The following is a 72,089-nucleotide window of genomic DNA, read 5'->3' as shown; positions in this document are numbered from 1 at the left end:
TTTGCTAAAAACCCAACCCCATATAAAGTATTTATTTTCTTTGAAATGTTTTGCCTCTTTTAATAAAGTTCAATAGGTAGCATCATCCTATGGAAAAAAAATATAGATTAATACAGCTAAACACCTATCATTAGATGCTATGTATTCATGGGGTCTCATGATTATCTTTAGAAATTTTCTGTATCAGTAGGGAATCCAACAAGTGACTCTGAAGGAATGAGGTAGAGCTTGTTATGCCCAGTATCCAATGTGAACACCAGGAACTCTGGCAGTGAAAAAGGCAAACAGGGAAGATATGCCATGCTACATTAAATGTAACATTGATCTGTCAGTCCCCATTCTGTACTGTGAGTGCTGATCAGCAGCATTATTTCACTGTCATACATGTGTGTGATTTCACCATCACCTCTGAGCTCTTCATAAGGGACTTGGTCTTTTCTTGCCTCCTTCCCCACAGCTGGGAAACAGCTGTGTGTAAATCTTGTGTATAAACTGTAAGTCTGTTTATGAGGCCTTGGTAGCCCAGAAGAAAACACAAAGGTGTTTGGCATATAACTTAAGCCACCTTCATCCCAATTAAAAAAAAACACAGCAAAACTGTGTCACAGTAGCACAGACCTGGAAACCTGGTGAACCACAAGGATACTCACCAAACAAATGACAGGATAAAGAGACACCCTGTAAAAATATATCCCTAAGCCATTCCTGCTAATCTTATTTGTTATGAATATTCCAGCAATAGCCAAACTCCCTGATAAAAGCTGAGCCCCTCTCTGCTGATAAGGACTGTACAAACTGGCAGGGAAAAGTGCTGTTTGTTCTGAAAATCTTAACTTCAACTAGAGCAAACACAGCAGAAGCTGCACCAGTAAGAACATGGTTATGGGCAGGCACAGTGGGATACTCAGTTAAATAGCCCAGTTATGGACCCTAAATATGAAATGTCACACAGCCTGCAGTAAGGTTAGAGCTTTAGGGGACCCTTGGATACCTGGTTCATGGGAGGAGTTACAGACCTGAGCACCAAAGCTGAAATAAGTAGAAGCACTGTGAGGTCTTGGGCATTTACTCTTTAAAAAAATCCTGCATCCCCAGCCGCTGGGTGCTGGTGGCTGCTCACCAGGGCTGTTTGCAAGCTCAGTGCAGGTGTTCAGCAGCTGTCAAGCTTTACATGCTGCAGCTAAGGCTGTCACTCTTTACTCTCACACCCTGTACAATGCCATAGTGCAGCAAAGGCATGCTCATTCTATGGGCCAGAGCCACCCTGCCCTCAACATTATCAAAATTAGTATTTTCTGTAAAAATACCTGGATGACTGTGATCAAGTTCTTTAATCAGGTATGACTATGAATTTCTGATCTGTATTTTTAGCCAGATCTGTGTAATCAAATGAGTAAAATGTCCTTTTCCTGTGAAGTCAACAGTCAGAGGTTCCAGAGGTCTACATTCAGCTTCTCAGAGCAGGAGAATTTGTAACTTTGAACTTGCAGAGCTGCAGCATGGAAAGAGAGATGCCATGAAATTTGGCATCCAATGATCTACTAAATCATAGGGTAATAATTCAACAACTACCACAAGATGTCATTATTATATGCAGTTTCTTCCTATTTGTAGAACATTAAGTAAAAGAGGCCTCTGGCAGAACAGAGAAGTCATTTCCCTCCCACTTCAAATGCCAAATAAAGTTGGACATGTCATTTTATCTTGGTTGTGGAGCTCAGTCAAAGTCAGTCAAATAACTTCAGTCCAAAACAACTTGGCCTCAAGAATCTGTCCTTTTAAGCTGCCACATGAAGGCACCAGAAAGCTGAATCCAAGTAGGCCTGAAAGATCACTAACACTGCTTCCCCAGTGCCCTATGCCCTGCTCCTCTCCTGGAGAGTGACAGTTTTCTGCTTTATGACTGTCAAACCACCTACCTGCCGTGGGTATTTCAAACCAGGTATTTCTGCTATGGTAAGATACTTCTGCTGATGTGACTCAAAGCAAAAAGGTTCTGACAAAAAGAATGAAATTGTTTACGTGCACTGGAACGCTGAATGCACACGCCTTCCTTGCTGATGTGGCAAGATAAATACATGAATATTTCACATCACCTTTTCAGGAGTGGTAGTTTGAGGCGGAATGCTTTGTGGGTCAGGTGGAAGCCCTGCCATATTTTACATCTGCAGTTCTGTGGATATGGATTCAGAGATGTTTTTCTGCAGGAATATGTAGACTCGTATGCTGCTATTCCTATCTAAAAGCCTCCTTCCCACTGTAATAAATGATTTATCATGCATTCTGCAGGAATGCAAGTTCCTCTTTTGGTTGCCTTTGTTCATATGTTTTCTTAACTGACTTAATGTGTTTTCAAACACAAGTGGTGACTTCATACCAGCCCATGCTAACAGCATGACCAGTCTGTCTCTTTCCTCCAGCCACAGGGACATCACAGAGGCCTGTGTGTCCTCTGGTAGCACCATACCTTCACAGACCTCAAGTGTTTTGTTATTCCCAATTCTCATCAGCCTGAGATCAGAGTGAGATCATTTTAACTCGGTTCAGTGGCCTAAGGAGCACCATAGGCAAAGGGGAGCTCGCTGCATGAGACATCCATGTGATGGTATAATCTGAGCCACACACTGCAGCCAAGCGGGGGTCAGCTGGATCACAGTGGGCTGCCCACAGCACTGGCACTGGCAACAGAAGCAGAAAGCTTCATTCCTCTCCAAGCAAGACAAGTCACTGGTTTATGAAATACAAGCAGAGCATTTCACATCAGTTCCTTTCAAGGCAAAGACAGATCTAAATGCTGAGAGCAGAAGTTCTGCTGACTACCTCACCTTGTCGTTTTCTCAAGTGTTTGCAGCCTGGTTGCGTTTGTTTGGCATTGCCACGGCACGAATCTCTCTTGGATAAATTGAAGTTCGATCAGGAATTTCTTCACTGTGTTTGTCAAATAATAGACTAGTAAGCTAGAAGAATTCCCAGTGTATTTCCTGAAGACAGTTTACAGATTTTTACATTTTTTGTTTTGTCAGCTTTAGTGTAGAGCTTCTGCTGAGATTTGCATCAGTCTCCAAAGAGACTGCATCATGGGGCCTTAGTTGCCTTCACCTGCTCATGTTCTTGCATGCTTCTGCCCTTCTCGACTCATTTCACTTGTCATCTTCTTTCTACTCAGAGCTAAATACTTATTTTTGTCAACTTATAAAATATTCATTGTAACTCCTCTTTTTAAGCAAAAGATATTTTTAGTTACATGTTCTTGCATAGAAAAAATGTTTTAATTCATAATGTCAGGTTTTTTAGAAGGGCAGTTGCCTGCAGCATATTTGACATGGAGAGATAACCAGGAGTTAGAAAACAACCTGTGGAAGGACCAACATGGTTCTGGAGTTTGTCCCGTGCCCATGACTGGGGCATGATTCATGCTTTCCACATGTGATCCATGGGCCAGGACTGGTCCAGGGCATCCAGAGGGGAGCTGCCATACTGCCACTCTATTGTACAGCATATACTGCACTTACCACCTCCTTACCACTCCACAGGATTTTTTGGGGCAGCCTGTCCACGAGAAATGGGCAACCATTGCCTGAGAATGAAAACCCTTTTTGACAGTGAGGTTTTTTGGTTTGTTTTTGTGTTTTTGTTTGTTTGTTTGTTTTGTTTTTTTGGGGGGTTTTTTGGGGTTTTTTTGGTTGTGGGGTTGGTTTGTTTGTTTGTTTGTAAAATGTAAGAATCAAAACAATCTATAGACAGACAATTTCCTATGGCAAAAATACGAGCTTCAATGACGAAATTGTTTCTAAAGAGGCAGAAGAAGTATTCAACAAGTTGTTCTGCACTGTATTTACGTGCTCTTATCACTGGGATGTGATGAAATGCTTTCCAATCCCTCAGTAACCCAGAAAGCTGTTAAGCAACATATACTGTGGTAAGCACTAAAATCAGCAGAGCCATGCAACAAAAGATGGTGAAGACTTGACTGGCCTAAACATACTCATTTCTCTTATATTTAGGAGTATCAAAGAAATTCCACCAGATTAGAATTTGCTGTTCTAGCAATATTTTAAAAGGAAGGAAAGCGGCAAACTTGACTCTATGACTAACAAACTAATGGAAAACCTGAAGGGAGATTAAGTTATTTTAATAATTAGCATATAGTAACACAAAAAATATCAATCAGACATTTTACATAAAATACAGTTTGTCAGACAAACCTGATTTCATTCCAGGTATTCTCAAACTCTGATTTTTGTATATCTGTGACAGGCAACATAGACATTTGTCGGAGTCGCGGGATGGCCAGCCTCATGCTATCATGGTCAGCTGGCATCGATTTATTGTTCTAAAGTCATCATACTTATACAGACAGTAATTAGCTCATACATATGCACAAAGCAAACATTCTTATTGGTGCTTACATCCTTACCTAAGTATTACATACATGTCTCTTAGTAACAACCACAAATTCCTTATCATGTCCTTCAGTTCCCTTATCTTGCAGCTACAACTTATCACATAAGCAGGATGTACATCCTGTTGTTGCATTCCGACCTTGATGTCTAAATTCCAACCAGCTGCATAGCATCGTGGCCTTTTCTATGCAGCCACTCTGTAGCAAGACTCTCCACACTTCCCCCGTTTTCTTTAGCAGCAAGTATTACTGCTTTGTGCTGCTCAAAAGCATTCATTATCATTCGTTGCAAGCATTGCATCAAGCAGGGTAACAGCAAAAGCACTAACAAAATCATCACAGCTACAATAACTATTTTTTCCATTAGGGACACTAGCCAAGGGGATAATCCAATGGAAGCTAACCATGATGTAAAGGGGTCACTTGTTACTTGTAACTTATGCATGTTATTTCTAAGCTGAGCAAGCTGTTTGTGAATAGAATTTGAGTGGTCAGATAGATTCATACAACACATCCCATCAAATTCTTCACACCCATGACCTTGGGCAAGCACATCACGACCAAAAACACAGTCCACCTCGTTTGGGAGTGTGGTGAGAGAGAAGACTGCAGGAGCTTGTTTTTCCTCCAGGGTAACAGTCAGTACCGGGGACTGTCGTGCTACGCGTGCCCCTCCTATCCCTGTGATGGTGCTACTTGCCGGTATTATGGGCCAGTCTTTCGGGTATAGGGCTGAGTCGATAATACAGGAGTCAGCCCCTGTATCGAGAAGCGCCTTTTTCAATGTGAGAGAGTGTTGTTGCCAGGAGAGGGTACATTGTCGCTTTGGCCTCTCTGAGAGGTTAAGGACCAGCAGTGTTATGCCGCCTGTAGAACCCAGTTGTCCTCTCTGCTGTGGTCGGCTGTGTCGAGGGGGGGGCGGGGGCGATAAACGTGGTATCGGTACCAATTGAGCAATTCTTTCACCTTTTGGAATAGTTAATGGGGGGAACTCAGTTCGTGCCAAAATAAAAATCTCGCCCGTGGAATCTGGGTCCAGGACACCTGGTTCTATACATAGTCCCAATAGTGATGCTGATGAGCGGCCTAAGATGAGGCCTCCTACGGGCTGGTTGTTAATCAGGAGGGGGCCCGACATGCCTGTTGGAATGGCATGAGTATCCGTACTAAACAGCGTCATGTCTACTGCTGTTGCCAAGTCGTATCCGAGGCTGCCAGCTGTTGCAGGGGTGAGGCAGGTGCTGTCTGGGCGACTACTTGTGTCCTGGCGTGGCTCGTCCTCGCGCTGTCTTTGAAGTTTCCCGGCCCCTGGCGTCTGTGGCATGCACTGGCATTGTGAGTAGATGACTGGCACGACTTGCACCAAACGCCTGGAGCCTGACATTCACGCCGAACGTGACTTGGCTTCCCACACCGAAAGCACTTCATTCGGGCATTAGGTGGTGCCGCACGATTCTGCGCTACTGCCGCTTGAAGGGGTGCAAGGGCAGCTAAAACCTGATTTTGGACCTGAGACTGAGCAGCCAGCCCCTCCCCTATTTTATTTAAAGCTTCCACCATAAAAACCTGACTACCTACTGGCATAGTCATAGCCTTATCCAATAAATCTTGAACATTCCAATTGCCAGGGGCTGTGGCAATAAGTGAACGGGTAGTGTGATTGCCATTCTGTATAATGCACTGTTTAAGTAATGCATCTTGCATATGTTCTGCAATTCCTGCCTTGGACAGCGCTTGCATTAACTTGTCTACAAAAGCACCAAGTGTCTCATCCCTACCTTGTTTAATAGCCATGTACATGGGGGGACCTCCCGGCTCACGAATTTTGTCCATGGCTCTCTTGGCTACTCGCATGGCCTCTCGCAATTTGTCAGAACCCATTGCCACCTGGTCTTCTACCCTAATGCGTGACCCTGTCCCTAGTAGCTCATCTAGTGTAACCCCTTGAAGTGGATCGCCTTGCGGACGGGGCAAGGCCACAGAGGCTGCTGCTTCCTCCCCCCAGCGGGTGTCAAAAGTGAGTCTCTGATGGGGGATATAAATCAAACGAGCAATGCCTTTGATGTCTGCAGGCAGTAAAACAGCCGAATTGAAAAGGTAGTCTAACATTTGTTTTGCGGGCTCACTAGTAACGCCAAATTGTGCGACTGTAGAGCGAAGTTGAGCCAAAAGTTTCCAATCTACTTGTGTAATTTCAGCGCGCTGGCCCCCCCCCGCCTGCGGGTGAAAGCTAACAGGGAAGGCTATGAGCGGCGGCACTTGGCTCTGAGTTGTTTTTGTTATGATAAGATCTCCGTTTTCCAAGCCGTGCTTTGCTAGGGCAGCCCATGCCTCCCGTCTCTCACGAGCCATAGCCTCCGCGAGGTCCGAAAGGGCACCGGGGAACGGCTCCGTGGCTAAAGGAGACCGGGAGGGTGCATCCAGCAGCTGTGGCTGCGATGGGAGTGAGGGAGGGAGTGGGGGAGCAGTTGGAGCAGGCGGAACAGGGGGGGGACGAGGGAGGAGGAGGAGGAGGAGAAGGAATAGGAGCGAGTGGGAGGAGGGATGTCCACCATAGGAAGGACAGGGGGGGTTGGGCGCGCTCGGATCATAATTTCGGTTAATATCCTGAGCTGCACGAGCATTCTCAGACGCTCGTTTTTCTGCCTGCACCATCAATAACTCATTTTCAACAATCTTCCAATATTTAGACATTTTTTTAGCGGGCTTATCATCATCTAAGACTAAGTCCCCTAATTTATCACCATAAGCACGCCATTCAGAAAGGTGGTGGACAGAATGAGGATCCTTAAAGAACCCGTGTGTTTCAGCATGAGTTAACAGAAGCCGTAAATCTTTGTCTAAATTTAAGCCCTTAATTCCCCGTCTGCGCAAGAACGCAGTGAATAAATCATACGCCGCTTGCCTGTCCATATTTACCAGTACCGTTGTACCCCCTCAGGCTTCGGCAGCGCGTAGCGGCGGAGGCTGCCGATGCAGCCCTCCGGGCTGAAGCGGGCGACACGTTCCCACCGATGTGGCGAGCGGAGCACACAGCAGCCGTCCGAAAGGACCTGTCCCCAACGTGACTCTTTTGAAGGGTGAGCTGTCCCTGTTTCGGGGCGCCACTTGTCGGAGTCGCGGGATGGCCAGCCTCATGCTATCATGGTCAGCTGGCATCGATTTATTGTTCTAAAGTCATCATACTTATACAGACAGTAATTAGCTCATACATATGCACAAAGCAAACATTCTTATTGGTGCTTACATCCTTACCTAAGTATTACATACATGTCTCTTAGTAACAACCACAAATTCCTTATCATGTCCTTCAGTTCCCTTATCTTGCAGCTACAACTTATCACATAAGCAGGATGTACATCCTGTTGTTGCATTCCGACCTTGATGTCTAAATTCCAACCAGCTGCATTGCATCGTGGCCTTTTCTATGCAGCCACTCTGTAGCAAGACTCTCCACAGACATTTACATCTAACACACTATATTTAGTGTCTCACAACACCAAGATGAAAAAAATCAGCATTCTGTCTATCAGCAAACACACTTGAATTGGGTTAGGAGCTTCATGTCTGACAGGATCTCAGGAAGCCATCAGTGGAGAATCATTCTCTGTGCCTTAGGGATGTTGTTAAGGATAATCCTAGACCTACCACTGCTTATTATATTCCTCAGTGAGCTGGAAATAATTTTAAAATCTCCACTATTAAAATGTGCAGAATTGGTGGACTGGTAAATTAGGTGAGAACAGATATAATCTGAAGTGCTTAATAAGTTTAAACCAGATTTTTTTCTGACCTAAGTATGCAACATATTCCAAAATGAAGGGGTAAGGAGAGATTTTGTCATCCTAGGCCAGACAGAGCTGAGGGAAGGTGAGTGCTTTACTCTCCACACTGGCTGATTGCTCTCATTAAAGACTGCCCTCAACTGATGTATTTGGGAGAGAACTGAAATTTTTCTAAAGGCCACAGGAGTGTCACGGGAAGAGTAAGAAAATGCGAGATCATTATAACCTTAATATGATCAGAGAATTGATTATTGTCCAGTCCTGTTTAAAAAGCCAGCTCCAATTGCCATCCTGCCTAGAAAATGGAAACTGTATTGTATATGAATATTCATCTGTGCTTGCAGAAACCATATGCTAAACTCCTGCTTTCCTTACAGGACAGAAAATTACAGAAAGGAGCAAAAATACTGAATTCAAAGCTGGAAAAATTGTGGTACAACAGGAAACTGAACAAACTCAATGTTTAGCACGTCAAAGAAGAGCATAAAATTTGGAGCAATTGCAGTATTATAGGTTTCTCCAAAGCAGAGAAAAATGTTGTATGTCAAAACAAATATAATTGGTGTCTGATCACTGGGGAGAGATTTAAGAGTATGGTGTACTTTGAAGGAAGGTTTGTGCATATACACATTATTTGGGATGACCAAACCGTGGTCTATGCTGTACCAAGATCCTTTAAATCAGAACAGCTGGTGCCATATGAACTGCCCTCCAAAAACATACTTGTCTGAGTGTCATTAAATAATGATTTTTTTTTCTAAGCCCACAGAAACACTTGGCTTTTTCCATCCAGTTTATCAATGATGAGTGTTTGCAAAGTCCAGAACTGAGCACTGGCTGTGTTTCACTAGTGTGAGGGAGAAGCCAGGAAAAACATATCTCCAGGGGAGTATTCCCAGCTGTAAGTTTATTTTTGACGCATATAAGATGGAATTGGGTTGCTATGCTTGTTTTGATCTCCTTACAAATTCTTATTAAAGGGATGTCTTCCATCCCTGCAGAATTGCATATCCTGTTCCAGTCTTAAATCTATGGGTGAGTCCTGCAGCCAGAAGTGTGAGGCAGTGGGACAAACACACAAGTGCCTCAGACACTCAGCAAGCAGCAGCCCAGTTCTTTGCTCAAGACATAAATATTTGCATGGTTGAACTATGCTCCACGGCAGATGAAAACCATGTACTTTTTTCACAGCCATCAGTTGCACTCAGTGTTGTTCATCCAAGGCACAGCCCATGGGCACAGATCCAGCCAGAGCCACTCTTTGCTTTCACTGCTGGGCTCTGTTCCCGGGTGGCTTGTGACAGTCACCAGGTGATCCTTTGGAGGTGGTGCAGGGCTGTCCTGCTGTATTCTCCTGGAGCTGAAGGAACAGGTTCTTGGCCTGCACAACCCATCATGGTTACAGAGAGAACATGTCTTCAGGGATTTTCCCTCTATCTTTTTGGATCACTTTTTGCTTTGGGTTTAATTCTGGTTCTTTTGATGGGGAGGGACAATTTAAAAAAAATTCACCTTTCTAATGACCAGATTGTCTGTTTTGACAATTAGGCAATAGGCACGGAATTGCTTAGCTATGTTATGGTTTCTTCTCCTCAGTGTCCAAATTTATGATGTCTTCTCATTAGACTTCAGCTGTGAGGACAGTTTAACAGCAGAAGTTGGAGCACTTGCAGTTTTATTTCTGTTGCCAGGCTCCCTGTTCATTGTGGGAGGCAACCAGATATGGCTTTCCTCTGTGTTAAGAAATAGTCCTGGCAATAAACTGTTTGAGTCATCTTTCTGTTTGCTTCACTTCTCCCATAATAATATTGTTCAAAACTTGTATCACCCACTAATCTCACAGGACAGGATTTTAGATGTTTAAAGAAAAAAAAAATATTTTCTTGTTTTTTCTTTTTTTCCATTCTGACTGAAGAAACCTCAGAATCGAAAGCCTCATGCTTTATTTTGGTTTAATTGGGCAGAAAGCAAAAAACTTCTACAGAAAGGCACATTCCTTAGAAAGTGAATCTGCAACATGATTGATTACAGCTTGTTTTAGTAGGGAGGAATATGGCAGCATCACCATTAGTAATCAGGTGTGTCTCACCACTTCTCAGAACCATCATTTCACCTCTGTGAATTCACTCATGTATTCTAATTCCCGTTCAGGGATGGAACCAAGATAAACAATTAGGAGGTCCAATAAAGACTCACTCATAGATGTTTCCACATCATAGGAAATGAAGTAACTCATTAGATGGTCAAGTGCTGTTCTTCAAGACAAGATTAATGATAGTCCTGGTTAATCCTGAAATCTCACATTTTCTTCAATATAGATCCAATATTAAATTACAGTTAACTTCCTGGAACAGGCAGGCATAGATCATGTTTTAGAAATCTAATACTTTTTCATCACATGTTTTTGTAGGTTCTTGGTGGACTTGTAATGCATGAGAGAGGAAATCACAGCCTGGGGTCCCACCATCCTAAATGATGTACATAAATAGATCTCCAAAACACCACAATTTAAAGACAAGAAATCATGCACTTTGAACAAATCAACATGTCAGTACTGGCTAGCACTATGTGCAGCAATCTCAATGCTCCATTTGCCATTTTTAGCCAAAATTTTCTGAGGCCTTTCTAATTTAGAAAAGAAGTTTATGTGAAAAATGGTAGCCAGTGCTCAGCATCCAGGATGGCATCATGGAGGCTGGAGTAAATATCCTGTCAGTGAATAAAAGATTTCAAATTTAGGATTACGCTATGAGGAGTCCTGAGAGTGAAGACCAAGGGTTTACACTTAGTGTAGGAATGAAGTCAGTGGAGAGACAAAGAAAGCAAAGGACAGCGCCAAGTCCTGTGCTAAGAGAAAGTGCAAATAATGTCTTGTATTTGGCATGGAAATAAGGACAGAGGTGCATGTTCCAAGGACAGAAAATTAGAAATAATGGGTACATAGTTCTCTAAGTATGTTTTGCTGTTTTAGAAGGAAGTCAATAGTTTTTACAGAGAACTCCGAAGAGTTTTCAAGTCTAGAGACAGTTTGGACATAAGAACAAGTCTGGCTGATGGTGAGCTTTCATCCACATTGCAAATCTCTCCTTAAACCACTACTTTAAGTAATTACATCTGTTAAAAATTTTGTGTAGTTATTTTTTGCTTCCATGTGTATCTTGGCAACACCTGGAATAATATTATTTTCTAGAAACTTCTAAAATCCAGTGGTTCACTGCAACATGTTGCAACATTTCCAAATACAAATTTCATACACACACAGACACATACTTATTTACAAAACTCAACCCACACATGTGTGTTCAGAAGCAAAAATAAACAATTTTAGGCAGGGCTATGTAAATAATTCTCTTTCTGGGTTCTACTTCTTTCAGTCAGAATTCAGCCAGAAGTAAATGTCTAAATCTAGGTTAGTATATATATATATTTTTAAGAGTCATAACATTATCACAGTAATCATCTCCTTATGAAAGTGTAATAAATGGCAAAGAAATAATAAGGAGCTATTTGTAACATGGCATATTAATTAGAATAATAATAAAAGTTAATAGGAGCATTATATCAAGGGTTACACTGTAAAATGTGGGAGAAGGAATTCTGTTATTACACTTAAGAAGTACAGCAGAACTGTGAGCATACTTTACATTGCAAATTCACACAAAAAATAATTCAGTATATCTAATTTTTGTAATTAAGTTGCAGTTATATTTTTGAGTCACATAGGGGAATTCCTGTTGTTTTTTCAAATGCATCTTACAGAAGATATTACCACTTTAATTACCTCAAGATGTTTAGAGACATTTCCTCTTAATTAAAAATCAGAGAACCTAATGGCAGCGGTATGCCTAAAAGCCCAGGGAAATAATTTCTTGATCTGTGGTTGCTATGAAGCTGTTGAGAGCTATAGATTGTCTGTAGATTAACATATAGCTATGTAAACTATAAATGGTTAGAGAAGCTTGAAGGTTTCATGCAAACTCCATGTCAACACAAACACCCTCTCTGATTACTGAGGCAATAAAATGTGTTTTAAATTATTTCACTGTACTCTTTCCACACTTGAAAGGCAAACTGTGCCTTAAACCTATTCCTTGAATTTGTGACCTATGCAAACTCTGCAACGTCTCATGCAGGTTTGGGTCTGTGTCTATGGCACAGCAAGTAATTCAGGGGTAAAACCACGCCAAAAAAACCCCAAACCAATAGTGAATAGTCTACAGTAAGCAGTGGTCTCTGAGCCAGAGGCTTTCAGCTCATGAAGCAGAAAGAACAAGCAACAGGCAATGCCCTGTGCATAGGAAGCTGCTTCCACAGCACCAGGGGTGTGCACTAGCTGATCCAGTGCCTCAGGAACCTGTGGGCAGGAGACCCAAGGCAACAGCTCCATCCAAGTGTCCCCTAGCTGGGCCATAGCATAGGACAGGACACACTGGGGAGTCATCTGGACTCAAAGTTTGAGAAATGTCTTGTTGCTTTGTCTTGAAACGTCATGAGGTATCTGAGTAACACTGATTAATTCTGTCAAACATCACAGGTATGGGTCACACCTGAGCAGCGTTTTGTAAGAGTCACGAGAGGAGCACTGGGAAGATGGGCTGTGGTCTAGCCTGGCACCAAGCCTGAGCTTAAGGCACAGCCTGAACCCAGCTTCCCAGCCCTGTGGCTGGACAGCACCTGCCCTTCCCCAGCAGTGCAGACAAGCAGAGCATCTGCACAACATGAAACATTTCAGGTTTCTGGCTGAAACATCTGTGTGTCACTCCACAAACACAGGTCACCATGGGCTACCGAATTGCCAAGATAGCCTGTGATTCAAGAGCAGAACATGCCAAAAGCAGAGAAAGAGCGTAGGTGAAAAACTTTTTTATTTACAACATAGTGTGACCAGAAGCATGTCTATAATTGCTTTTAATTGTTTACAAGGCAAAGTAACAACTGACACAGCTGTTTTCTCCTCCCACCAGTCAAATTACGTTTTTTCCTTGTTGCTATTTCAACATTTTGGTTATTTTGATGAAATACATTTTTACCATATTGCTTTACTGTCTCCCTTGTTTTGCCTCAAGATTTAAAGATGCTGTGAAATGTCTTAATGTGGATGATGTGGCATGTGTACCATGACATCTTCCTCAACAGGGATCTGTAGATGGAATATGTCCTTCCCAGGAAGCTCTGCAAAACACAGGAAGAAAGCTCTGTTTAAAGCTGCCACTTTGCAAAACAAAGCAATGTCCTCCAAGAACATTACACCAGAGGGTCTGTATGATGAAGCAAAGTCCTGCCTTGCCTATCACCTCTCTTAAAAATAGTCTTATCTCCAGGAAACAACATCTCAGAAATCACCATCCATCTGTTGCCAGCTTGCATTTTTTGACCCAATAGAAGAGCCAGAAGACAGACACAAAGGCTGAAAATCAAGATTTTTGATCTGTGCTCAATTTAGGTTCAATTTGAGCAGATACTGTGGGGGGCTTTCTTTTTTAATTTCCCACAAACGATTCCTCAGAAAATCAGCTGCAGAAGAAGTGCTATTCCAGAAACTATGTTCCAGAATCCTCCCACTCCCTTGAAACTGCCTTACTGCTGTGGCAGAGGATCTCAAGGGTTTTACATCCAGGTGAAATGTGAACATGAGAGAAGGATGCTCAGCCCTTTTCTTCCCTCTTCCCTCCATCAGTTGTATACTCCCATCTGTCTGTAAGCTCATCTTCATGTCCCACAGCAATGTAGGGGGCAAGGTTGGATCCATCATTGTTAGTGGCCCATACTGGTGAGCCACAGGCTCATGCAGCTTGGCTCTAGTCTTTCTTGCAGCAAGATTTCTTCTGTTGGAACCATAATCCACCCTGTCACACCCCACTTCAAACCTTTAAATTCCCAACAAGAGGCATTTGTATTCAAAGTCACATAATGAGGTGGCTCTGTGGGAGCACTATGCCACAGAGCAGATGACAAGTACACCTATGAGCCTGCCTAGTCACAGGGGACCAAGAAATCACACCATGTGATGATGAAAGGATGTCACAGAAGGTTTGCAGTGCTGCACTGAGGTTTTCTGAGATGCACTGACCAGGGCACTCTGAGTGTGTCAGCCTGGATTCCTGTGCTGAATCTGTATTCTGTTTCAGGAGTTCTCATGCCTGACCTATATGAAATAGAAAAGCAAGAAATTCAGTCACCATAGGGTTAGCAGATGTCACAAAATCATTGGGAGGCAGGTAGTGACACCCTTCAGCTACTAGCCCAGAGGCTTGAGTATGTGACAGCAAGTACAACACACTTGGCATTGTCTTGGTTTATTTTCCATCAAAACAGGTCCTCTTTTCAAGATTATGTGATGCTCTCAACCTCTCCTCTGTGCCTCCAAGCCAAGCCCACGGTTCCCACAGTTTCCTTTTTGTCCCACAACATTCTACCTGTTTCCCCAATTTTCCTCTGCTCCACTATGTCCCCTATTGTCCGCCCCAAAAACACTGATGTCTGACATTCACTCCGTTCTTGTGCCACTCTTAGTGCCACTGTAGGTTTTGACACAAATTTTGAATCATATAACATACTGAAAATCCTCCTTTGACTCAAGTGCATTTACAGCCAGAGGCTCCTTTTTTCCTTTCCTGGCTCTGGGGTTTTGCCAGTGGGACAATTAACATTGCCACAGGTGTGGCATTGTCCCCTTGAGTCAGAGGGTATGAGGTGGCCTGTGCCCTTCTCCCCTGCCTGGCAGGTGAGCATTCACCTTTCTGCAGCTTAGCTCCTCCCTGGGCACCATATTTGAAATGGTTTCCCCAAATCACCAAAGACAATGGTAGAATCGCCCCGTACACATAAATAAATAATAATGCAGCCTGTGAAGAAGCCATTGCCATTTTTCTTTCCACTTCCACCCCCTGTGGGCAGCTAGCAAAGGAAGGAACTCCCAAATGTCCCTTTGCAAGCATTGAGCACCCCTTATCCTCTTACAGATCTTTCTCATATTACAAGTTCTACAAGCACATTTATCTAAATTATGTGCTCACATTTGAAAAATCTAGGCACTCCCAAGTTATATGTCTGTACTGAATTGCAGTGGAAGCATTACCATCACAAGAGGGGTTTTTCAGCATCTTAAAGGAGCTGATGACCTGGGCTAAGAATATATAAATTGATAGTTTCTATGGCAATATGCTTTTTTATCCAAGATAAAGGTCAAGAACATCTGGAAGATATAATAGATGTGTTCTATAGAGACTACATCAACTATCTTGCTGCCAAAATCTACTATAAACAGGCACAAAGGGCCAATCTGCTGATTTTCCTAGCTGTCACTGGTTTATTTAAGGGGCTAAATCAGTTTTCAATTATTGTTCAGTTAAGAAAAAAATGAAACCTATTGTTTAAGCTCTGTGCCATATTACCATTGCTGCATGCTATGATTCTTGAAGTTTAGAAAAACTTTTTTTCTATTCTACTTATCTGCTTGGACTGTACATAATTATTAAATGGTACCTAAAATCTTTTAGCCATTTCACAAAACAAATTAAACATCTTTATGAAATAATTATAGCAAGAAATCTGCTTAAAGTTGGACAACCATTCGCTGTCCCAATCCAAAACTGTCCAATGCACCATTTAAATGTACCAATATTCATTTTTACTTTATTTTCAAAGTGCTAAACAAACTCACTGCAATCACATTACTCAAAACTGGCATAACTATGGGTCAAAAAATGCCAGAGCACAAGTATAAGCAGATGTATGTATTGTGAACAAGAGAGGTACAGGACCTGGTGATAGGAGGCACGATGCAGACAGGTGCATCTAAAGCCCTGCTTCTCTCTGCAGCTAGTAAGTCCAATTCAGGACGGTGATGAACACCCAGGAGAGTGCAGAGTCCACAGCCCCCCTCTGTGGGTAAGGCTGAGCTTTTATAACCATGCTGCCAGCAAGGAGGTGACTAATTCAGAGAAGGTGAGGACAGCATCGAGCTCCCTTCTCAGCATGACCTGCGCTTCCCTGGGAGGTTATTCGCCACTTGCTTCTGACTGGAGCAAGTTGAAACCAGCCCTGGATGCATCTGAAGATGTCAGAAGCAAAGCTACAGCTCAGCAGTAGATGTTTGGTCTTGGTATGTGGCTCCCAGCTCCTTCTGTGCTCCACAAAGCCCCCAGCACAAAAACTTGTGTGATGTCCTTGGCCAAAGCTGAGAAGGAGGAGTGTGAACTGAACAACTGCACCACAGCCACATTGACCAGGGCCTCTGACCAGGGCATATCCAGTTACTGCAACGGACAGTGCTTTCAGTTTATATTCACCACACTGGATACTTTCTGTGTTTCAAAGGAAAATTAGTCTGATATTGGGTTGTCCATTTCATTATAAACCTTAATCGCTGCTTGAGAGCTTAAATTAGCAAAGAGGTATTAAATGCAGAGAAGTATTACAATGGCTGGACTTGTAGCAGCTAGTTTGAATGGACAGGCAGGAAGTGAAGCATCAGAGTTTGTTTTTTGTCTTCGCTCCTGGAATCAGAGGAAGTGAGAAATTACCATTGCTCTTGCTGCTTTTGCACAAGCAATCTTATTCTATAGATAGCTTAAGGAAAGAAATAGACATAAAGAAGTAGAGAAATGAAGAGTCAAATAAACTTTTACTTGTAATTTACTCCACTAATTATATGAAGACACAACATTTGGGGATAAAGCTGGGGATAAAGTTTGTTAGGGATTTTTGCTAGGGATTCATAGCTGCCTTCAAACTTACTTGCTCATGGTCTCAACTAAGTTTTGGAGTGCTCTCTCCCTAATTTGAGCCTTAATAGACTTTTCTTTATCCCCAAACTTAATTGCTTAATTAGCCTTGTAGATATAAAGAAAGCATGAACACACTGAGAAAAGATAGATAGATAGATAGATAGATAGATAGATAGATAGATAGATAGATAGATAAGGAACAAGTTTTCTACCAATACTGGCCAACATCTCTCCAGTTCTTGGTTACACTTTGCTAAAGCAGGACAAATTGGACATGTACAGTATGTTTATAAAAATGTTTTTCTGCTCTCATCCTTTTTTGTTGATTGGGTCAAGTTAAACACTGGTGAAAAAGATGATTCAACTCCTCTATTTACATGGAACTTCTGTAGCTCACCAGAGGTGGAGGACAATTAAATGCTTGTCTTATGAGGTCATTCATGAAGGATGATTTCTTTTCCTGGAAACCCTGTGCTATTAGAAGTGATAAGGTCTGAAGAAACTCCAGGACAAAGGGGGAGACTGCTCCAGCGTATAATGGGAGAGCCTCTGATGAGTCAGCACTTCTGAGACAACAGAAAACCCAGACCACAACAATGATGTTGACAGAGACCTGTTTGAGCAGCAGGTGCATGTTAGTCAGCATCTACCAGGAATATTCACAAATGCAGTCCCCAGTGTACTTCTCTGGGCACAACCCCAGATCTTGAAAATGCTGATTCTGAGACTGGAAACACACAGGTCTTCCTCAAATGCAAGTCAGGCAAGCTGTAAGGAAAACTTGGGCTCAGTCTGCAAGCTGGGCATTGGACAAAGGGGTAGAGAGAGACCTGTTGGAGAAACAGAAGATTTGATCACAGATTTTTGCTCTGTAGATAGTATCTGTGTGAGAAAATCTGTGATACCATCTGTGATATTTCACCAAGTGATGAGCCAAGCAGCCCCCAACTACACCTACATTCAGCAGGGGATTGATGTCTGAAACAGCTTCTCTTGGCCTTAGATATCTGTTGAAGGTGAAGCTGAGGTGATCATCTAGAATACCCTTATAATCACTGAATAGAAACAGAGTCTTGCAGTGTACAGTCCATAACAGCTCTTTCTGAGGTATATGGTGGGATGAGATGAACAACATCTTCTGCAGACAATAAAAAGTTACTTGTTTCCTGACTGCAATATTTGTAAGGGCACATACCTGTAGGCTTATTTCACATCTCCCCAGATCTGCTGCACTTTCACCCAACCAGCTCTGGTGAGATCCAGAAACAAGCCTGTGAGTATCTACATACAGCATCTGCCATTTCCAGCCATCAAAAGATGAAGAGAGAAAGAAGAGTACCCTACTGATGGAGTGATGGGAAAAGAAGAGTATCCCACTGATGGAGTGATGATCTCTCTCCTCCTGAAGCACTGCTACTGAGAAGTATGACCATGAATAAGAGAGCGAGAAAGAGGACAAAAACCATGCCATTTTAGATGAGGTAATTTTTGTATCTCAAAAGATGAAACTTTAGCTAACAACTAAGATTGTTTGGATGGGGGATATTTATTTAAGTCCTACACTGGGTATTAGACACATCAGTCAAACTGCAAATTCTGTAGGAAACATCCTGTTTATCCAGAGTCTAACACAAGAGAGATGAAGCAGTACTGTTCCTCTTTAAGCTCAGCCCCACTCAGACAGGAGCCATGCCCAGCAATGCCTCATTATTTATAGGAATTAAACAGTAGGTGAAAATAGGGGAGAAAAAATTAGGAAGAATTAATACAAATCAAAATAATATTTTGACCTTTTCCTTAGACAACAAAAAAGCAAGACTTCAGCAGGAATTTTCAAAATTTAGCAACCCAGGGCAGATTGGCTTATTCTTTAGAAGTGCTGAAAACAGAAATCTCTAAGCTATAGAAATGCTCTTAAATTCACTGGGGTCATTAGAGATGCCAAAAGGTAGAGAATCATCCTAACAGAGTGCAAAGGTGCCTCAGTTTAAGAGCTGAAAAAATAGCCAGTACTCCAGATGGGAAGCAAATTGAAAAACATTATTTGTTTATATTTATTTATTCAATTTTATGGTGTCCTTGGTTGCCCAGAGGAGCTACTGAGAGTATTTTCTACTGTGCTGTAAGTTAGTTAGGTTACACACACTCTTAGAAATTCAGCTGTCTGCCACTAATGAATTGTTCAGTGTAGCTTGAGGGTAATGATGCAATTAGCAAATGTAAGCCAAATCTGTCCCAGGGGAAACTCCACTGATGTCAGTGGCCTTATTTGGGGTGATGTGCTTATTCCAGCGTGTGTAGTGACAGTATGTAAAAAGAAGAGTCTTGACAAAGGACTTAGATGGATTTAATTTGTCTTTTCCTGCATTAACACAGCATCTCACATCCTGAAAAAAATAATACTGGAGAATACTGTTCCATTTCATGTCATTTTTTTGCCTTACCATATCATTAACATTGCATTGTATTTGATATTTTTGTGCTGGAAGCCATTCCCTGCAGGAAAGGAAGGAAAACTAAGCTATCCAAGCCCTGTCTCTTTCTATGTTTATAGTTTGATCCATCCAGCCCAGAGCTGCTTAATCACTTCCATTCCACTCGCAAGCAGAGACCTAACTTTCCTTTTTCTCTCAAAAAATTGAGGCAGGACATGGCCTTGGTTATTTCTTTAAATTCTGTGTACAAGACCCAGTTAAGCTAAGTGAGCCTTTGCTACAGGATCCTAGAAGTTTGCATAGGTTCAGGCTTCTGACACATTCACAAGGAAGAAGTAAAACAACAAGTATAAAGTGCAAGACAGTGTCTCTGGCTCACAAAGTCCCTGAGCTATAACCTCTTTTAGTCTGAGAGTAACTCTGCAGAAGCAGTGGTATGTGCTTGCCCTCATGCTCTTCCTCAGTGCTTCATTCTTTGGCCACAGGACAGAGACAGGATACTGAATTTGATGACCTTTTGATCTGTCCAGGTTCTTAGGTTTTTATTTTCCTTCTGGTCAAGTGAATAATAAAAATTAGTAAAATCACCCTGATAAATTGTCCTGGGTTGTAGTTTAGGATGTATTCTATCACCATCTTCAGTTAATGGCACATCAATGCCTTGTGCATGACTCATAGATAACTCCCTCTGGGAGTTATCTCTCTTTAATGGGCCATCAAGGACCTCCTGGATGACTCATCTTCCCATTGTGAGATGCTCCACCCACGGGGAGCTCACACCTGGATATAACATGGAATTTGGGACAGTGGAAGCAGCCCTCACACACTGGATTCTCAGAAGACTGGAGCTATCAGACCTTTCTACGAGATCACTGCTTCAGGAAGACCACTTCGTCTGGACTGCTTCCATCACCCTGATCAGGTTGTATTCTGACTCTGTCAGTGGTTTTTCTTTTTGTATTGTTGCATTTATTTTATTTTATTTTATTTTATTTTATTTTATTTTATTTTATTTTATTTTATTTTATTTCCTTTTCTTCTCATTAAATTTTATTTCTGACTTAGAGCCTCTCACTTGGATTGTTTTCAAACCACAACATAAAGTTAAAAATTCCATAAAATCATGTTTTATTTACATAAATCCCTGACTCCAGAGGCTACATCTGTGAACTGGGAGAGAATGCAAATTGCAGGTTACAGAGTAAAGTGAACCTGTAAATAGAGTTTACAGGAAAAAAAACTATGTTATCCAAGTTTGTAATGAGATATTACATGTGTCAGCAAAGAAAATGGTACTTATGGGATATTTTTTTTACTGTGAGGACTGAGACAGATGCATCAACATTTGGAGGATAGCTGAAAGTATTTGAAAACCAGGGCTTCAGAAAGAAGAAAACTAGTAACTTAAAAGAAAGACATTTCTAGAAAAAGAGGTGACATCCTGGAATACACCCACATAGGCACACTCAGAAAAAACCTGATTTTTTTTTTTTAATGGTATACTCCAGAGTCAAAGAATGACCCAGATTAACCTAAACTGTCCCTTAGTGTTAAATTCTTTTCTTTTTTCCTTCAATAACGAGACAGACTGAAACTCCAGAGGGTTTTTAATTCAGTTTTCTCTTTGGGTATTTCAGGAAAAAATGTACAGAAACATTTTGCTTGAACTCAAAAGTTGTTCCTAAGCTTACCTTACTTTATCATTACTTGTAAAGTAGCCAAAAGTTTCCATTCTGATTGCCTATTAAAGTAATTTATTAATTATTTTATTATTTTTATGAAATTAATTTCTATATGTAGACCATAAATGAAGTTTAGGATGATGTAGCCATGTTTTCTGATTTACTTTAGAAAAAACTTGTAAATCATTTAGACTTAAACTAATGGTAGAAAACTAGATTTGGATGTCTTTATGAATAGATTTGATGTAACAAATTTACTATCTTGTTAATATCTTAATTAGGAAGATTTCTTTCCTTTGGGACTATCTTGTAAAAACAAGTAATGAACAGTATTTCCCTTCTTCCTTTTCCTTCCCACATTTTTAACCACAATTTTGAAATCACCAAAAGCTCACTGAAGGACAGTCCTCAAATGTCAAAGATTTCCATTCAAGTTTGATTGACAGGATAAATGTCCTACCAAAAAGGCCATATAGTATTTGGAGTACCAGTCAATGACTCTTTGTGAGCTGCACTGAGTGTTCTTCGCTTCATCTTAATATTAAAACTTCACCATTTTCATAAGATGTAATGGCTGTTTTCTGTCCAGCTCTAAACAATGAGTTTCATTAATTGAAGCAGATGAAATCTCTGATGCTACTTTGCTAATGGCATTCCTTGTTAATTCCTCATTAATTCAGCAAGTGAAACAAGAGACTACTTTTGACATGAACACTATGAAGGGAAAAGATTTTTCTGGATTAGACATGATTATTTTTTATGAGTAACACTTGCTTGATCATTAACAATTTCATTATCAACATCAAAAAATATTCCAGGGAAAACAAGCCAAAACAAAACCACAAGATATGTACATAATGAGTTATACCTATAAGGTAAACTATTTTCAGCCATGTTAAAAGGTATTTATGCTTTTAACATCCTTGAAAAAGTTTAAAACTAAAAACCCCTAAACATTACAACAACAACATCAAAACCCTAAACATTTCATCACTCAGAAATACACGTGGAAAGCTGTAAATGCAGTAGAACTAAGCTGTATAGGGAAATCCACTGGTAATGATTGGTATAGATCTTCTGATTAATGGTTTATTGCCTGTTAGAAATCCTTAAAATTGTAGTTTTATTATTTCACATTCTGCTTATAACTCTTAACAACAGTATTATTTAAGTTGAAAAAACAAATTTTACATACACAGAATACAAGTTGTTTGACTCACCTAGAGAAGCAAATTCTTTGATATCTAGTCCTCTGCTTCAGCAAAGGAAATCACCCTAACCGGCTTGCAGCATTCTTCCTCATCCCGTGCCACTGGAGGCATGAATGATGGTGCACTGCTTTATCTACGCCTGGAGAGCACAGAAAGCATGCTGGCCTCCTGTTTCGAGCAAAGCCACAGAACCTCCCTCCCAGGCCGACCAAACCGGCTTGCAGCATTCTCCCTCTTCTTGTACCAGTAGAGGCACGAGCGATGGTCCACAGCATTCTCTGCTCCTGGAGAGTGCGGAAAGCACACAGGGCTCCTGTTTCGAGGGAACCCACAGAACGCCCCTCTAAGGCCACACAAACTGGCTTGTAGCATTCTCCCTCTTCCCGTGTCACTGGAGGCATGAACAATGCTCCAAAGCTTTCTCTGCTCTTGGAGAGCACAGAAAGAACACAGGGCTCCAGTTTGGAGAAAAGCCGCAGAATCCCCCTCTGAGGCCATCCAAACTGGCTTGCAGCATTTTCCCTCTTTCCGTGCCACTGGAGGCATGAATGGTGGTGCACGGCTTTCTCTCATCCTGGAGAACACAGGAAGCACACAGGGTTCCTGTTTCAAGCAAAGCCACAGAACCTCCCTCCGAGGTCAACCAAACTGACTTGCAGCATTCTCCCTCATCCCGTGCCCCTAGAGGCACAAAGGATGATCCACAGCATTCTCTGCTCCTGGAGAGTGCGGAAAGCACACAGGGCTTCTGTTTCGAGGGAACCCACAGAACGCCCCTCTGAGGCCACCCAAACTGGCTTGTAGCATTCTCCCTCTTCTCGTTCCAATGGATGCACAAATGGTGGTACACTGCTTTCTCTGCTCCTGGAGAATACAGAAAGAACACAGGGCTCCAGTTTCGAGCAAAGCCACAGAACCCCCTTCCGAGGTTTCACAAACCGGCTTGCAGCATTCTCCATATTCCCATGCCACTCTAGGCAAGAGCGATGGTCCACAGCTTTGTCTGAACCTGTGGGGCTGGGGCGCTGCTGCCGGCCAGGTTGTCTGGGCTGGGGGAGACCCTGAGGGGATGGGGCAGTGGGAGGCTGTAAAGGGATGAGAGGCTGCAGAGGCCCTGACAGGAGAAGCCATTGGGGAGGCACAGGGGAATGTGTGAGGCAGTGGGTGGCAGGAGGCTACAAAGGGACAAGAGGCCCCTGAGGGGCTGGGCTGGTGGGAAGTTGTGAGGAATTGGGTGTCAGAGGCCATAAGCAGCCCCCAGGCAGCCGCCTTGCTCCTGACACCTGGCTCCTCTGGTGCTTCCCTAGAGCCTCTCCCAGGGCCGCGGCAGAAGCCCTCAAGGCCAAGACACCACCAGGAGGGAGCTGGTGCCATCAGGGAAGCATCTCTCCTCAGTGACATGCAGGGCACCCAGTTCTCCCTCAGAGGCTGTCACCTCTTCTCAGCAATACCCAGGGCATGGAACACATGGACACCTGAATCTCCCTCAGTGACCCTTATGTCTCTTTAGTTACACACAGGGCATCTGGCACCCCCTTAGTGTCCTCTCAGTGATACATGGATCACAGGAGCCAATCTGTGTATTTAGCATCCTAAACAAATTGTCATTTCTTCAGACAGGTAGAAATACGTGTAAAAAGCAGATACACTAGTGTCCCAGCTTTGGGAACAAAAATTAATTCTGCTTAGTGACACGCGGAAAGACTCTAAAACTCAGAGACAAAGTGAGTTTTAAAGTAGGTATGTAATTTATTCAGCGCTGGGCGCGATGCGGGATAGCTCCCAAAGGCATCCGCACCCCGCACTCACTTCCATTCTCTTTTAACCTCTAGAATGTTACATATGCATCAAGTTTCGCAATACACCTATGCATAGTTATTCCTTGGCTCCTCCTCTCTCTGCTTCGTATGTTAATTGTCTTATCAGTCCTTTGCGTCTGCGCAGGTGTCTCTGGTGGTCATCCTGGGGGTCTCAGAGATGAAGAGGGATAGTCTTCCTCGGAGATGAACTTCTGACCTTGCTGTCTTGTGCATGCCCACTGATCCTCTGGTCATAGTTCAAGCTCTGAAGCCAGGCTTATCTGGTCCTGGGGGCTCGAGGTGCCTCACTGTCTCAGTGTCTTTGGTAATCCTGCATTCTTTTCTTTTGTTCTGCCCCTTATCAGGCACCCCTGCATTCCTCCCCTGCTGTTCCTGTATGAAGCCCTGTCTCCTCTCTCGTAGAGCAGCCATACACACCATCTGAATGCCTATCCTTTGATTAGTATTCTTCTAATTTTTTTATGATGAATATCCTCTAGTTTCTAACCCCATATTTTAGTCCCCCCTTTTCAATAAGGCAGTAAATTCTTTTACTCAATATGAATTCCAGTCTTTATGATATGTGTCTCTTAGTGCCTTGCCATGTACTTGGGACAAAGAGGTTAATATTACTACTCATTGTAACAGTTTCTAGTTTCAAATAAGCATTACAAAAGACAGGATAAAACTTATACTAACTAATATTAATAAGACAATAATGGGGTGACTCATTGTATTTAGGATCCCAGTCGCAGTGGGTGACTATCCAAAGAGTGAGTCCCACTTATTGTAACTTGCATCTTGTTTCACTCTTTGCAGAACCTTGTTTATTTCTCTTGTGTCATGATGGACAGTAATTAAAGTTCGCTCTCGAGTTTTCTGAATACATTTTAGAATTTTGGCAAGGTCCTGATGATCAATTAATTGTTTTACTAAAGTGAGATTCACCCTAATAGGTGTGGGTGATAAGTTATGATATATTGTATTGTCAGACTTGACTAGCTGGTGGGAAACAACTGGTGCTAAATACAGGAAGTTACACTCTAAAATGTTAACGAAGTTACAAATACAGTGGTTAGAATGATCTTTGTTAAACAAAGTTACATTATCTTTGTCTATTTTTATAAAAGCACAGGCAGTCCTTAAACATACACAACCCTGACTAATATATACAAGTACAGTCCTTTGACTGGTGTTTGAATAAACCTTAAAATGACAAACACCTTGTTCAGTATCAAGACATATATCTCGAGCATCGATTGTGTTACTCTTACAAATGAACCCTTGTTGTTTCCAGGAAATACAAGATTCTAGATTCATAGTTTGCCATTTTTCACTCACTCTCCGTGCCCATGTTCTGTGTTCTGAAGGGTAGAGCACTGATCCTTCATGATTCAGTCCTAATGCTATAATGGGGTGAATAACATAAACTGTGGCATTGCGGATGGTGAGCACAAAAGCAGTAGTTGTGTTAATGGTTGGATTATAGGTGAAGTTTACTAGGGTCCACCAGGACTGAAATTTTTTTTCAAAATTAGTAGCGTTGTCCCAGACAGCTTTCCGAACCTCAATTGGAAAGGTTTCTTCGCTTTCTTCTTTTATAACCAAGGCAGCTGTTGACTGCAACCACAACTGTGCCTGTATACAGCTAAAAGCTAAGGACGTATTACTTTGAGCCGTACCAAGTGCATCTATGATTAATCTATGGTCTTGGTCCTCTCCTTCTTCCCAACTTGGCAACACTTTTGAAACCTGCCACTGACTAGTTCCTAATGCCAACAAAGATGATTGTAAAGGTTGTTTTAATTTAGTTAGATTACTTGTTGCAGTGGCCAATTTGTTCATTAATATTTCTGAATCGATTCCATTCAGAACTCCTAGTCCTGTCTCTAACATTCCGGTCAGATCTTTCTGCATTTTACCCTTGGTGTATGCTTGTTTTTGCAACCATGTTGTCCAGCCCTCAAAGGATGTTTTTAGGAAGGAAGAGCAGGCTGGCTGGAGTTTAGAGATGTTAGTTTGCATCAATAGTTCAACACGCTTGAGAGACTATTCTGGATTAGACAACAATTGTTGCTGACCCATGTTCCTTATCACATATGGGCCTATTTCATAAATTTTGGGTCCAAACCTGGGTGGCGTGATCTGGGTTTGGGCTGGAGTGCTAGTGTCGGCTGTAATGGGTTTAGTTGTGGCATTTATTCTAAATTTGAAGGAGAGTCCAATTTTATCGTGGGCCCAAAGGCAGACCACTTCAACAGTCTGTACTAGGGTGAAATTATACCAACAGTCCAATTCACTTGAACGACTACAAACCTCCTTGTGTTTGTCTGTGGGAGTGGATGAAGCACTAATTTGGATTGCTTTCTTATGAGTGGTTCCATTAATTAGCCGGCATCCAACCTTGATTCTCTCTTCTACAGTTCTTTGGAGTGACCACAACTTTTGTTTTTTCTGCCACTCTTGTCTTTTATATACTCGGTTTTCATGCATAACCACAGTTGATAGGTTTAGATCCTTTATATCAGGATACTCTCCCATGGATCCAGTGTACCAGGTAAAAGCTTGGGACCAGGGCCACTTAGTATTGTTCTGGCTAGAGGTATTTCTCAGTTTTTGGATTGTAATTATGATTATAAACAAGAAAATTTTCTCAATTAAGCTCTTGCAGCTTAGGTTACAAAACATTCTCACCTACAATGCATTTATTTTGTTTGAGTGAATTTTAGTTTTAGTCTTTTATCTCCTGGTGTTACTTTCTAAGAGGTTTTGGGAGCTTTCTTTACTCGGGAGTGGTGAATCTAGACGTTTTGCTTTTGGATCTTAATTGCTGTGAAAGTGGTGAGAAGCACTTGGAATGGTCCTTCCCACTGTGGCTCCAAGGTCTTTTCTGTAAGAGACTTGACATACACATAATCCCCAGGCTGTATGTCATGCACTGGCCCATCTATCCCTCTGCTGGGAGTTCTAGCCACATGTTTCTCAATTTTTCTGAGTTGTTTATCTAAGGCTATCATATAAGCAGTCAGCCTTTTTTTCTCAGTTTGGGTGGATATGCCTTTCTGTACACCATATGGTCTCCCATAAAGCATTTCAAAAGGGCTCAGCTTTTCTTTACTTCTGGGCTTAGTTCGAATCCGCAGCAATGCTAACGGGAGGGACTGGGGCCAAGGTAAATTAGCCTCTTGCCTTAGTTTCACAATTTGTTACTTGATCACATGGTTCATTTTCTTAACTTGGCCACTTGACTGGGGACGGTATGGTGTGTGAAGTTCCCAGTCTATGCCCACATGCTGACTAATCTGTTGGACTATTTTTGAAATGAAATGTGGTCCCCTATCTAAAGATATTGTGGCTGGAACTCCAAAGCGTGGTATTATTTCTTGCAGCAGCACCTTGGTTACTTCCCGGGCTTTGGCAGTCCTGGTGGGGAGAGCTTCTGGCCATCCTGAAAAGGTATCTGTTAATACCAATAAATATCAATACCCCCCTTTTCTTGGTAATTCTGAAAAATCAATTTGCCACTGCTGACCAGGTCCATGACTTTTTCTAATTTGACTCAGGTTTGGTTTAAGGGTATTTTTAGGGTTAGTCTGGAGGCAAAGGTCACACTGCCGGGCCACTTGAGTGATCGTGGCATATAAGTTACTGGCAGTGATCTTTCCAATCAAGTAATTATACAAAGCATCAATTCCTTAGTGTGTTTTCTGATGTTCTTCTCTTACTAATGGTCATAGTAAATGAGAGGGGATAACCAGTTTTTTTTTCTGCTGTAACTGCCCATCCTCCTGGTTATATGTTTCCTTTTGATCCTCAGTTAGCATTCTGTCCTTTTTATTGTACACAGGCTTACTTTCTTGGGAGATTTGGCCATTGGGAATCAGGGCTCCTTCTACTGTCACCTCACCTTTTGCTGCTTCTTTTGCTTCTTTGTCCGCCAGCTTGTTTCCCCCTTCCAATTCTGAGCTCACTTTCTGATGTGCCTTAATGTGCATGATTGCCACTTTTTCAGGCAGTTGAACTGCTTCCAGCAGCCGTATTATTTCTTGTGCGTGTTTAATGTTCTTTCCTTGTGAATTTAACAGTCCTCTTTCTTTCCAGATGGCTCCATGAGCATGTACTACCCCAAATGCATATCTTGAGTCTGTGTAAATGTTTATCCTCTTTTCTTTTGATAGCTCTAATGCACGAGTTAGGGCAATTATTTCTGCCTTCTGTGCAGAGGTACCTGCTGGTAACGATCCTGATTCGATCAAGTCTCTGGATGTGGTAACTGCATACCCAGCATGTCATTTTCTATTCATGATGTAGCTGCTCCCATCGGTGAACCAGGTTTCTGCATCATCCAAAGGGGTGTCTTTCAGGTCTGAGCGGCTGGAGTAAGTGGCTTCAATGGTCTCCAGGCAATCATGATGAATTGGCTCTCCTTGGTTCCCGATAAGGAAAGAAGCTGGGTTGACAATGTTAGTTTCCACTATTTCTACATCGTCTTGTTCTACCATGATAGCTTGGTATTTCAGGAATCGTTCTGGGGAAAGCCAATGGCCTCCCTTTGTTTCCAGCACTGAGGATACTGTGTGAGACACTAGCACAGTCATTTTCTGGCCCAGGGTGAACTTACGGGCTTCCTGAATGTTCAGCACAACTGCAGCCACTGCCCTGAGGCAACCCGGCCATCCTTTAGCTGCTGCATCCAGCTGCTTGGAGAGATAAGCAACTGCCCTTCTGTATGGGCCCAGGTCCTGTGCTAGTATTCCCAGGGCAATTCCCTGTTTCTCATGAGAGAAAAGAAAGAATGGTTTACTCACATCTGGCAGTCCTAATGCAGGGGCTGACATGAGGGCCTTTTTCAGCTGACCAAAGGCCTGTGTGGTTTCTTTTGTCCAGTGGAGGTTTCTACTCCCATTTGCAATGAGTGAATACAGGAGTTTCACAAGTAATCCATAGTTGTAAATCCACAGTCTGCACCATCCCGTCATGCCCAGGAAGGTTCTCAGTTCTTTTATTGTCTGGGGTCTCGGGGGTTTGGCATATTGACTCTATGCGCTCTCTCCCCAAAGTCCGTTGTCCAGCACTGATTTCATAGCCCAGGTAGATGACCTTTTGTTTTACCACTTGAGCCTTTTTCTTTGTTACTCTGTACCCCTGAAGCCCCAAAAAGTTTAAGAGGCTTACCGTCCAGGCCACACATCCTTCTTCTGTGGGGGTGGCTATTAGGATGTCGTCCACATACTGCAACAGTTTTCCAGGTCCTTTGCAAGTTGTTCTCCAAACAGAGTGGGGCTGTTTTTGAATCCCTGAGGCAAAACTGTCCATATGAGCTGAGTTTTGCGTCCACTTTTAGGACTCTCCCACTCAAATGCAAAAATTCTCTGGCTGGCTTCATGGAGAGGGAGGCAAAAGAAGGCATCCTTCAAATCTAAAACGGTAAACCAAATTAGCTCTGGTGTTAGACATGTTAACAAGGTGTATGGGTTAGCCACCACAGGGTAAAGATCCTCAGTTATCTTGTTAACTGCACGTAAATCCTGTACAACCCTGTATGTACCATCAGGCTTGCGGACAGGCAGGATAGGAGTGTTAAAGTCAGATTGACAATCCCTCAACAACCCTAGCTGTAAGAAATTTTCAATTATCGGGCTAATTCCTTCTCTGTCTTCCTTTCTTAGGGGGTACTGCTTGATTCTGACTGATTCTTTTCCTTCTTTGAGCTTAATTTGTATTGGGAATGCATTCCTCGCCCTTCCTGGTACATTGGAGGCCCATACCCCTGGAAACACTTGGTTTAGTATCTCCTCGCTAATTTCTTCTTTAGCCTCAGTAGCTGTTAGTATTAAACTCAATACGTCTATGTATTTTTGATCATTTACCTCCAGAGTAACCTCCCCATTTTTAAAAGAAATGGTTGCCTGTAATTTCTCCAATAAATCTCTCCCTAGGAGTGAATCCGGGGAGTTGGGCATGTATAGAAATTTATGAATACCCCACTGTTTTCTATATTTGTATTTGAGTGGCTTGCAAAAATATGCTATTTCAGATTGGCCAGTTGCTCCCCGCACCCTAACATAATCATTCCCCACTGGCACCAAGGCTTTATTTAAAACTGAAAATGTTGCCCCCGTGTCTACCAGAAGTTCCACCTCCTTCCTCTCCTTCCCCAGTTTAATTTTTATAACCAGTGGATCTCCTGGGGTAAGGTCTCCCGGTCCCTTTCAGTCATCTTTTGTGTGGGCGACCACCACCTCCTTCCCCCAGTTCCCCTTCCCATTTCTTCTTAGTTCAGGACATTCATTCTTCCAGTGTCCAATTCTTTTGCAGTTTGCACACTGGTCTCTGCTCAGCCGGGGTGGTCCTTGCCTAGGTGGTCCTTGTCCCCACCGCCCTTTCCCTTCCTCCTTTACTACTGCCATTAATTTTCTCATTCCTTGCTTATATCCTTCTTCTCGATTGCTGAAAACCCTCCATGCTTCATCTAACAAGGCCTCTAAATTCTTTCCCTCTGGTCCCCGGAGCTTTTGAAGTTTCCTCCTAATATCTCCTGTAGATTGCCCTAGAAATAAATTTACCAGCTGCTGTATCCCTATCTCAGATTCAGGATCTAATGGTGTATGGCGGCGCATCACATTTCTCAGGCGATCTAGAAACTCAGAAGGGGTTTCGGAGGGAGTCTGTTTAATTGCATACAAGGCTGACCAATTTATAGTTTTGGAGATGGCTTGTTCCATCCCCTTTGCTACCCATTCTTGATAATTTCTTATTTTTACTAATTGCCCTTCATTGTTTGGATTCCAATCTGGATCCTGGAGAGGAAAAACATCCTTAACATCCTCTTGTGTTGTCCTACAAAAGTTTTTTGCTAAATCCCCTGCTGTTTTCAAAACTAACTGTTTTTCTGTCTCTGTTAGTGCATCCAATAATAACTGGACGTCAGACCAGTCCGGGTTATGCTGCTTAATCATATATCTTAACCTTTTAGCTGTTCCTATTGGGTCAGTCCTATAATTTTTGGCAACTTTTTCCCAGCCTTCTAAGTCAATTGTAGAGAAAGGGACTTTAACTAACACTGTTTCTCTCCCGGGTCCCACTGCTGCCCTTAAAGGGGCTTGTATAATTTCCCTTGTTTGTTTTCTGGTCCGAGATGCTATGGGACCGCTTGTGATAGTGGAAGGTTCTTCATTATCACTATCACTGTCAGGCAATGGGGGATATAATATTGTTTGTGAGTCAGAGGTGCATGGAGGAGCAGATGGCCCAGCTTGTCTCCCTTCCAAGGGAGCTGAATCTGCTCCCCTTTGTTCTCTTTGCTCCTCAGGGGGTGGCCCAGATAAAGCTAGTAACTCCTGTGTTTGTGCTTCTGCTTGGTAAACCTTGTCACGATTTGTGCAACGCTGGTTTATTGAGCAGGTACTACAGCATCGTTTAGGCTGCTTTCTATTAGCTTTATTTTCCTTTTCAAGGGCTAATACCAGGGGATCAGAGGGGGCTCTGATCCCACAGTCCCTCTGCCATTCAGGATGATTTCGGAGGGAGAAAAACATTTCTGCATACGAAACTTCAGACCACTTCCCTTCACGTCTGAGGAAAAGCATAAGCTCCAATAAAGCATTATATTCTAAAGTCCCAGTCGATGGCCATTTAGTTCCATTTTCTAGCCGATACAAAGGCCACCACTGTGTGCAGTACTTTACAAGGGTGCGTTTAGATTCTGCACCTCCCGAACTTGCAATCTCCTTCCAGTGAGTTAGAATAGAGCCCAGAGGGCTTGCTTTAGGGATTCCCTTACTCTCTCCTGATCCCATTATCTCTTTTTCCTGTTCTGTTTACACTCAAATCTTTCTCACACTTTTGTACAGTCTCTTCTCAGTCTTTTATCTTATACTCCAAACCTCCGGGACTGCTTGTGATCTTTCACAAAAGTCCTCTAAAATCTCTGATTTATGGCCCTCACCCCCCTGTATGCCACAATGAGCACCAGTATTAAATCTTCTACTCAAGAAAAAACCACCACTTGCTCTCCACAAGACATACACTTAACTAACACCCAGGCTAGATGCTGTCTTGCTTACAGAAACAGATAGTTCCACTCCTTCTTTTCGCCTAGATGTTCCAACCCTTTTGATGCAGGCAACTTTTAATCTAATGAAACCACATTCCCTGCAGAGTCTTATATGGCCTTTCTAAAATTCGCTGGTGTCTCCTTTTATCACCCAATTACTTTCGGGGTTACAAACTCCCAAGGGTCAAGCTCAAGCCACTGGGGAGAAAGACCCCTTCCAGTCGTGTTTGCCACAGTTAGAACGACTGTCACCAATGCCCTATCTGTGGTAAGGCACACTAGACCGAAGGCAATACTCACAGTAAAAACATTAAGACAAACATCACTAAGCTGGAACAACATTTATCACACAAACCCTGAAGACAATACTCACAATAACCCATCCCTGTAGAAAACACTGCATCAAAGTAGAATGCAAAAAAGAAACACCCTTAAGAGCAGAGCTCCAAGCCAGCCACACTAAACAAACCCAAAAGATACGCGGTAATAGAAAATACGAAAAGTAAAAATGCAAAGAGTTCCTTCATGCACACATTAAGGAAGGAATATATATATAATGGGTAATTGACTGCAATTACACCTTTCAACAATAGCAATATTACCTCAAAAACACATCGCAACTCAAACCCACGGTTAGCTCACAAACACTTTCAGGCACTCACAAAACCAAACACAAAACACATCCGAACTTTTAGGAAAACTCGCACACTCAACCAAATAGCGGCAATAAACCAGGAATTTGCTCGATTCACCCCCAGAATCGCTAGCGGCCGACCCACGGTCAACGAACCCCTCCCTGCTGCCTTTCCTTCGGTCAGCGGTTCCTCCCGCTTGTCACACGTTTGACCCAGCAATTGCTTGCAAGCCCAAACCCACCAAGACTCTCTTTGTGCGCCCAGACGTCTCTGGGCGGCTTACCAATAATCTTTACAAGGCCCCTTTTTAAAGAAATACATACCATTTCTCTGCTGTTTAGGAGATCGTTGTCTGCCCCTGCAGTGAACGACTCGAGAAGCGGAGCTCCATCCAGGGAAAATCCCAGGGGCGCCTTAGGAAGTCCGCACCCTGGCCGGTCCTACGGCTGGGCAGAGAACGTCCCTTCGTGGTCGCCAAAATGACACGCGGAAAGACTCTAAAACTCAGAGACAAAGTGAGTTTTAAAGTAGGTATGTAATTTATTCAGCGCTGGGCGCGATGCGGGATAGCTCCCAAAGGCATCCGCACCCCGCACTCACTTCCATTCTCTTTTAACCTCTAGAATGTTACATATGCATCAAGTTTCACAATACACCTATGCATAGTTATTCCTTGGCTCCTCCTCTCTCTGCTTCGTATGTTAATTGTCTTATCAGTCCTTTGCGTCTGCGCAGGTGTCTCTGGTGGTCATCCTGGGGGTCTCAGAGATGAAGAGGGATAGTCTTCCTCGGAGATGAACTTCTGACCTTGCTGTCTTGCGCATGCCCACTGATCCTCTGGTCATAGTTCAAGCTCTGAAGCCAGGCTTCTCTGGTCCTGGGGGCTCGAGGTGCCTCACTGTCTCAGTGTCTTTGGTAATCCTGCATTCTTTTCTTTTGTTCTGCCCCTTATCAGGCACCCCTGCATTCCTCCCCTGCTGTTCCTGTACGCAGTCTCCTCTCTCGTAGAGCAGCCAAACACTGTTGCTGCTTCTTTTCTGCAACAGTGGCGGCATGGTCTTCAGAACCGACAGCACGGCGTGTACATTCTGCTGGTACCGCCGGGCCTAGTAACACGCTTACGCCAGTATGGTGGACTGTTACAAAAGGCTTTTATTATCTCAAATATGCAGTTTATATACTCTGGGGTCTTTACTACGTCAGAGGGGTATTGCTACATTTCCTGGGTTAGAAGGGAGAATGGAAAAGTACTGGCACATGTTAGTAGGGGCTTACATTCTTGTGGTGATAGCTTATCTTTGGGGGTTGGAGTGTTCTCTGCTCTTCCCATTACACCCGCGATCTTCCGAGCCGCCTATCCCTATCCAACCACATCTTCCCCCCCATCTTTTACAAAAGAACGAGGTAGTTATATATATATATATGTATATAGACACTAAATGAGGTAGAAGGTTAGGATTTAATAAGGGAAGAAGGAGTTTGGAAACCTGAGTGAGGTTTTTGCCAGGCAAGTTTGGAAAATCTTGTGACTGGCAGTGTTCCTTGATTAATTCACAGCATTTCATGTTGGCCTATGAACAGAATGTTAGTCTGTTCTAGGCGAGCTTTGACAAATGAGACTATCTTGTTCAGCAGGCGTGGTCCGAAGGTAGCAGCTAAAAGTAGCATTGCCAATGGGCCTACCAAAGTGGAGATTAAAGTGGTTAACCATGGGGATTGGTTAAACCAGGATTCGAACCAGCCTTGCTGAGCTTCCCTATCTTTCTGTCTCTGAGCCAGTCTGTTTCGGAGTTCTGCCATGGAGTCTCTGACGACTCCGGTGTGATCCGCATAGAAGCAGCATTCCTCTTTCAAGGCGACACACAGGCCTCCTTGCTGCATGAACAGGAGGTCCAGTCCTCGCCTGTTCTGCAGGACCATTTCTGAGAGTGAGGAGACTGACTTCTCTAAGTAGGAAATAGATTTCTCAATCCTCTGCAAGTCCTCATCTATGGTCATTTGTAGCTGAGACAGACCTTGATGTTGCGTTGCTAGGGCCGTGTCCTGGTTTGGAGTAAGTTAGGGAAGAACCTCCAAAAGGAGTCCCCTAAATAAACCTCCACCACCCCTTCCCCCCCCAGCCCTGGGTTCGGGAAGGAAAATACCTCGGAGGAAAAGTGGAAAAACCGGTTTATTGACAAAAATGCACTCCCCAACACCGAATAGTGGGAAAAGACGGGTTACTGTGACGATGGGGAGGGTGCTGACGCGTCTCTGTCTGGCCCGGGTCTTCTCCAACTTCTCAGGTCAGGTCAGGTCCGGAGCCGGTTCAAACCTTGGGGGAGGAGGGGGAGAGAAAGGAAGGAGGGGAAAAAAAAACAAACAGAAGCAGCGGGGGGAAAGAAAAACGGCGGCAGGGGCATCCGGAGAGCAGAGCAAAGCAAAGCGAAGCGAAGAAGGCAAAAGCAGCCAAGCCAGCTGAAGCCAGAGCCGAAAGCAGCCAAGAAGGAAAAAAGGAGGCAGGAACTGCAGGCTCCCGCCCAAGTGGGCGGGATTCAGCTGCGAGACATAACAACATATCCAAGATATGGGATGGATATATGGGATAGGAGGCAGCTCAACCCAGAACAGGCCGAAACACCTGTGGCCGTTCTGGTTGCTCCTAGGCCGAGTAGCATTGCGATAGTTACACTTGTCATTATCTCTCTTTTGTGGAGCCTGTTGGATTTTTCGAAAAGGCTGTACATTTCTTCATCTGAGTGTTACAGGACTCCAGGAACAATCAGAACTTGGACACAGAAGTCGTTAGAATCATTGAACTTGGGAAGAAATACACACGGACTTACTCCAGATCTCTGACAAACCCACATTGCAGACGCAGACGGAACTACCCACTTATTGTTTTTTCTGCTGGGCTTTACAACTCTGGTGCAGACATTCCCTTTTCACTCAGCTAGGGTTGCATTACCAAAGCATTTGCCTCGATCTGTGACTTGACTCAGGGTAATACCTCTGCGGGGTGTGTCTCATCTGCACTGGTGAGGTGCATCAGCTGTGGAGTAACTGAATGGGGTGTTTAAAGCAACTCCTTCATAGAAAGGGGGTTGGACATCATAACAAAGCCAACAGGAATTGGTTAGGTTAGGGTTAGATTCGTTCAGGGATAGGAAGGTAGCTTCTAACATACGAAGGATTGGGTCCGGGTCTGACCTGGCTAAACGGTCTATCTGAAAGGCTTTTGCATCGCTAATTGGGATTTTGGTGACGCTTGTGGGTAAGGCTTTGGGGTAGGTCATGTTTCTCTTTGTCTGCGTGCTTTTAATCACCTTGTTGGGTCCAACCGCTCGGGATGCTGAGGGTTGGAGCCTGGTAATTCGCACATTCACCCACTTTTTCGACCCTTGAAGGACCACTGTCCATGCTTTACCCACTGTCCAACTAGGATGATTGGGCTGCAAGACTGTCATGTTATAGTATATGCATTTTCGAAATCTAGGGATTTTATAGCTGTTTCGATAGGAGTTTCCATGTACAAAGAGAGGTGTCTTGCAACCTGCGGGTGCCCAGGTGAACTGTAGGAACTTGTTGGGCTCTTGTGGGTTTATGTGACCCTTTTGCAGTTCCCGTTCAACCAGTTCTAATAATGCTGCCACTCAAGGCTCTGACAGGGGCCACTGCTCGACGCATACAGGGTCTGATGAGTTCCAAATCAATTTGATTGGCAGCAGAGGGTGTAAGGCAGTGGCCCTCATTATAAATTTGTGATCCTGACTCCGAGCATAGCCAGGACATCCCTTCCTATTAAGGGTGGAGAATCTTGCAAAATGTAAGGGTAAATTGCAACTGTTTGTTCTGGTCCCTTTTTTGTGTGAAGTATTATAGCCACCAATTGGGTGCTTTTCCATGCCCTGGATTGTCCCCCCACCCCGTTCACCGGAGGGACTTCTTTTATTTGCCAATGTCTGGGCCAATGTGATTGGGGAAAAATGGTGCAGTCTGATTTAGTGTCTGCCAAAAACTGAAGCTCCAAAACGTGAGGGTCTTGACTGACATAGAGTTGACATGTTCCCCACATTCTCAAGGGCTCCTTCCCTACTTTCATGACCAGGGCCACTCAGGGGTTCCGCTCTGGGACGTCCCCTGCTGACCCTGTGACACTGGCACAGTTTGTGGTGGTGAAGGGTGCATAATTGTTGCTGGTGGTGCTGCGCAGTTCTGCCACTGAATGGCTGGCGGGGATGAAATACTAACTGGTTCCTGTATATATATGGGGTATGAAGGTCCCCTGCCCCACTGGGTGTTAGGAAGGATGGGCCATCTCGCAGTGGGAGGAGGCTGAGTATGGCCCACATGCCCCCTCCCCCTTCCGTTTCCCCGGGGCCTGGATCTACATTCCTTGGCCACATGGCCCTTTCTCTCACAATTCCAGCAGGTCGGTCTCTGGCGCTGTTGGGTCGAGGGTGCTGCCACGGGCTGCTGTGCTGGCTGGGGACAGCTTGCTGCTACATGACCTGCTTGGCCACACCTCAAGCATGCCATGGCATTGGTTATGGTATGAACCACAGCCTGCATAGGTATTAGCTGTTCTTCTTTTACCACATGTTTGATCATGTCAGCCAAGCTGGCCCCTGCTGGCAGAGAGCGCAGGATATCTTTGGTGACAGTGTTACACTGTTGTTTCAGACAATCAGTCACCACAGGTCCTCTTGCAGCTGCAGGCAGGGTAGATGAGTCAATTGCAGCTTGCAAACGATCTACGAAGTGTGTGAAGCCTTCGCTTTTCTCCTGCTTGATAGTGGACCATGGTGTTGACTTGTCCACTACCCGAGAAGCCGCTCTTATGGCCTCCCTAGCTGCTCTGGTTGTTGCTTTCACTTCCTCTGCTGAGAGGTGTGTTGCCTGGTCCTGCGGTGTAGCCACATCATCATGCTTGCCTAGCAGTCTGGACAGGGTGGAGCCGTGGAGAGGCTGTCCCTGCCCTGAAGCTTGAGCTAGTGCAGCTGTGCAATGATCGGACCATTCCTGCTGAAATACAATCAGCCCTGCCCCGTCAAAAAGCATATGGGTTACCTGTGAAATATCGAAAGGCAGCATATCATCATTGCTAAAAAGACCATCCAGCAGTGTGGACACAATGGCTGAATTAATCCCCTTTTCCTGAACCGCTTTCACCACTGCTTGTACCTCCTTTGTGCTCAGCGGGGTGTAGGTCCGCCTTAAGTTCTGCCATGCACCGGTAACTCTTACAGGGAATGCATGTATCGCAGCAGCCGGTTTCCATTCGGCGCATGCTACCTTTATTTTTCCCCAATCGGTGAGTTTGTACTGAGTTTGTTCCCTTACATTGTTAAAAGCTTTGCTCGGTTTCGCTGTAAACCTCATAAATTCTGTTATCTCCGTTTCTGTATCAGACTCGGAGCTCTCTGTATAACTAGCCGCGGAGCTGTGGCTCCCCTCCGTGTCGGAAGCAGACTGGTGGTAGACTTCCGGTTTGCTATGCCTTTTTGTCGGGCTCCGCCCCCGTTCCGCCTTCCGCGGGTGGGTTTGGTCGTCCCCTCGGGTTCGGCCCCGTTCCGCCTCCTGCTCCCGGCCCCTCCCCTCCTCCCGGGGGTGGCGCCGGCGCGCCTCTTGGGGGCAGTCCTATTCCCACCCCCTGGGCTCGCCCCGTCCCTCTTGAGGAGGGGTTCCCTTGTAAGATGGCATTGGGAGCAGTTTCCGATCGCGTGTCCGCCCATCTCGCTCTCCCGCGCGTGCGCTGTGGAGACCGGCAGGTCCGGACTTCTACTGGTCTGCCGCGTACGCGTGGTCGCAGGGGTTCGCACTTCCGGGTTTTGTGCGCCATGCGGTCGGCCGCCCCGCCCCCGCTCTAGACGGTCAGCGCCATCTTGGCCATATGGAGGCGGTGGCGGCGGCGGTGGGGCTGCCGCTTGTGCCCCGGCGCCAGCCCTTTTCTCGGCGTCCCTCGCTTCACGCGCGAGCTTTCCCCAGAAAAACCGCGTGCATTCCTCCGCCTGCCGCCGTGGCTCAGCGGTCGGAGAAACCACGGTCTCGGGCTCTGCTGGGGGAGTCGCTGCCCGGCGCGCTCGGCGGGAGCGCCTCTGAACCCGGCGAGGTGCCGTTGCCGGATACACTCGGACCCTGGACGCGGCGGGGAGGAACGATCGGGAAAACCACGGTTTTTTCGGGTGGTTTCAGATCCGGGGGTTCCCGTGGGAGGGTCTGGGGGTCTCCTGTGGGCTCCGGTGGGTTCAGGCATGCGCTCGGGGAAGGGTGTAATGCGCCCGCTTCCCGCGCGTCCCCGGGGGGTTCCGCGGTCCCGTAGCGCCCCCCCTTCACTCCCCGCGTGTCTCCGGCTGGTCCCACGGTCTTGTAGCCCCCCCCCTTTTTGCTGCGTAACGGCACATAAACATGTTTTTGCAGCGTTCCAAGTTTCTTGTTCTTCTATTGCTTTCCGCAACGCTTTCTCAACTTTTCCCTATGCTTTTAAAACTTTTCCGCTGTCGGTGGCTTTTGTATCTTCAGCCAGAGCAGCAGTATATCTCTTCCAATCTTCTGATTGTAATATATCTACGGGGCGCTTTATCGCGCCCAAATCCAAAAGCCTTGCAATAGCAAGAAATAAATCCCTTTGGTCGCACCGTATCCCCCAGTGGACCTCCATCAGACTTACAACCTTCGCTAAGGCTTCCATGCCGTTTGCTGGTTCATGGGGCGTCCCCCTGTCCTCCTTCGCAGTAGATCGGGCCAGCCGCTACTGCCGCTGTCTCCTTCCAAGCGAAAATCCCGTCCGCCAAGGTTCTCCCGGGTTTCGGCACCACTTGTTGCTGTTTCTTTTCTGCAACAGTGGCGGCATGGTCTTCAGAACAGACAGCACAGCGTGTACATTCTGCTGGTACCGCCGGGCCAGTAACACGCTTACGCCAGTATGGTGGACGGTTACAAAAGGCTTTTATTATCTCAAATATGCAGTTTATATACTCTGGGGTCTTTACTACGTCAGAGGGGTATTGCTACATTTCCTGGGTTAGAAGAAAAAATAAAAAAGTACTGGCACATGTTAGTAGAGGCTTACATTCTTGTAGTGATAACTTATCTTTGGAAAGTTGGAGTGTTCTCTGCTCTTCCCGTTACACCCGCGATCTTCCGAGCCACCTATTCCTATCCAACCACAATACACACCATCTGAATGCCTATCCTTTAATTATTATTCTTCTAATTTTTTATGATTTATATCCTCTAATTTCTAACCCCATATTTCACTTAGGAAAAGGTCATAATTTCAAAGGAGGAGATCGCTGAAAAGCAGAGACAGCTTAAGGAAGTCCGCCCGGCGCCGGGCCCAGAGGGTCGGACACGGCGGTTCGAGTTCCCACCCCGCGGCTTGGGGGAGCGAGGGGCGGGGCCGCCCGTGCCTGGGCAAGAAACGCCCCCCTACGGCGGGGAGCGGGCAGCGGCGGCCGGGCCGGGGGGACCCGCCCGCCCCTCCCGTGGCCCTCAGGGCACACCCACGGCCCCTCAGCGGTCCTGGGCTCTTACAGAGAGCCGCATGTCTGCTCGGCAACACGCAGCATCCCTGCGTTCCCCTCAATGCAGCATGCATTTTGTCCTTCTCGTCCCTGCACCCCAGAATGTCTTCTCCACAGGAGTCGAGTTTTTCCAGTTACGATGTCATCTCACGCTTGGCCACTGCCTTATGATAACACCTCCCTGCCAACAGCAGCTCCACTGTGTAGTGTTCCTCTTTCACAGGTTCACTTCCCATCCATTGACCGATCCCTTGTTTCTCTTAAGGGTCAAATTCTCACCACTTAAACCCTAAGGTTTCCTTCCTTGCCTGTTCTTCATCGTCTTGTTGGCATGCACCACAGCGTAGCAAATATGGCAAGGCCTTAGACACGACTTTGGTCCCTGACACACAGGCTCCTTGTCCCACTGCGGGCCTTCAGGGTGTTCAGCAAGACCCTCAGCTCCACAGTGGTGTGTGGAACTGGACCTTTAGCACAGGCACCTTTCCAGCCTGATGTGGCCTCGCTCCCTCATGTGTCTGCACAAAACACGGCGTGGAAGATGACGGCATCAGGGGCCTGTGTGTCGTTTTTACGCCACTTCAGCTCCACAGAGATGCAGATAAAGTGAAGAAGCCAAAGTGTTTATTAATTAAAGGCAAAGCAAAGGGATGAGCTGGAAGGGTAAAAAAGGAGATGGGGAGGGTCTGAGGGCTTAAGCTAAGGAGCTGTCAAAAGGGAGAGAGAGGGATGAAGCAACGCGAGCATCCCACAAGCTCAGCGGTGCCAGTCATCAGCTGTGCTTGCAGCTACAGTGGCAGTGGGAGGTGCCGTCCTCTTCAGTGTCTGCTGGTGCTGTTCGTGGGACACTGCTTCACTGCATCCTGAAAATGAATCTAATCCTTCAGTTCTTCTGCCAAACTGGGCTTGAAAGGCAGAACACAGAGGAAGAGAGCCACAGTCAGGGCGCACACCTGCAGGAATCCTAGGAGACCCTCCTCCCAAGGCCGTTCCTCTCAGCTCTTGCAAAGGCTCCAAGATCGAGAGGCCAACAGCATCAGCCAGAAAGTGCTGACCTGAATCCTCCCCGTGTCCCTGAAATCTCTCTGTGCTATGCCCTCACCACCCCTCGTCCACACAGTGAACAAAGCCCTCCACAGCCGGGCCAGGTCACACAGCTCCCTGTCTAGGCAGTGCAGCCCCTCCCTGCCATATCCCACTGCCAGCCCACGGCCATCACTCACCCTCACTGAGGACCTGGAGCGCTTCCTTCTGCCCACTCATAAGCATCCTGGCCATCTCTGGGAACACAGAGCCTGTCAGGGCCCCAGCGGCACCGCGCCCTGCCAGCGGCGTTGCCGGCCCTGTGGCCACACGGCCTCCTGCCCCAGCAGGGCTCAGCCCGGGCCCTTGCCGCATGCTGCCGCCCCAGGGCACGGCTGCCAGAGGGCGGCAGCAGCCCTGACGGCAGGCGGGGCTCCACAGCACTGGGCCCGGACGCCGCCGCAGCTGGGGCAGCAGCCGGGGTCGGGGCGGGGGCCGAGCTGCGGCGGGCCGGGGAGGGAGCCCGGGCTCGTGGCTCACTGATGAACCTGATGGCCGCCTCTCGCAGGGGCTCCTGCGGGTTCTCCAGGTACGGCAGGGCCTGGCGCAGGGTCTCGGCCGCTCGGCTCCTGTCGTCTGCCAGCTGCAGAGAGCGGCAGCAGGGAAGGGTTGGCGCGGGCTCTGCCCCTCGGCCGGGCTCTCGCCGCGCCCGGCCCTGGCCTCCCCTGGCCACACAGCCGCGAGGCCCGGCCAGCAGCTGCCGGCACCAGGCTCTGCAGGGGGCACAGGGCCAGGTGCTGCCCTGGGAGCCGTGGGGCCATCCCGCAGCCCCACTGGGCCGGGGCTCCATGGGCACCCGGCTCGGGGCCACACCAGCCTGGAGAAGAGCCCGCGCGGCCCGGGGAAGAGAGCGGCGTGTGGGGCGCAGGCTGGAGCCCCTGGCAGCACCACTGGGCAAAGGGCCACAGCTGCCAACACCACACACTTAGGGCCGGGGAAAGAGGCTTCTTCAGGCTGGGACTCGGGCTTTTCCAGGCCATCCTTACCAGACAGTCAGTGATTTTCAATGTCTGCTCTGTCTTCAGCACCTCCTGGAGATCCGTCTTCTTCAAGAACTTGGTTGCACAATGCAATGTTTCCCAAGAGGCCTGGAGAGCAGCAGAAATGACGAGATGGCACCACTGTCTAAGACACAGGACTTTCATCCCTGTGCCAAGGCCAGGAGGAGGCTGCCGCCTGGGAGGCACCAGGGCAAGAGGCAGCCGAGCCCCCTCCAGGGATGCACCAGCATCACACAAAACCTCACCTTTGCCACATCCCAGCTCTCATCATGGCAGTGCAAGAAGAGAGGGAGCAGGCTCTGGCTCACAATTCTCTCCAGGGGCTTTTTCCCCTCACCCACTACCAACTCCATCACTTTCTGAAGAAGTTGAATGGAGAGGAGCTGCACATGGCTGTTGTCCTGTAGGAAAGAAGGAGGAAATGACCTAAGCACGAACTTCTCCAGCCCACATGGAGAAAGGCATGAAAATCCACCAAGCACAATGTTTCTGGGCCACAGCCAGTGCCTGTGACTAGGGGCAACAGAGCCTTACGTTTTCAAAGAGTGGCAGCAGTAGACTGGCCAGGATCAGGGCAGAAGCACTAGATATCATGAGACGTTTTCTCTGGAGCATATTCATGAAGACAGAGAGGCCCAGCAGATCCAGAAAACTTTGAGACAGGCTGCGTATAGGTCTGGTCTGTGTGGAACACAAGGCTATGCTGTGAAGCCATGAACAGCTGCACCACCAACAGCGGCCCCCTGGCACTGCAAGCCCAGCCTGCTGCTGCAGGGCCCAGAGACCAAAGGCCTGTCCCAAAGCACCCGGGCAGCTGAGGCAGGAGAGCTTGGAGCAGCTGCCTCAGCTCCTGAAGCCCAGCCAGCCCACTGGGCTGCTCTCCCCAGTGCAGCTTCAGCCGCTGCCCCCGTCTCACCATGGAGGGCTCCTTGCTGAGCACCACAAGACCTCTGAGCGCCAGGCGACGCCTCTGCCTGCACACGCTCTGCAGGTACCTTGACATGACGTTCAGGACTGTGTCACAGCACTTAGTCACGTCCAAGCACTGGAGGACCTGAAAGGCACAGGGCAGTGACACAGGGCCAGGCCGGCAGGACCCCGGAACCGCACAGGGCCGGCCCCAGGCAGCAGCAGCACAGGGCACAGGCGGTGTCCCATGCACGGGATGTGGCTATGAGAGGGCAGAGAGCTGGGAGGCAGCTCAGCCAGGCAGCTGGCCTTCAGGCTCACCTCCACAAGGAATGCCAGTAAAGGCAGATCCCAGCTTGGCTGCTCCTTGCTGAGCCTCAAGACAAGGCGGTATGCAATGTGGGAACACAAGCGGATCAAGTCACGGCGCATCTCCCTTTCAGGAGGAAAAAGGCACAAAGAGCCTGAAGTGGAGGGAGGGAAACCTTTCCCAGGACTGACTCACAGATGTCCGGTCTTTCCCCAGCATCCCAGGAGGAGATGTGGGCATTTTGGGAGGTGGATCCTCCTTGCACCCAGCCTTTCCCAGCCTTTTCCAGTCTGCTCAGCCGTCCCTCAGTGCTGAGGCTCTCTGGCCCATGAGCATAGGCGCTGTGGGGGGCACCCTGAGCACAGAGCACAAATGCTGGGGACGGAGGAGTGAAGGGAGCCTCACCTGGCCAGTAGACCCATGGCATAGTGCTGGGTGTCAGCACAGTGCATGGTGTCCCATCCGCGCTTGCGCTGCATTGCCATCAACAGAGGCTCATACTGCAGACAGCAGAGCAGAGCCTTCATGGCCTGCACTGCAAACCTGTGTGCAGAGCAAGGCCTGGGTCACACTGGGAGCACTGGCACTGGCTACAAGGGCATGGGAACCACAGAAGGACCGGGACCTGTTGGGGTTGTTGGGAAGGTGGTGTTCCTGCTGGCATGCTCTCCAGAAGTAATCAACTTCCTCTGGCATCTGCTGTGTGGTGATGACAACACGGAGGAGCAGAGCCATAAACAGAGGGTAGGAAGCATGCATCACCGCCTCATGGCGCTGAGGCACCTGGACAATCACCCAGAGCACCAGGGTTGCCTGCAAAAGAAGCAGACCAAGAGAGCACTCAATGCCGTGGTGTCCATGTGGCAGGGCCCCAGGGGAGAGACGCAGGGGGAGCAGCGGGCCTGGTGCCCACTGAGCCTTCCCTTAGCCCAGGTTTCAGCCCAGTGCCTGAGGTAGGGGGAGGATGGAGAGCTGCTGGAGAGGACACCTGTGGACGATCAAAGGCCCAAAAAACTCACAGCCAGGGCAAAAACGTCCTTGTTGTCCCTATCAGAGGTGCTCGTCCTGTACATTGGCAAGTGCTCCATTACACGGACCAGTGTTGGCAGTACCTTCTCCATCGCTTGTCTTGATGAGCCTATGGCTCTCCACATTGTTGCAGCAGCTCTGTGGAATCAGAGCTCAGTGTCAAAGGCATCTCAGTCACACTACCATGCCCTGTGCAGCTCTGGAGGCCAGGTGAGAGAGCCCCAGTGCCCTGAAGGGCAGGGAGGGAGCATGGCAGCAGGCTCGGGAAACAGAGGGGCCCGAGAGTCCTGGACCTCTCTGCCTGTCTGGCAGAGTGCATTGCACAGGCCGTGCAGGGTGATGGCCCTAATGGCTGGTGAGCCCTGAACTCCCAAGGCAGGCAGGCCCCGTACCTGTCACATGTTGGGGCACAGCGCAGGAGGGTCAGCACCACGTCAGCTGGGTGTTCTTTAGCTAACTTCACAATGTCCATGGGCAGCCTGGTATCCACATGTGCCTGGGATGCCAGACTCTGGTGAATGTTCCGAACAATGGCTGGCACCTGGAAGAGGCATGGGGAAGACTTGGAGCGCTGTCCGAGGGAGCAAGTTCCTCAGCTTCCGCCAAGAAGTGCTTCCCTTCCTGCCACACTGTGCTGGCCTCAAAGGCTGAGGGGGCCCAGTGGCTGTGGCTTCAGGGGACACAAGATCTTGGAAGGCCTCCAGCCCTGGCCCCAGGCTGTTTACCTGCTGCTCATAGGAAATACCACTCGTCTGGAAAAAATTCCTAGTGGGAGCAGGAATCACAGTGGGAGTGGCTGTGGTGCCAGTATCTCCGAAGCCCCGAGTCTCTTCACTGTTGACGATTGTTATGACCACATTCTCAGGCACAGCCGTGTCAGCCTTTGCCCTGTGATCATTCATTGCAGGGTCTGAATCTTCAGATTCCTTATCTAAATCTGTGCTGACATCAGGCTCTGCCTGGAGCTCGATCACCCGGCAGTCAGACTCAGCCTCTGTTGCAGTGGTGCTGGTCTTTCTGCGCCAAATGCGCAGGAACTTCCGGAACATCTGCAGGAGAACAAAGGACAGGGAAGAGAGACATGTTGCATGGGTGCTCCAAGCGTGGTGCTCGGCTGAGCAGTGACAGCAGGCCCAGCCCAGGCGGGGATGGCTGCAGGTACCTTCAGTGTTCTTCGGAAGAGGCCACGGGCAGGCTCCTGCTCTTGTGTGCGGTCTGTGGCTGCATCTGGCAAAGAGCGAGAGCAGCAATAGCTGAGGGGCTTCGGGAGAGGCTGGAGAACACAGCCCAGCCCTGTCCTCCCCAGGCTGGGACTGCCCCAGGATGCCCCAGGGGATGCAGCAAGGACGCTGCAATGTTCAGCCCCAGCCCCTCTTCCATCCTGTCCTCGGGCATGTCCACAGCAGGTGGGATGGGATGGGATGGGATGGGATGGGATGGGATGGGATGGGATGGGATGGGATGGGATGGGATGGGGCCGTGCTGGCTGCAGCCATCCTGCAGTGGCCCAGCTCTGCATCTCACCATCCTGCAGTGGCTTGAACTGCTCCACCTCTTCAGGCTCTTGTGCTGGGGCAGCTCCAGGGCCTTTCTTTCTTTTCCCCCTGAATACTTTGGACAGGCCAAGAAATCTGCCCGCCATGCCAGAGCACCCCTTAGAGAGAGGCCTCAGGAAAGCTCTGGGTCAACAAGTTGTGCAGTTGTGCCTTGAAAGCACCTGTGACCGAGAAGCCTCAGGAAGGCTGCAGGACAGCAAGTCCTGCTCTCCGGGCTCGAGGGCTCCTGCCACAATGACAGGAGATTCCTCGTAGAGGATTCAGGTCACCAAATCTCGCAGTCTGGCCTGGAGAGCACAGGCCACTGCGATAGGAGATGCCTTGGAAACCCTCCGAGTCACCAAGCCTTGCAGTCTGGCCGTGAGGTCAGCTGCACGAGTCACTCCTCGGAAAAGCTCCGGGTCAGGCACAAATGAGTGCGCTGTGCGGGGGCTCCTCACAGCACTGCTCTGGCGCGTCCTGTCCCGTCGCCCGCTCCAAAGAATGAGGCGTGGCTGCGTTGTTGCCAGCACCTATGTCACCACATGTCACAAACGGTCCTTGGGCACGCTGTACCGTTCCATGCCATGGTGACCATGGGGCTCCAGCGTGTCACAAAGGGCCCTTAGACACACCACCACCTACCCTGGGGCCGCTCCCAGCCAAAGTGGCCCAGGTTGGAAGGAATCCCTCGCCCCAAGTGTCTAAGACAGCCCTGGGACAGGATCTTTTGGAACGGCTCAAACCATGGGCAAACGCTGCCCTGCTCTGCAGGCTCAGGGCAGCAGAAGGAGCCCCCAGGGCTGCCGACACAGCCACAGCAGGAAGGGCACGGGGCCTTGCACAGAAGCTGGCATGGCCTCCTTGGGACAGGTCCCACCTGGTGGCCACCCTAAAACTGTGGGTGTGACACAGACAAGGAATGTGTGGGCCAGGGCACGAGTGCTGCTCTGACCCCTGGGGCCAGGGGAACACTGAAATCTGCAGATGTGGCAGAGTCCCCACCCAAGGAGACCTGCCACTCCCCTTGAGCCTGGGCAGCACTGGCATCCTCTGCTGCCCCAGAGACCTGTGCGCTGGGGGGCTTCTCTGCCACAGGGCAGCCTAAACCAATGTGCATTGAGGGCAGTGCACCTTCCTACACGGGATGTTGGCAGGAGCACCTGGAGCAGCTGCTGGCAACACTTGGTCTCTTGTCAGAAGCTGTTACTCCATGCTGACATTGTTTTCTCGTTGGAGTGATTTCCTGCAGCACAAGATTACCTTCCCACAAAGGCATAGATAGATCTGGCTTTTAAGAATCCTCTATTAAGGCAAGCTTTTCTTTCCATTCCTCAATTTACATAGTTCAAAAAAGTTTCAAACTTCCTAAATTAATGGGAATGGCCTGAGAACCTGATAGATTTGGAAGTTTCCTTCCCATCTCAAAGAAGCAACACATTTGCCTTAAGGTCATCCATTGAATGTCACTTCACAAAACACAGGACTACACAGAGGCAAAAGAAAGGCCTTGCTTTGGTTTCAAGCATTCTTCTGTGAAGGGATGATAAGAACCCAATTCTCTTAAGGAATAAAAGCTCTCCAGGAATCAAAGTCCACTCAGTGTTACAAAAGTAGCTCAAACAAATGAGTCCATTGCAAAAGGGCTAATCCTCCCTCTGCTACAGATATTTAAGAGGCCAATAAAGTACAGCTTTCCTCGCTCCTTCGCTGCAGGAGAAGCAGGAACTCTAACAGAAAAAGTCCCAACTATTCCTTATGGCCTCCATAACCAAAGCTGTGCCTTCAAACTGGCTCCAATTCCAGCCTAGACCTCTCACCTTCCAGACAGCTCCTTCCCCAACACGCCCACCAACACCAAGCCCAGCTCAACACCCTGCTGGGACGCCCAGCTGTCCCCATCCCCCCTCAGGGCTTTCCCACCCTCCAGCAGACCCCCGGTTCCCTGCGCGTGCCGTGGGATGGCACTCAGGAGGATGTGCTCCAAGGCCTTCCCCGGTAGCAAGCTCAGGCTGCCAGGCCTACGGTTCCTGGATCATCCTTCCCACCGACCCTTCCTGCGCACGGCTGTTCCATTTGCACGTCTGCGCTCAGCTTGGACTTGTCCACTTAACCAGGACTGCTGGGAAAGGATGGACAGCAGCCCGGCTGGCTTGTTCTCCAGCTCCCTCTTTACTCTTGGTGGAGGTAGAAGATTCCAAAGGAAAGCAAGTGGTGTCACAAGTGTTGGGGAAGATGAATCAGCGAAACCTTATAAATATGATTGCTCAGCAAAAGATTCTGAAAATATGAAACCTATAATCGGGATAGAAATGAAAGCTTACTTTGAGTTGTAGGATACTGAGTCTTAGTTACTATATAACCTGAAAACAATGGTCTAGCTAGCTGAAGGAGAATCCTTTCTGATTCAGCAGAACCCTTTCTGCTGGCTAAGGGATCCAAAGGTCAGTGTAGCAAAACAGAAGTTTAAAGAGTAGTTTTTAGAGTTTAAAATATAACCCAGTATGGTAATATAGTAGTTCTTATAGGCTGTATGTAGATTCCATAGGATTTTGTGTCTTGTGTTGGTTGGTCACTGAAAATTAGAATATTCATCACAAAAGGAGATACAATGTATTGTAACAAGGACCTCGCTCTCTTACCTCTTTCTCCTCTGCTTCCCGCTGCTCTTAGCTCGCTCTTACCCTTCCTCTTCCCCCTACTCTTGCTCTCTCCTGCTGTCTTCCCCCCTGCCACATTGCTCTCTCACTCCCTTCTCACTTAGCCCACACCCTCCTGTTCTTTCTCCCTCTCTCTTTGGGACTTCCCTTCAGCCAAGGCTGGTGGCTGAAGGCAAGGCCTTTTTACCCACAACTCTTGCAATAAACCCACATGTTTTAGAATATACAGATCGGCAGAATTCCTTGTCCCAGCTGGCCGCGGATTTGCCTACAAGGAATGGGCAGTATCAGGCACCTTTGGTGAGATGCCTCAGGACTGCTGTATCCTGAGGGAACAGCGTTGGCCTAGATCTGTGGGTACCTGTGCAAGCTGTAAATCCGCTGCCTCATATCGCCAAAAGTTTTAACACAGCAGACGGGTAAGATGTGAGATGTGTGTGAATGAAGGCCTTTTAATTCACAGCTCTCAAAGACAGCTTTTGGGCTCACAGCTGGACAGAGATGCTCCTGCTCACACCTCTGTCCAAAGCGGGGGCTAACACACCCTGTTGCAGGTGCTTGCCTTGGTCTCTGGTTCAGGTCCAGGTGGATTCCAAACCTGCTCTTCACAGCCTTCTCCCTTCCCCTGCCACTCTTCCAAATGTAATGGGCCTCAAGGACTGAAAGGACCACAGAGAGCTAAAGGAGGACACTTGCACCTTCCTCACAGGGAGCTCCTCGGAAAGCGCTTTCCTTGAGAAATCAACCCCTTTCCCCCAGAGGCATTCTACAGATTTGGAGCTTTCCTGGGGAACACAAACACACTCTTAAGAAAGCCTGGCAGGGCTGAATTCCTTCTGGTCCTTTCTGGACAGGCACTCCAGCTCTAGCTCGGATTCCCCCCAGTGTGATTCCAGGTGGAGGTTCAGACGTGCAGCCTCAGGCCCTCTACAAACACAAGCTGCCCGCTGCCTCCTCACCTGCCCCAACTCCTGCCTGCCGTCACAGCAGCAAAACCGGGCTGTTCCCGGCCACAGACCAGAGCCCTGTTCTCACAGGATGCTCTTGCCAGAACCTTCCAGGACTCCCCGCTGCATGTGCAGCACTGTTCACACCCCTCTCCACAGCCTTTGGAACACAGAGAGCACAACCTGTCTGGTGCTGCCATTAGCAGACTGGTGCAGGACTTACCATTTACCACAAAAGAGGTTATCTATTGTATCAGCTGGTACAGTAATTCTGTGCATTCTGCCCCCCACATGAATCCATGAAAGGAGTTGTCTCTGAAACCAGAGGTGCGACACAATAAACATCCCCTCTGATAGCGACCTACTTGCCTTGAGAAAAAGATGTGGAGAGATAAGCTGGAACTTCTGACTGACAGACACTTCACTTTACAAGCTATAAAAGCTACACAAACTTTGACCGAGACAGAAGTCTCCTACACACACTGTGGAAACATGTAGGACTTCTCCTTGAATGTGTGCACATCCTCCTGTGTGTCTTTGTGGATATTTTAAAGGAAATTGAGGGAAAGGACTGTGTATTCCATCATCAATTAGATGGAAGTCACATGAATTCCCCATCTATTCTATTCACTAACTGTAATGGAGGTATCTTTTGTCATCCATTGTATTTTTTATCTACTAGTAGCTCTTTTTGTTTCATCCTGTGTCATAAATACTCTATTTGAAGTCTTATGTCTGTTAATCCTTTGTCTATTCAATAAATAATACTTTTTGTAATAGACCTAACAAGCCATTATTAAGAACTTGCAAATGAGAGACATTTGGGGTGCAGGATGCCTCAAAGAGCTGCTGCCCAAAATCTGAGTCCAAGTGAAGACTTGTCTATGTTCTTGTCTCCCTATTTTAACAGCAGATCCCAAACGTAGGTGGAGGAAGGAGAAGCAGGGGCTGGTTTGCAGCCATGCCCAAGAGCGCTCTCTCTCTCACTTGGTCTCACTTGGGTGCCTTTCTGACTGGCTCCGAGGCAGGGGCTGTGATTCCTCAGTTGTGGGGACCGGAACCGCAGCCGGCATCCCGGCACTGCCTGACAGCGCTCGGGGCAATCGGCACGGTGGCGCGTCCGAGTCTCGGCCACCGTGCTGCTGCTTCGCTTGCCCTTAGGCACACCCAAAGCTCCCCGTTAAGCCCTGATGGTCTCTGGTTCTGCCCTCTTCCTGACCCTGTGCAGGGATGGAGCATTGCTGTGCTTTCAGGAAGCTGTTCTTGGAATGTTCCAGTATTCCAAGCTCCTTTGCCTTCTGTGGATGCTTGCCATGGAATCCCTCACAGCTGGGTTCAGAGCATACTCAGGTTGCTTCTTCCAGAATGCAGGGGCTTCAGGGTGCTCAGCAAGATTTTCATCTCCACAATGTGGAACTGGGACCTTTCAGAACAGGCACCTTTCCAGCCTCATCTGTCCTCGTTCCTCTGTGCCTCTGCACAAAACACAGCGCAGAAGAGGATGGCAGCAGGGGCCTGTGTGTCTTAGGACTCAGGTTTTTACGCTGCTTCAGCTGCACAGAGATGCAGGTAATGCAAACAAGCCAAACTGCTTATTAATGGAAGGCAAAGCAAAGAACGAGCTAGGAGGGAAAAAAGGCATGGGCAAAGGCACAGGGCTAGGAGGGAAAAAAGGCATGGGCAAAGGCACAGGGCGGGAGGTAAGGAGCTGTTAACAAGGAGGGAGAGCGGAGGGAAAAAGATGGGATGGGCAGGGTCTGAGGGCTGGAGGGATGAAGCTATTTACATAGGAGAGGAGGGATGGAGCTATCTACAAGGAGAGGGCTGAAGCCACGGGAGCTTCCCACAGGTTCAGCTGTGCCAGTCATCAGCTGTGCCTGGAGCTACAGCTGATCTCTTTTGGTCTAAAGGTAGTCTCATCTTCCATGGCATCTGGAGGCCTTAAACACACACTGGTTCTTCTGAGCCAGCAGATAAGTGTTCTTCTGCAGCTCTTTCACTGAATATCTCTTGAACTACTTGGCTTGTGTGGGAAGGGCTGTCATCTCTCCTCAGGGCTTGAAGGGCTGGAAGAGAGAAGAACAGAGCAACAGCTAGAACCCGGAGCTGTGGAAATCCTAGGAGAAAGTCCTGTCAGGGCCATCCCGCACAGCTCTTGCCATGGCCACAAGAGAGGAGAGGGCAACGGGATCAGCTGGCCACGAATCCACTCACCCGCATCCTTGAAATATCTCTGGGCTCTGCCCATGCCACTCCTCGTCCACACAGGGAGCAAAACCCTCCGCAGCCGGGCCAGAGATTGCAGCTGTCCCCCCCACCAGCCTACACTGACAGTGCTTGGCCCTCACTCACCCTCATGGAGGAGCTGGAGCTCTCCAGACTGCCCCCGCAGGAGCACCCCGGCGATGCCTGGGGACACAGATGCTGTCAGGGCCGCAGGGGCAAGACACCAGTGGCATATCTGTCAAAGTTGTTAGACCCTTTTAGTAGGGGATGGCTTACCTGTATCCAGGCAGTGGCCACCACTGCCTACTAGTAGAAGAAAGCAGAAAATTAACTTTTAGAGGGAGACTAAAAGTGCACACCCCACATGTAGTTAGAAATATTCTGAATCAAAAAGCTGAGAAATGGCTCACTGATTCTTGAGTGCTAAAATATGAAGCAATTCTAATAAAGAAAGATGATCCGGAAGTAATTAAAGATAAATGCCTTAATCCTGCCTGATTTTTGTATGGAGTACTGTTGGAGTCCAGGACATCCCCTTGGATGACCTGGGACCCTAGGAAGGGAATTTGAGCCCTGGACAGGGAGGTGTGGAGCTGGTCCAGGGGGCTCAGAGACCTTGGCACAGAGCCCAGGAAAACACCGGGTTTGATTTTAGTCCATGGGAGAGGCTTCCGACACAGAGAGAGGAATTGCAAACCACCGGGATGTGAAAACAGTAGTTTAGCAGAGTAGAAGATACAAAATTCAGTAGTTTTAGGGTTCATGGAATAGTGGTAAATAGGGACAAGATGGTGGAATTTGGGTGGTACCTCATGTACTTCTTTTTCCTTGTCCTCCATCTTTTGGGGTGGTGATGGCACAAAGTAGATAGAGTGGATTGAGTCAAAGTAGAAATGACACCTTTAGCGTGGGCACTAGGCATTGGTACAAAATAGTAAATAACTGACACTAGTTATCTGTATAAATGTAAGGGGACGTCCCATTGGTGGGCAGTCACCTTGAGTCCCAGCTGCTGTCTGGATCTCAGCTGAGAATGGAGAAAATTTTGAGATATCAAATAATAATCACCAGAAACCTGAAAACAAACCTTGAAGACTCTGCTTTTTTTATACCAAAGCGACTCGGGGCTTTTAGAGGGCCAAGGACTTTAAACAATCTAAATCTCGGGTGAGGAAACCCTCTCCAAGAGAGAATCAGTAGAAGAACTAGTGCATGATTGCTTAGAAATCATAAACTATCGGACCAAAGTGAGAGAAGATCTGAAAAACCAACCCCTTCAAAGGGGGAAGCAATTATACATCAATGGACCCTTGATGGTAAATCAGGGGCAGCAAATGTCCAGGTATGCCATAGTAGATGAGAAATTAGTAACCTTAGAAAATAAAAGGTTACCCTCCATCTGGTCAGCCCAAGCATGTGAGTTGTATGCTTTAAAATGAACCCTTGAAATATTAACACGAGAAAGGGGAACCATGTATACTGACTCCAAGTACACCTTTGGAGTGGTGCATACTTTTGGGAAAATTCTAGAGGAAAAAGGTCTGCTAAATTCAAAATGAAAAGGATTAATTCATGAAAGGCTTTTTTCAGAAGTATTAGAAGCATTACAATTGTCAGAGGAAATTGCTGTTGTACGTGTTTGGGGACACCAGAAAGGGGCCACCTTAGAAATACAAGGAAACAACGTAGCAGACTTAGAGGCTAAAAATACAGCCGAGTCAGGAGAGGAGAAACTAATGATGATCCTAACTCCCACAGAAGAAATTTGAGATATACCAGTATTCAGTGAAACAGAAGAAAAAGATATTCCTCAAAATAGGAGCAGAAAAAGACAATAAAGGGAAGTGGGTGTTATCGGATGGGAGACAGTTTATAAAGCACTGACCAGGAAAATATTAGAAAATATGCACAACAAGATTCATTGGGGTACTCAAGTGCTAAGTGATCAGTTCCTGAGAAATTTGGGTTGCATAGTGTCCTGGTTTAGGGCAAATTTGGGAGGAAACCTCTGAATGGAGTTCCTCTGGGGAGCAAACCCAAACCCCCCCCCTCCCCCCAGACGGTCTGGGAAAAAAAAAGTTCCTCAGAGAAAAGTGGAAAAAACTATTTATTTAACAAACAAAATGCCCACGAGCATGAGGAGTGGAAAAAAAATTAAACAACAAAACCTCTTGCCACTCCAAAGAGAGATGGCAAAACTGAGGAAGTTCTCGCCAGGAGTTATCTCGGCTCTCTCAGTCTTTTATCAATCCCAGTCTCTTTGGTGCTGGAAAATGCCGAGGTCCAGGGCCCGGTGGGCCACGGATGCCAGATCCCAGTCCTTCTCTGGGTTTTCAGTCCAGAGCAGATTTAAACAATCCCAAGAAAAAAGGAAAAAAAAAAAAAAAAAACACCAGTCCAGAAAGCTTCTTTGCCTCAGCTAGCTAAACTAACTAAAACGAAACAAAACCTCACCCTGGTCACTGTCCGACAATCCGACGAACACACTGCCTCGAGGAAGAAAGAAAAAAAACAAAGCAATGTGGAGGAGTGAACACTTTTCAAAACAAACTGTGGACATCTTCTTCCCTGCTCACCCTCAGAACCACTCTTAAAGGTACAGAACACAACATACAGCACACACAGAACAGACAACTGGGGATACAGAGGTATCATAGTCACCCCAGGACACATGGGAATCTTTGGAACAGCTAAACAAATAACTGAAAGATGTGGGATATGCCAGTAAGTAAACAGAAAAGTCATGAGGGGAGCACATCAAGGAGGGTGTGAATTAGCCTTACGACCCTTTCAAAGTATCCAAATAGATTTTACTGAACTCCCTCAAGTGCAACGGTGGAAATTTCTGCTAGTAATAGATCATTTAACTCATTGGGTAGAGACAGTAGCAACTGTTAAAGCTACTGCCAATGGGATATGCAAAAGTCTTTTAGAACTAATTTTTCCCCAGTATGGAATAGTAAACATCATTGACTCAGACCGAGGAACACATTTCACATCAAAGATACTACAGCAGGTGATCCAAGCTCTGGGTATAGAATGGGAATTACACACTCCATGGCATCCACAAAGTTCAGGATGGGTTGAAAGGATGAATCAAACTCTCAAGAGAACTTTAACTAAACTGATGATTAAAACCCAAATGTCATGGGTAAAATGCCTACCTCTAACCTTGTTGAAAATCAGAACACAACCTAGAACAGATTTAGGGATTTCACCTTATGAAATGATGTTTGCCTTACCTTTTCTGATTTCACCAAATAGTATTGCCACCTATGAAGAAGGGGAGGACAGGATCAAGAAATATGCCCTGTCTATAGCACAAGCTTTAGAGGAACTGTGGGAAAAGGGAAAAATCCCTCAGACCGCTACCCTAGATTTCAACACTCATAATGTCAATCCTAGGGACTAGGTAATGGTTAAATCATGGAAAGATCGACCTTTAACCCCTAAATGGGAAGGTCCCTTTCAGGTTCTGCTCACCACTGAATCAGCTGTATAAACTGCAGAGTGAGGATGTGTAACAGTTCTGCCTGCTTTATCTTGGCTGAGGTCAGGATGAAAGACACGGGAAACCTAGAATCAAGTTCAGTCTTGGTTGTTTATTATATCTTATCTATTTACAGTATTTACAGCTTGCACTCCAACTTGCTAGTTAGAGAAACGAGGCAAAATGGAGAGCTTCTAACTCTTACCAAGGCTATTTAAGAGACAGTTACCCAATATCAAAGTGACACCTATATTATTCATGTTTTTGACCCAGTAGTGACCATTTCAGGTTCATAATGCAAACATTTTTCATCCAATTAGAGAAAGCCACCCAGATCTGTGAAGAAGAAGGAAGAAGAAGGTGAAGAAGAACTCAGACAACACCCTGAATCCTCCATCTTGGCCCATACACATTACTATATACCAAAAACCCCAAACCTAAATTTTCACCCTGTGAGATCACACAACACCACTCTAACTACACACTCACAACCCCTGTGCTGTCACACAATCTCGGGAGCCTGTTCCAAGGCCTCAGGTCAAATGCGGTGCCTGCCTGAGGGTCAGCCCCCCTCAGCTCAGAAAGCCTGAAATTTTCAGCTTCCAGCATTCCAACAAGGATGGACTCATGCTAGCAGAATAAAAAGACCAGTAGAAGAACCCAATGACTGGAAGATTGTCACTTCCACAGAGTGACTGAAAATGACCCTGAAACAAAACACTCCAGCTCAATGTGTCAAGTAAACCACAGGCAACCACACATCAATCCAGACTCAGAGGAAGTTCCCTGTGGGCTTTATCAGTTCTTTTGTATTCCCAAAGGCGAGAGGCTTTCCAAACTCCAAGACAACCTTTAGGGTGGTAATTTACTTCCTCCTCAATCAGGGGGATCTGGGTTATAAAGATTAACAAACATCGGGTCTATAGGCGATCCTAGAATTTCTGCTTTTGCCTGTGACCTACAAAAAGAACCACCAGCTCTCCCTGCGGAGGCATCTGCCAGATTTATTCCTGGTCACATACCCTGCTTAAAGCACCCTAGGATGAGACATTCAAGCTGGGTACAATGTCAGTGTGAAAATTGTGGCCAACTCTGGTGTTGTAGCTCCCCCAAGCGGCAGGCCTGTTGCAAAATTTGTCAGAAAAAAGGGAAAAACTCAAATCAAGAACAAGTACAAATTTTAATGCTTTGTTGTGGAGTTCAATGGATGCTCCCCAATACTCATGAGCTGTTAGAAACTGAGTGGAAGGCTGTAGTATATAAAAAATGGGCACCATACTTTGAATGCAGACAACAACTCCATATGGTAGGGAGATAATAAGATCCTATTCTGCAAGTGAAATTAATAAATGCTGGCTGACTAAGGAACAGCAAAGAGCCACAATATAAGAAAATCAGGTGACATAGATAATTTCCTGGTAAGGAGGCAAGACCAGATTAACCACTATACTTGCCACCAAGAAGATCATATTTACATGCTGTGGGCAGAAATCCCATAAGGTATGGAAGGTGAGGGTACACATTATACTGAACTCCTATTACCCCTTGTTAGTCTTTTCCCTCTTAGGAATTCAGATGATCCATGTCACAAGTGCTACAGACCGCAATACCATGGAAAAACTCAAGGCTCTTATTTTAGTTTTCATATCTTCCTCAGACGCCACTGTTATAATTCATCCAAAGTAGACGCCTGCCTACAGAATGGCTGAATGTAGGGAGTTACAAAAATTCTAGGGTCAGAACCTGGATGCCAACGAGGAGACAAATGGGTTTGTTTCTCCATGGGTCAGACTCAAGAATGGAAAAAAACAAGATTTGATACAAGATTTGATAGAGGAACAAATAATGAACAAGCAAAAAAAGCAGATACAGCAATCCAACCCAGAACCAACTCCATGTGGAGATTTTTATACAAAGCTCAAACAACAAACAGAAAATGAAATAGAAATCCCAAGACTAGGAAAGAACTGGTTTGTACATCTGGGAGAAAGAGTCAGCAAAGAACTAAATGTTACCAACTGCTGGGTATGTGGGTGAACTTTAATGTCCAAGGAATGCCCATGGAAAGGTAGTAGCCTAGGCCCAAGGTAGTAGCCTAGGCCCAGTTGAACTTTTCAAACGGAACAGAACCAACATGAAAGCAGAAAACTGACCAGAGGGGTGGATATTAAGTTCAGAAATATTAGGAGAGAAGTGCCTCTAGGGTATGGGAAAAGACTTCTTGGAAAATGCAGGACAAACCTGTAACGAAGTTTCTTCGAGATCAATGACATGATTTGTATTTGGAGTGAGGTTTGAACAATTCCAGAACTGAGCCCTTTGGCCTGTAAGGCCTGTGGGCCTCTTAGGCCTGCAGGGCCTGTAGGCCTCTGTGGCGCAGAAGAAATTCTCAGTTGTGGCACAGCAAAAATTCACTTCTCACATTAAGGTGTCTCAGGGAATAACGGGGTTTGATATGTAGAATTGTAGCTCTATGACCTTAGCCACCTTAAGGCAAAGATTGTTTACATATTTTGTATGCTCTGTAATTGTCAACAGTGCTGTGAATGTATAAAAGTCGTTGTGGTAAACAGTAAAGGGGAGAGCAACATGATAACTGAATCAGTTTGGATGTGTCATTTGCTCTGTCCTACCTCCCATTATTAAGGGACCCTTTGCAACACAAACCTCCTGTAAAAGAGATAAAGTTTATAACGGAAATTTCACATGATGGTTCCCTGAAAAACCAACACAATATTGTAAATATGAGAAAGAACTTAAACTTTTCCTGTGTAATGACCCTGGAAAAAAACCCTATTATGGGATCCCTGAAATATGTAAATTTTGGGAAAACATGAACAACCAAAGAAAGGACTACTGGAAAGCATCAGATGGCCTATTCTGGATATGTGGGAAAAGGGCTTAATCCAAAACTTCCTCCCCTATGGAAAGGAAGTTGTACGTTAGGAATTATACAACCAGGATTTTTTCTGTTACCAAACCAAGACAGAGATAATTTAGGAATACTGGTCTGTGATAGCTTAAAAAGAAGCAAAAGAGAATTAATCAGAGAAATTGGGGGATATCAAAAGTGGAGTAATGAGGAATGGACTCCTGAATGAATAATACAAACATATGGACCAGCCACCTGGGCACAGGATGGGAGTTGGGGATATCATACCCCAATACTTATGTTAAATCGTATCATAAGACTCCAAGCAGTTCTGGAAATCATAACGAATGAAACAGCTGGGGCCATGGAATTAATAGTCAGCCAGTAAAGGCAAACCAGGGCTGCAGTGTACCAAAATCAGGTAGCGCTAGACTATTTATTAGCAGAAGAGGGAGGGTGTTTGAGAAAGGTTTAACACATCCTATTGTTGTCTACAAATTGATGATAATGGGGATGCAGTTTTGGATATAGCCAAAAATATCTGGAAAATAGCCCATGTGCCAGTCAAAAAGTGCGACTCCATAATAAATAAAGGATGATGGGAAGACTTTTTTGGAATATCCTGATGGAAAAAGGTGGGATTCATGTTATGTGGAATAACAAGCTTAATTTTTCTTCCATGTTTAATTCCATGTTTTATCTGATTAATTACTTATGTGGTTCAAAATATGCAATTCATGACAATGCCTACCAATCCCAAGTCGGGAACCGTAGTAGGAAGGCAGAAAATTATGATATTGAAAAAAAATAAAAGACAATAGAAATCTAAAAAAGGCATTAATGATCTACAAAAGGTATCGCTGTGCCAAGAACACAGAGGTTCAAAAGCTGTAGCTCAAGCCAAATAAAGAAGAACAAATGGGATGATTTTGTTATAAATGACAACATAATATTGGCTTTTGCATTTATGTATTAGCTTTTGCATGTTGTTATTAATCACAAGTATTTTGATATGGTACCATTTCTAAGTCCTTTTAACTGCTCGTTAGTATAAAATAATCTATCAGTTTATGTATGCAACGTATAGCCTATATAAATAGTATTGTGATGAATATATCGTAGGCCTTAGGAAAATACAGAATGTTAAAAATGCCTTTAACTCAGAGAATGGTGCAAAAACAATTAGTTTCATCCTATTGTTTCTCACATCTGCAACTGACCTCACTAAGTGATAAGTGACAGGAACTGGAGCACCAGGAAAAAATTAGAGAAGAATTTATTGACTCCTTGTTATCTGGGAATTTGAAACAACAGGATGAAACCACAAGAAGAAATACAATATATTGACCTAACCTACAGGATGCCATGCAGGCAAGTCAGAGGTTAAAATCAAACAAAAGAGTTCCTGTACCATCAAAAAAAGAATGAATAATGTATAAACTCATGAATATGTATGTGCCCCAGTAATGTAACAGTATATAGAGAACATTGTTTTAAATCTAACAGTGTGTTTTTTGGCCAATAGCCAGAAACACCTCAGCACTGGACATTGTCCATTTGTATCCCTTTATTAAAATTTTGAAAATCATAAAGAGTGAACTTGTTGGAACCCTGGAGGCTGAAAATTTCAGGCTTTCTGAACTGAGGGGGTCTGACCCTCAGTCAGGCACTGCATTTGACCTGAGGCCTTGGAACAGGCTTCTGAGATTGTGTGATAGCACAATGTGTGTGATCTCACAGGTGAAAACATAGGTTTGGGGTCTTAGTACATTAGTCAATTATCTCTTAAATCGCCTTGGTAAGAGTTAGAAGCACTCCATTTTGCCTGGTTTCTTTAACTGGCAAGTTGGAATTCATGCTTTGTGAGACTGTAAATAGATAAGTTATAATAAACAACCAAGACCGAACTCGACTCTACGTCTCCCGTGTCTTTCATCCTGACCTCAGCCTAGATAAAGCAGGCAGAACTTGTTTTTCACACCCTTGAGTATGCTTTTTACAGACAGGTTGATTAGCTACTGGATCAGCTGGCATGGGATGCTTTTCCAATCTCAGTCTTCAACTGTAGTTTTGTTGCGTCTTTCCAGGACCGTGTTTCTGTTTTGCCATGTGTACTGCCTCACAGAACAAACTGCTCTAGGTTTTTAATCCTGCATTGGAGACTTCCTTCTCCTCTGAGTCAATCAGAAATAATATAAGACCCCCAGGAGCCATATAATTATGTGTCCCTGACCCAGTGTCTTGGGTTATGTAACCAAAAAATGTTTATTCTATTCCATCTCTTGAAACCAATTGGGGAGGTGTTCTCTTTCTCTTGTAACTCCAGGGGGAAGGGGCCGGTGCCTTCTGGTAGTGGGCCAGCTGTTAAAACCAGGTGGAACAATGCCCCTTATCTCTTCCAGGATCCATCCTCCCTCTGGGGGATATTTTCTGTCAATGGGCCATTAAGACTCACCAATGACATTACAAATTACATCATTCCATTGTGAGATGCTCCAGCCAGTGGTGGGAGTCAACCAGTTCTTACCTAGATAAAAACTGACACATAGGAAAAACAGGCATCTGGGTTTTCCACTGGATTCCCAAAGGAAGACAAACCTATCTCACTATTACTGGACCCTTTTGTACCGGACTATCTTTACTCCAACAGAACCACATCTGCCACTCCAGGACGACTTACTTTGGACTGCTTCTAACACCCTGACCAACAGAGCGTCAGGTTGTATTTCTGACTCTGTCAGGGTTTCTAGGATTTTTGTTTGTTTGCTTGCTTTATTTTTGTGCTACTACATTTGTATTTTTAATATTCCTAGTAAAGAACTGTAATTCCTATTCCCAAATCTTTGCCCGAAAGCCTTTAAATCCAAAATTATAATATTTTGGAATGAAGGGAAATTTTACATTCTCCATTTCAAGAGAAACTATGCAGGTGTCCAGAAATACAACCAGCTTGCTCACTCACCGGGTCCTCATGTGGTGGTTTATCATGAATGTGAATTTTTTTTTTCCTAAAGAAGTTCTAGCATGGATTGTGATTGACAGGTTGACTGATGAATGGGACTGTTTCTACGTCTCTGGAAACACAGTCCTAAATCGCAAGTTCCCAAGTGACTTGCCCCTTTCCTTTTCCAGTTGGCAGGAAGGTAACATCATCTCATGAGTTGGGGTTTGGGCTGGGCCCCCCGGGGCAACGCCTGCTAGGCCTCGCGGGGAGGCCCTGCCTGTGGGACAGTGGCTGAGGCTGTGTCCTGGTTTGGAATAAAATAGGGAAGAACCTCCAAAAGGAGTCCCCCTAAACCAAAACCTCCACCACCCCTTCCCCCACAGCCCTGGGTTCGGGAAGGAAAATACCTTGGAGGAAAAGTGGAAAAACCGGTTTATTGACCAAAAAACACTCCCCAACACCGAATAGTGGGAAAAGATGGGTTACTGTGATGATGAGGAGGGTGCTGACGCATCTGTTGCAAGCCCCGGGACTTCTCCAACTTCTCACGTCAGGTCAGGTCCGGAGCCGGTTCAAACCTTGGCGGGGGAGGGGGGGGGGAAGAAGGAAGGAGGGAAAAAAGAACCAAACAGAAGCAGCGGGGGACGGGGGGGGGGAAATGGCAGCAGGGGCAGTCGGAGAGCAAAGCAAAGCAAAGTGAAGCGAAGCCAAGGCAAAGGCAGCCAAGCTAGCAAAGAAAGAGCCGAAACAGCGAAGAAAGAAAAAGAAAAAAAAACTGCAGGCACCTGCCCAAGAGGGACGGATTCAGCTGCGAGACATAACAATGCATCCAAGATATCAGATGGATATATGGGATAGGAGGCAGGTCAACCCAGAACATTCCACCCCTTATCCCATATATCCATCCAATTAAAACTTTCATCTCACTTACTCAGACCTTTAACACTTACACATTTCCGTCCATCTTACTTGCTCAGACCTTTGACACTTATACGTTTCCTTCTGTTTCATGTCTAACTGATCTAACACACAGACAATGGTAGTAACATTCAGCACATATCAATCTTACCCCATATTCAGATCTCCCTGAGGTACACATCGTATTGTTCCATCTTTCTGCATTATCCACCATGTACAACCCGGTCCTTGAGCAGAGACAACTCCACGGATGGGTTTGCCCGTACTCGAGTCAGGGTTGATCCATACTGTCTTTCCCAACAAACCTCTAACATGGGCCACTGGGACTTTATCTCCATCTACTACATTAAGGTGCTGGGACTGAGCAGGACCCGTTCAGTTGGTGGAACCTCGAGTGTTAACTAACCAGGTGGCTTTTGCTAAATGCTGCTCCCAGTTTTTTAAGGACCCTCCACCCAATGCTTTCATGGTCGTTTTTAAAAGCCCATTGTACCTCTCCACTTTACCCATGGCTGGTGCATGGTAGGGGATATGATATACCCATTCAATACCATGTTCCCTAGCCCAGGTTTTAATAAGATTATTTTTAAAATGAGTCCCATTGTCTGACCCAATTCTCTCGGGAGTGCCGTGCCTCCAAAGGACCTGCTTTTCAAGGCCCAGGATGGTGTTACGAGCTGTAGCATGAGACACAGGATAGGTTTCCAACCATCCTGTGGTGGCTTCTACCATGGTCAGCACATGACGCTTGCCTTGGCGGGTTTTAAGCAGTGTGATGTCATCAATCTGCCAGGCCTCCCCATACTTGTTCTTAGACCACCGCCCTCCATACCAGAGAGGCTTCATCCGCTTGGCTTGCTTAATGGCAGCGCATATTTCACAGTCACTGATAACTTGAGAAATGCTGTCCATGGTTAAATCCACCCCTCGGTCTAGTGCCCACTTATAGGTGGCATCTCTACCTTGGTGACCTGAGGCATCACGGGCCCATCGTGCTAGAAATAACTCTCCCTTGTGCTCCCAGTCAAGATCTATCTTCAACTCCCCTATCTTTGCAGCTTGATCTACCCGCTGATTATTTTGCTGCTCCTCATTAGCTCTATTCTTGGGGACATGGGCATCTACATGGCGAATCTTCACAGGTAGGGTTTCTAACCAGGCAGCGATATCTTTCCACTCTTCAGCAGCCCAAATTGGTTTACCTCTACGCTGCCAGTTCGCCTCTTTCCATTTCTTCAGCCATCCCCACAGAGCATTGGCTACCATCCAAGAATCAGTGTATAGATAGAGCCTTGGCCACTTCTCTCTCTTTGCAATATCTAGGGCCAGTTGAATGGCTTTAAGTTCAGCAAATTGACTGGATTCACCCTCTCCTTCAACGACCCCTACGACCTGTCATTTGGGGCTCCATACAGCTGCCTTCCACCTCCGACCCATCCCCATGACACAGCAAGAACCGTCGGTGAATAAAGCGTATCATATTTCCTCTGCTGGCAACTGATCGTATGGCGGAGCTTCCTCAACCCGGGTCACTGGTTCTTGTTCTTCATCTGCAACACTGAAACGTTCACCTTCGGGCCAGTTTGTAATTACTTCCAAAATTCCAGGGCAATTCAATTTCCCAACTTGAGCGCGTTGCACAATGAGGGCAATCCACTTGCTCCAGGTAGCACTGGTGGCGTGGTGGGTGGAGGGAACCTTTCCTCTAAACATCCACCCTAGCACTGGTAGTCGGGGTACCAGGACGAGTTGTGCTTCCATACCTATAACCTCTTAGGCGGCCCGAACCCCTTCATAGGCTGCTAGAATTTCCTTTTCTGTTGGAGTATAGCTGGCTTCTGACCCTCGGTAACTTCGACTCCAAAATCCCAGTGGTCGGCCTCGAGTCTCCCCAGGCACCTTCTGCCAAAGGCTCCAGGACAGACCATAGCTCCCGACTGCAGAATAGAGCACGTTCTTCACGTCTGGTCCCGTCCTGACTGGGCCAAGGGCTACCGCGTGAGCAATCTCCTGTTTGATCTGAGTAAAAGCGTGTTGCTGCTCAGGGCCCCACTGGAAAGTGTTTTTCTTGCGAGTTACCAGGTGGAGAGGGCTCACAATCTGGCTATATTCTGGAATATGCATCCTCCAAAAACCTATGACACCTAGGAAAGCTTGTGTCTCCTTCTTGTTAGTTGGTGGAGACATCGCTGTGATCTTATTGATGACATCAGTGGGAATGTGACGCCGTCCATCTTCCCACTTAATTCCTAGGAACTGAATTTCTCTAGCAGGTCCTTTAACTTTGCTCTTCTTGATGGCAAAACCAGCTTTCAGGAGAATCTGGATAATCTTCTCTCCTTTTTCAAACACTTCAGCTGCAGTGTTCCCCCACACAATGATGTCATCGATGTATTGCAGATGTTCTGGAGCCTCACCTTCTTCCAATACAGTTTGGATCAATCCATGACAAATGGTAGGACTGTGCTTCCACCCCTGGGGCAGTCGATTCCAAGTGTACTTGGCACCCCTCCAGGTGAAAGCAAACTGAGGCCTGCATTCTGCAACCAGAGGAATGGAGAAAAAGGCATTGGCGATGTCAATAGTGGCATACCACCTTGCTGCCTTGGACTCCAGCTCATACTGGAGTTCCAGCATGTCCGACACGGCAGCACTCAGCGGTGGAGTCACTTCATTCAACGCCCTGTAGTCCACAGTCAACCTCCATTCTCCATCCGACTTGCGCACAGGCCAGATGGGGCTGTTAAAGGGTGAGTGGGTTTTACAGACCACCCTTTGGCTCTCCAACTCACGAATCATTTTGTGGATGGGAATCACTGCATCTCGAACTGTTCTATACTGCCGCCGATGCGCTATAGAAGTGGCGACTGGCACCTGCTGATCCTCCACCTTCAACAATCCCACAGCAGATGGGTCATCCGATAGTCCAGACAGGGTGTTCAGTTGCTTAACACCCTCTGTTTCTACAGATGCTATTCCAAATGCCCATCTGAATCCCTTTGGGTCTTTGAAATACCCATTCCAAAGGAAGTCTATGTCCAGAATACACGGGGCCTCTGGGCCGGTCACAGTCAGGTGTCTCTGCCAGTCCTTTCCAGTCAGGCTCACCTCAGCCTCCAACAAAGTCAACTCTTGTACTCCCCGTCACCCCGGCAATGGAAATTGGTTCTGCCCCCACATGTTCCGATGGCACCAAAGTACATTGCGATCCAGTGTCCACCAAAGCCTCATGTCTCTGTGGCGCCGATGTGCCAGGCCATCGAATCCACACAGTCCAAAACACACGATTCTCCCCAACCTCTACCTGGCTAGAGGCAGGGCCCCTCTAAGCCTGATTATCTTTCTTTCTTTGGACATATGTCCTAGAGGTTCCCTCCAGGGGATCAGACATATCATCATCGTCCCGGCTGCAGACAACTGGTGCTGCTCTCTGTTTAGTAGGACTCCCTCTTTGAATCCTACCTTCTTTCAATTTACGCACCCGTTGTGCCAGAGCAGCAGTGGGTTTTCCGTCTCACCTCCTCATGTCCTCCCCAGCTTCACGCAAGAAGACCCACAACTCGGTTTGCGGAGTGCGCCTTCTCTCCCCAACAGAGGTACGCCGACGTTGAACACCACGGTCTCTAATGTGAATGGCCGAAATTTGGAGGAAGTCCTCCCTAATCTCTTCCCTGAGTTTTTTGTGATTTTCCTCTCATTTATCTTCCAATTTCTGCAGTTGTGTTTCCACAGCTGCAATCCTGGCGTTAGTTGGGCCATGTACTGCATCAGCATATGCTCGAAGCTTCCTTGCCATATCGAGCACGATTTCATGTGTCTCCTCCCGCTTCATTATTGCTAGAGCAGAAGCGTATTCAGATGGTCCAAGTTTTCGCCACATCACGGGTGTACATGGTACCAAGTCTGGGTTCTTAGTGTTTAGGTCATCTGAGAAGATAATCTCTGCCACTGCCATTTCTCTCAAGCGTTGAATCCCTTGTTCTACGGTCTTCCACTGGGTCTGCTGCATGTAGAGATCGTCTGCACACAGGAATCTTTGTGCCACACTTCCCAGGACTCGTTCCCAGAGACTGCAAGTGGTAGCCTCCCTCATCATTCCTTGGTCAATAACTGGATCATGTGACAGGGAGCCCAAATGCCTTGCTTCAGTGCCATCCAGAATTGTAGCTTCGCCTGCAGCATCCCAGAGAGAGACTAACCAACTAATTATAGACTCATCTGGTCGTCGAGTGTAATCCTTTCTCAAACCTCGAAGGTCCTTCAGGGAAAAAGCATCAATAGTGGGTCCTGATCTTGTGCCAGCTGGTTGGACATTTGATCTTAGGCCAGTTGGTCCGGCTCCCAATCGGGTGTCAGTTGGTTCAGCTTCTGATTTTATGTCAGTTTGTCCAGCCTCTGATTGGGTGTCCTCGGGAGGCCTCGAGGGCCCTTCACCTGCATCATCCTCCACTGGTCAATCAGTCTTTCGTGCTCTCTTTGCCCTGGCGACTGCCAGTGTCTTAGACTCCCAGTCTGGTTTACCTGTTGGCCTGGAGCCCAGGATATTAGCTGCAGCCTGAGTGACTGGGAAGGTAACTAGCTTATCTCCCTGTTCCCTTTCTTTTATCTGATGTCCTTCAGTATCTAGCAGAGTACGGTAAACATATGCCAGGGCCCAGCTCACTGCAATAATCCTTTTCTCCTTCGTATTACCTCAGTACTTCTCTTTCAAATACTTTGCCACCTCAGCTGGGTTCTGAATTTGTTCAGATGGGAAGTCCCAGACTATAGGATCAGAAAATTCCTTTAAAATTTGGCCTATATTTTCCCATTTCCCACTCCACTCAAGATTCCTCTTTGTGGGCTTTACCCCTAAATCAGGAGTCTCATTAGACCCTTTAGAAATCTCAGCTTTCATTTTATATAAACTGCAGACAGTACAGAGAAAACTTACTAGATTAAATGCCAGAAAGATGGTCTCTTTAACACTCAGGGGAAACTGAACATTTTCTAATAGAGGTGTAAAAAATTCAAAGGAGAAGAGGGAAGACAGAGGCTGAAAAAACTCTCCCCCTGCTTCTCCCCTAACAATCTGAATGCACCACCATAACAACGAACTATACACTCCTGGAACAGATTTAAGCATCTTAACAGCCCTCCTATAAAGCATCACAAGGAAGCCCAGCCCAATGAATATTCTGGTTAGTGCCCCACGGCCCCAAAAACTACGTATTAGTAGCAATACCAGAGCTTTTTCTATGTAAGGGAATAACCCTAGGTACCACAGAGGTATTAAGACCTCAAAAACCCCTAGGGACCAGAAATATTGGCAAGCTTTCACCCCGAATGACATTATGAATCCAGAAAAAAACATCCCAATACACCCACAAAACAACTAGAACCACCAATATTATTATTAAGGTTTTTCCACTTTCTCTGGCCTCGTTTCCCGGCCAACACACCAAGAAATGTCCTGGTTTGGAATAAAGTAGGGAAGATCCTCCAAAAGGAGTCCCCTAAACCAAAACCTCCACCACCCCTTCCCCCCCCAGCCCTGGGTTCGGGAAGGAAAAATACCTTGGAGGAAAAGTGGTAAAACTGGTTTATTGACAAAAAAACACTCCCCAACGCCGAATAGTGGGAAAAGACGGGTTACTGTGATGATGAGGAGGGTGCGACGCGTCTGTTGCGAGCCCGGAACTTCTCCAACTTGTCAGGTCAGGTCAGGTCCGGAGCCGGTTCAAACTTTGGGGGGGGTGGGGGGGGGGGGGGGGAAGGAAGGAGGAAAAAAACCCAAACAGAAGCAGCGGAAAAAAAAGACCAGCTGCAGGGGCTGCTGGAGGGGGGGGGGGGGGGGGGGGGAGGTGGGGGGGAAGGGAGATAGGGAAAGAAAGCAACAGAAAACAACAGCAGTGAAGCAAAGGCAGCCAAGCTAGCAAAAAAGCCGAAGCAGCAAAGCCGACAGCCGCAGCAAAAGTGAAAGCAAAAAAGCTGCAGGCACCCACCCAAGAGGGAGGGGCAGCTGCCAGACACAACAATGTATCCAAGATATGGGATGGATATATGGGATAGGAGGCAGGTCAACCCAGAACACCTGGCAGATTGATTACATCACACTGCCTCAAACCCGCCAAGGCAAGTGTCATGTGCTGACCATGGTAGAAGCCACCACGGGATGGTTGGAAACCTATCCTGTGTCTCATGCTACAGCTCGCAACACCATCCTGTGCCTTGAAAAGCAGGTCCTTTGGATGCACGGCACTCCCGAGAGAATTGGGTCAGACAATGGGACTCATTTTAAAAATAATCTTATTAAAACCTGGGCTAGGGAACATGGTATTGAATGGGTATATCATATCCCCTACCATGCACCAGCCGCGGGTAAAGTGGAGAGGTACAATGGGCTGTTAAAAACCACCCTGAAGGCGTTGGGTGGAGGGTCCTTAAAAAACTGGGAGCAGCATTTAACAAAAGCCACCTGGTTAGTTAACACTCGAGGTTCCACCAACTGAACGGGTCCTGCTCAGTCCCAGCACCTTAATGTAGTAGATGGAGATAAAGTCCCAGTGGCCCATGTTAGAGGTTTGTTGGGAAAGACAGTATGGATCAACCCTGACTCGAGTACGGGCAAACCCATCCGTGGAGTTGTCTCTGCTCAAGGACCGGGTTGTACATGGTGGATAATGCAGAAAGATGGAACAATGCGATGTGTACCTCAGGGAGATCTGAATATGGGGTAAGATTGATATGTGCTGAATGTTACTACCATTGTCTGCGTGTTAGATCAGTTAGACATGAAACAGAAGGAAACGTATAAGTGTCAAAGGTCTGAGCAAGTAAGACAGACGGAAATGTGTAAGTGTTGAAGGTCTGAGTAACTGAGATGAAAATTTTAGTTGTGTATCCATGATATGGGATAAGGGGTGGAGTGTTCTGGGTTGACCTGCCTCCTATCCCATATATCCATCCCATATCTTGGATACATTGTTGTGTCTGGCAGCTGCCCCTCCCTCTCTGGCAGGGGCCTGCAGCTTTTTGCTTTCACTTTTGCTGCTGCTGTCGGTTTTTCTGCTTTGGCTTTTTCTAGCTTGGCTGCCTTGCTTCGCTGCTGTTGTTTTTCTGTTGCTTTCTTTTCCTTTCTCTCTTTTTTTCCCGTCTCTCTCTCTCTCTCCTGCTGCCCCTGCTGCTGGCTTTTCTGCTGCTTCTGTTTGTTTTTTATTTCCTTCCTTCCTTTCTTCCCCCCCCCCCCCCCCCCCCCCCCCCCAAGGTTTGAACCGGCTCTGGACCTGACCTGACCTGAGAAGTTGGAGAATTCCCAGGCCTGCAAGAGACGCATCGCCGCACCCTCCTCATCACAGTAACCCCTTTTTCTCACTTTTGGTGTTGGGGAGTGTTTTTTTTTATTCTCAATAAACCGTTTTTTCCACTTTTCCTCCAAGGTATTTTCCTTCCCGAACCCAGGGCTGGGGGGGGGGGGGGGGGGGGGGGGAAGGGGTGGTGGAGGTTTTGGTTTAGGGGGACTCCTTTTGGAGGTTCTTCCCTAATTTATTCCAAACCAGGGCACTGATTCAGAGCCTTCATGTTCTGTTCGTTGTGGCTTCTTGTCCAGCTTTTTCAGGCACATGATGTTGTTGCTGTTCTTTCTGTAACCCTTTCTTTAACCCAACATTTCCTCCCTTTTCTTTTAATTGAAGTCATACACAAAGCTAGTGCAACCACACCTTGTTTTCATGTGCCTTTAACCACTCTGACTAGGTTAAAAAGGACAAAACAGTAAATTAAAAAAGATATCACTGGCAAACACTCCAGTCCAATAAAAACCCAAACTTATAAATTTATTCCCAAAAATCAATTTTTTGGATTTAGCCAAGAGAGATCATATTTTAAGTCTGTCAGCACCTTTTGTTCCTCCAGAGTTTGCAAAGCACCAAGTTGATCTTTCAATTGACTGTGAAGTAAATAACTATCTTGTCATAAAGTTTTATCAAAGGTCCCTTGGAGGTGGTTTGTGACTGTTTCCCAATTCTGTTATTTTGTTCCACAGAAGAGAAGTGACACACAGAGAGTTATGAATATGTTCCAAATCTCAGTGTAAGGATATGTGGGTTTTTTGAGCCTCAAATCTTTCTCCAGTCCACAAAAGAGTGCTTTCCAAGGCATCTAATCTAGTAATTTCCTTATCAATTTGCCCTTGTTTGCGACTTATATGCAACAGTAACTCTTTCGTAATATTGGTAAAGGCCTGTCCCACAGTATGGGCAGTTTGAATGGAATTAGTTAAAGCTGCAACAGCCGCAGAAGCTGTGGTTAATATTATTATGGCAGAAATAATAGCAAAAATTAACCAACCAAGAAGTTTATGAACTCATTTCTTACTCTTTTGGATTTCCTCTTGGAATAGTCAAGACAATTGTGAAAGACCATGTAGTGGGTTGACCCTGGCTGGGTTCCAGGTGCCCACTCAGTCACTCTATCACTCCCTTTCCCACTGGGACAGGGGAGAGAATAAGATTGAGAACGACCAGCAGGGTGAGATAAGGCAGTTTTATTACAGCAAAAAGAAAGAAACAAGCAGAGATCTGTGCACGCAAGAGCTGAAGAGGAAAAAAGATCAGTCTCTACTTCCCATCAGCACTGATGTTCAGACACTTCCTGGGAAGCAGGGCTTCAGTTCCTCCAGAAGGCAAACGCTGAAAACTCACTAATGCTCCCCCTTCCTCCTCTCTCCTTTAGCTTATATATCTGAGCTGACATCATATGGTATGGAATATCCCTTTGAAGCGTAGAATAAGGACTTTACAATTAGAAAATTGTAAAGGAGGTATGTTTTATTTCCAGCTGGGACACATGGGGGGGATATCTCCTCCAAACCGTGCATACCTGGTCAAGACAAAGTCCAGGTTTAAATACGCATTGATCCTACAAACCCTCCCCTCCTCATCCACCCATTCCTTGCCTTCCCTCTCTTCATATTCTAATTAGCTGTCACACCTCCTGGTGGTCATGAGTTGGGGTCTTGGGAGGAAGGAAGACGTCTTCCTCAGGTTGATCTTCGCTTCTGGGCAGGTGCAGTGAAGGTTTGCCTATTTTTCAGGTCACTTTGCTCTTGCCAAAGATGAGGAGCTTGATTTTTCTGGATTCAAGCCACAAAGTTATGCTTTATCGATTTTTGACAAATACCTAGGTTCCACTTTGCTGAGTTTCAACATTATACATCTTACCTATATGACTTCTACTTAGTAGCTACCTAACAATTAAGCTTAATAGCTAATCTATGTGTTCTTAGTACAAGCTGTCTCTTTACTTTTACAAAATCACCAAAAGATGTGTCTAAATCCTGTATTTTTATATTTATAAACATCCTTCATATCACCTTTGGCTAATTTGGGTCAGCTGGCCTGGTTGTGTCCCCTCCCAGTATCCGGCCCACTCCCTTCCACTTTGGTGGGGGATGGAATGTCAGAGCGAGTGGAGTCCCTACAGCCCCTCAACATAATACCCAGGGTGTGGCCTTGGCAGGACAGATGATAGAGTCATCTGCCCAGCCTGAGAGAAAGAACTTCCCAATGGTGCCTTCACACAGTGGTTTGTCCCAGTTTCTCCCCTCCTCAATGCCCCTGGCTGGGACGGAGGGTCACCACTTGTGGCTGCTGTTAGGAACACAAAAGGACAAGGCAGGCCAGTAGGAGGTCAAGCAGGAAAGCCCTACTTTATTTTTCTGACTCCATATATATACGATTTTACAAACAGGCCAAGATTGGCTACACAGGTTGCCACCTCTTCAACCTTGTTGGTGAACATCACCATCAATCATCTTTCTCCTCCCAGAGGAGAAGAATGTAAACAAATCCAAAAATATACCTAGTTTACTTGAAGCTGTTTGAGAACAAAATGCAAACAGTGAAAAGCAGGCAAACTTGAGGCAACATCTCACCCTTTTACCATTA

At 46.3% G+C, this 72,089-nt stretch overlaps 1 protein-coding gene across 1 annotated transcript; it reads right to left on the bottom strand.

Moving 5' to 3' along the window:
- Positions 1 to 38,579: 38,579 nt before the first annotated feature.
- On the bottom strand, positions 38,580 to 51,933 carry LOC136373430 (maestro heat-like repeat-containing protein family member 6). Its single transcript, XM_066338329.1, is given in 15 exon segments — positions 38,580 to 39,101; positions 41,633 to 41,905; positions 42,309 to 42,410; positions 42,569 to 42,724; positions 42,858 to 43,004; positions 43,240 to 43,377; positions 43,554 to 43,668; positions 43,948 to 44,166; positions 44,168 to 44,355; positions 44,562 to 44,709; positions 44,964 to 45,112; positions 45,297 to 45,620; positions 45,734 to 45,798; positions 50,701 to 50,869; positions 51,928 to 51,933. Coding segments are annotated over 15 exon segments (2,721 nt in total).
- Between the last annotated feature and the right edge of the window lie 20,156 nt (positions 51,934 to 72,089).

The sequence above is a fragment of the Sylvia atricapilla genome, chromosome W, assembly GCF_009819655.1.
Source record: "Sylvia atricapilla isolate bSylAtr1 chromosome W, bSylAtr1.pri, whole genome shotgun sequence".
Classification (NCBI taxonomy): Eukaryota; Metazoa; Chordata; class Aves; order Passeriformes; family Sylviidae; genus Sylvia; species Sylvia atricapilla.
This window is presented reverse-complemented; position numbering and strand designations above follow the sequence as displayed.